Source organism: Helicoverpa zea, chromosome 23 (genome assembly GCF_022581195.2).
Source record: "Helicoverpa zea isolate HzStark_Cry1AcR chromosome 23, ilHelZeax1.1, whole genome shotgun sequence".
Classification (NCBI taxonomy): Eukaryota; Metazoa; Arthropoda; class Insecta; order Lepidoptera; family Noctuidae; genus Helicoverpa; species Helicoverpa zea.
The window spans coordinates 3,570,640-3,642,728 of NC_061474.1; the positions used below are offsets into that span (position 1 = coordinate 3,570,640).

General features: G+C 34.9%; 1 long non-coding RNA gene across 1 annotated transcript; it reads right to left on the minus strand.

The window, feature by feature from the left end:
* Positions 1 to 31,991: 31,991 nt before the first annotated feature.
* LOC124642072 lies at positions 31,992 to 42,031 on the minus strand. The gene is made up of 2 exons (XR_006985733.1): positions 41,406 to 42,031; positions 31,992 to 32,902 (listed from the first exon to the last, which is right to left on the minus strand). It is a non-coding gene; the product is annotated as an uncharacterized LOC124642072 (long non-coding RNA).
* Between the last annotated feature and the right edge of the window lie 30,058 nt (positions 42,032 to 72,089).

Here is a 72,089-nt window from a genome sequence, read left to right on the forward strand (position 1 = left end):
GTTCATAAAACAAATGTTGACCTTACCGGGAATCGAACCTTCGGCATGGTGACCATTGCGTCAACGAGGATGCAATATTTTTTACTACTTTTTTCACGTTTATGTCTAAGTATAGTATTAGACACGCTACATCTAATGTGAGAACAAAATTAAATGCTTTCATGTTTCTTATATTTTTTTGCACAAAAATATCTAGTACATTACTTGTGTAACAGGTTCTAAGTCGGTATTTCAGCTCAAGAAGATTTTTCTAACGACAAGCACAATTTATATAAATTATTATTTGAAATGCATATCATTCACCTGTCAGCTGCAGATCAGAATGTAAGGATATCTTAATGGTAGTTATTGGAAAACTTCCTTTAGGCTATGAAGATTATGATATATTAGATATACTCATATGTGAGTATGTGAATGGAGCAATATGTTAGAAAGATTTGTGTTTTTTTTTTTTTACTTTTAGGCCAAAATTCACGTAATTTTTTTCAAAACAGCTTTTTATTTTAAATTTTGACGTTGCTTTTCCAAAGAAAACTGTTCTATTGGAAAAAAAAACTGTTTATTTAATTGATAATTACATTCTTACATATCAATTGATGTATGTTTGTCGTAAATATATATATGATATTAATTTGGAAGCACATGTGTGACAGTATTCGTCCTTCAAAATTAAGTATTTTACAGTTATGTTATTTTTGTAGGTGTTTTACTGTTTAAACAAGTGGAAAACCGCTATGAAAATATTTTTCATCTTTCATATCCTGTAAGCGAGTCAAATATCATATCGTGATACATATCTACCGATAGATAGGCGTTCTGAATAAAAAATAATATTACATTCATAAATTAGAATGAACAAGAATAATTACACCTAAGCAAATCATTATCATCACTATCAAATCTCAAAAATTTTATGACAATAATTTTTCTAAACTAAAATCGAAAGTTGTCAAAATCGCGTTTGAACATCGTATCCATACTCAGCCTATCGTTCAATAAGGACCATACCTTTTTTCTTAATTTGATCAACAATTGTTCAGATCATATAATAATAACACACATTGCCAGGAGAGAAAATGTAAAAAATCGTGGCTCGTGCTTATAGAACCTTTTTGCTTTTTTTTCGAAGCACAGACTGATGCCATTCGCTTTTTTTATTTCTTTGTGTTTTCGTGAAATGTAGTGAAATTAATTCTGGGAGCATGTGTCTATGACAAGACGAATAGTTCGACAGATGCAAAAGTAAAATTTTGGTCTGTGTAGGGCAGAAAAAAGCGAAATTGAAAGTAGTTTTTTTAATAGATGATTAATGTTTTAATTGGACGATTAGATATTATACTAACTTGTTCAGTTTTGCAGCAATAAAATTAATACTAGCTAGCTACAACTGCATAATATTTAATGTTAATAATAACATTTAATACATTGCAAACAATTAACATTTTGTTTAGTAACGAGATGACAATTAAGCGTTAATTATGCTAATGAATAGTGAAAGAGCTGTAATTATTAAAATGACTTTTAATGGTTATTGCGATGGTAAATTACTTATAATAAAGACATCAATATTAGAAGGCATAAAGATGTTAGGTATAATAACAACTAGGTATTATTGATAGTTCAGATTTTGTCATAAAACTACGAAACAGTTTAAATTGGGCTAAACTTATACCATTTGTAATGTACGAGCACCTATACAAATAATTTTAGAATATCGATGGTCAAGAATATAATAAAACAAATATTAAAACAAAAAATACGCCCCAAAGTGTACATTATCGTTCAACAACAACTAAATAAAATGAAAAAAATAATCATTACACAGAACAGCGGAAGTATGGCACATGCCGCCATCAAAAAACATCAGTATTGCCAACATTAAAAAAAAAAACTATAGTCTTACTAAACTTTTTTGTAAACCGCGCGCTTTTTAGCAAGTATTTTTTATCTGTGGGCACAAAATGTTTTTATAGTGACCCAGATGTTGTATGCAGATGACAATTTTTTATTTCTTAGTGCGATTTTTAGTGGTTTGTCGGCAGATCGGACTTTTTTGAAGGCAGATGGTTTGCATATTTATATGTAGATTTTTTTGTTTAATAGGCTGTGTGCTGTTAAAAAAACACGCGCGTGCTCTATCAGCTGCTCGTTATAGAATTTGCATAGGTAATGTAAATGTAGGTGATGAATAGCGAATACTCTTTGGAGTGTATTATATATTGATGAGCGATCGAGATGTTTTATTTATTGTTTTAGTTAATGGTCAGCTTTGATCTTGGATAATATGTTGCATCTTATCTGATGGATATTTGTTACTGGCTGGTAGTAAAAGATTGGTTACATTCGAATTTCGAATGGCAGGGTTAACCTCTTTTGAACAGCCAAAGACAAAATGGAATCTTTAAGGCCAGTTAGACTGCACCAAGATTGCACTCACGATAAAAATATTAGAAATATCTAAATAGTATGCAGTCGCGTGCCACAAAGTTGTACCAGAACCGACCGCTTAGTTTATCATAATCACGCAATTATCTTATGAAAACGTAGCACGATGCTAAGCTTTTTGTTGCTAACTTGGCAACCGAGACGAATTTCGCGGAAATTAGACATTAAGGGATCATGCGAGATACTTTTATAATAAAATAAAATATAATTGCCATTGAAAAACAAATAAGTCGTGTGCCTGCCTGCGGCTTGGCCGACAATCAAAAGATTCTTGATTTGAATAAATCAATCCCTTATAGAAATGCATCGATATACAGGCGATGTCTGTTTCATGGTGTCCTTCACGGGAATTTGGAACACAGATATAATTTAGAGCATTAAAAATAGTGCTAAGCTGCACCTTAAATTATTCTATGTAACGACATCGAAGCGTTAGAAAAGTAGTATACTTCCAACTATAGTTCGGCCATTCAGAGAATGCGTTCCTGACACGTCGCGATTGAACTGACGACGTAACTTTGCAATGGCGTTGCAGTTACGATAAAAATATTTTTGCTGGTTGTTTACCGTTTTAACAATTGAGGAGCATTAAAACAACATTATTATATCAATAATTCAATGAATGTTATAATTTTGTGCCAAACTGAGTGTCAAATAACTTGGTAAACAATATTTTTCTAAATCTATACTGCGCTATTACAAGGTTATGTCAGCGGTTTATATTTTGTAGTGCTGTGCTAAAAATAACAGGCAAGTATCGTAATCTGTTCTTATACAGTTATAATATAAAATAATACGTTTTGATTTTCTTTTTAAGAATTGGAAAATAATGGACTATAAGACTTAATTATAACTTTTATGAAAAATAAAAATAAAACTATGACCAAACCGCATTTTTATACTTAGATTAAAAATGGTAACCCCAAATGGCGTTATGGGCCGCCATTTTGTGACGCTAAAACAGTCGTCCGTTGTCGTTTCGTGCGCATAGACCACGTTTTTCAAGTGTTTTCGATCTGTTTTTATTTGATTACCCGGCTTTTGTTAGACCGAGATATCAGGATTGATTCTGTTATTGATAATAATATAATTATACATGTAGGCGAAGATGATGATGAAGACACCACCTCCTCAAGCAAATCGGAGTCTGATTAATATTCTGTTCGCACATTCAATTCAATGTACTTGTAACAAAGAATAAATAAAACAATTTTATTATATGAATATTACCTTTTTTTGGTTTCCACTTAAATAACTAAAATATAAAACAAATGATTCCGCCAATTTAAAACGAAAATAATCTTAAAATAATGCGGCGGTTCATTTTGAAGGAACGGTAACGAACTCAGTGTTATGTTGTGCCCATCACTATATAGTCGTGACTAACTGATAGGTGTCAGGAACGCATTCTCTGAACGGCCGAAGTATAACATTCACAGGTTTTCAGTAGTGTTCTTTGGGAAATTTATGTTATCTAAGGGCAGAAATGACGTCCAACAAGAGTTGGACGTCATACACGTTGTTATGCACGTCTGCTTAATAAAGATACTCTGACGACCAATTTTAAAATATTTGAACATCGACCTTTATCATAATGTGTTAAAGTTTTAAGTGTATAAGAAGTAGTAATCCCGTCACACCCTGTATGCGAGCACTTTTTCCTAACGTTTAGAGGTCGCTTTTTGAAATGTTTTTTCTCCATTTCGACGCCAATTATGCACATTTTTGCCGTCGCGGGTCTTTGGCGGACGAACGTTTGCCCTTTTCGAATCTCATACTTGCTTCGACGGATTCCATCAAATAAAAATCTGGTAGGACTCTTTTTGTGACGGTTTTTGTCCGTATATTGATGAGCCTTCCACATTTTGAAGGAATTCTTGGCAGGGCGATGAGGGCAGACCCTATTGTGTTTGAACCTGATTTCTGTAAGCAAGTCCTGTAATGTATGAATCGGTTTGATAGTGTCGATGTGGAATTGTTGAGGGTTTAGAAAGGAGATTATCGTTGAGGTAAATGTAATATACAAAATAACTAGCCAAGAATCTGAGTTTTTAAATTATCCTCAATAATTTCCAAATCGTGCACTTAGTGACACAAATAGTGCCGTAGTCATTAGGTATTCTATGCATAGGGCCTAGGGCCATCATTTATTTCTTGACAAGTTACGTGCCGGGGACTATCTCAGTACACTGTTATTCCAAAAATATCTAACAGTTTTATTCAAAATTTTCCCTTGATTTGAATTACCTATCTTAAATTCTGTAACATGTATTAGATTCTAACATTGCCATTTATAATTCAACAGATATCTTGTTAAAACTAAGTATTTAGAATAACGTTGCGACAAACATCTGTGCTTAAATTTAAATCTCATTTCTAGAGGTGTTATTAATTCATATATGCATGGATTTGAAGAACTTTGGACTTTGAACACTGATAAATACTTATAACTGAATGATTTGCATATTTTCGCATCGTATATGGCCATAAAGTACCATATACACCCATACAAATTGTTTATTTCTATGACTAACTACGCTTAAGGCAGACAAAGTTTTTTTGATTCTGAACTACTGAAACTTGGATATCAGTATCTAGTATCCCTTACACATAGAAAACTCCAATAAACTAAACTACCCATTAACTGCTTTGCATAGAACGTGCTCAGTATTGCCAACATTAAAAAAAACCCCCACTTAAACTTACCGCGCAAAAAGTTTGCAGTTTCGTAGCAAAGGTATGCAAGCAGTAATCCTATGTGACAATGGCAGACCACCTGTCAAAACAAGACTAGCCAGTTACAGGTGAACTAACACCTGACATTTTAGCCTGGATGACCAGCTGACCAATACTATATTGAAATAATCCATTAATGGAGTCTGCGACGGATAATCTATCATTTACTTATACTTGTATATAACTCCCCTCCATTTGAGCTTATTTCTTTAAATAGGTGAGGATGACCTAGTGGGAGAATGGTTTGGTAAAGTGTTGTCTCAAATGAGGTTTTATTTATTCTTCTAGTTTTTTGTCGCTTTATGTAGTGTTATGGCTAAATATGGCGCTGAATTTAAATTTGTGGTAGCTGTGGTATATAAGCACGTATCGGAGAACTGTTTAACATATTGATGCTTGTATACATGTTTTTTACTCTGGTATGGATGAAACTATGATAGCTTATGGTGTTGCGAAATGAGAACATGCTTTTTGTTATATTTAAGGTTGCCTATTATTTCATAAATTAACATATCGTTTAAGAAATTGTTCTCTCCTCCTTTTTTTAAATAATATTTAGGTACCTTTTCGAAAGTTTCATTCGATGACTGAATGGTTCCTTCAGATTCCGAATTTTGTAGTCTCCGAAGAAAATTGAAGAAAAAAGTCTCTCTTCAAGTAGTTTTAAGCTCTACAAATAAACATTGACCGTATTACTTAAAAGTAAATAAAATACACATTTAACCACTTATGTAGTTAATCTCTATTTACCGGCCACTTCTAGTTTTGGTGATAACACTCAAGAACCACCTGTTTGGGACTATTTAAACTATTTTTAGACTTGGGAGTTGTTCGACAGACAGATGTGCCCGCTAAATGCATCTAGATATTTTAGATAATAATTTTAACTACGAATATGGTTATTATTGGCTTTGGACTTGTTTTGTATTCGAAGATGTTTTTCTTGCCACTTGGTTTTGGTGGAAATCGGAATAAACATTCCTTATCCACTTCCGATCTCAGACCGAGTGGAAAATGTTGCTTTAATTTTTGTTGTATTTATTCTCTTCTTTTTCCAATGGGTATGAGTTTTTTTTTGGTTGAGTAACTATTGCACTGAGAACGTCTAGAACGTATACGATAGTAAATATGCCTATTTACCTACCTATCTATTGTGAATGCGGGAGGTTGTTAACACTACTTATTTTTATATCGTCTGTACCTATTTGTTTGAGATTTGGCGTTATGACTGTGAAAATTATTCTTTAAAAAGTATTTTAAAACTATCACTGTATTTCTACTTTGCTATTAGTACTGCGCAAAAATAATCCTCGATATATTTAACTAATAATAAAGGGTTAACAAAACAAATAAAAATAAGTGCACGTGCCATAATCCTTTTTGCAAATGTATTTGATCGGATTGTGACGACCGTTGCAAGTTAAATAGAGTAACAAAACTATCATCACGCTTGTTTTACTACAAGGGTTGGACAGAATTGTATTTTTATAGCACTTCTAAGATTTACTAGCAAATGACCTTCTCTGGTATATTGGTGAAATTGTGATTTAAACTTTATTCAGACTGAAATATTCTAAGACTTCATACTCGGCGGTCAGTCAAGTAACGACGACTAGGTCGGACTAGGTACAATTTGTCGGTGAAAATACTCATTATATAATTTTTCGGCTAAACTCTACTATTACTGGACTAATAAAAAATAGTTTACATGCATTTTTACAAAATCACATTAATTCTACTGTTAACATTTTTGTATATTAGTTTGAATATATTAAAAGAAGTACATACAAGCACTCAATTTATGAATCATGTTGTCTGCATTGCAGTCTGACTAACATTATAGGCACTAGTAACTACACTAAACTAGTTAGCCAGTCTATAATAGACCAATTGAGCTGGAGAGCTTTAAGATTACTCTAACGCGCTATTTCCTGCTTAGAAGCACTTATAATTTAAACGTTTAAACACCATTTTACTTAATCTTTATTAAACTTTGGTTATTCCACTTTCGCAGTTCTAATCTTAACTATATTCTACAACATAAGTGGGCAGGGTAAGGTTTTTTTTGTCATGCTGTCAAAGTAAAATGGCTTAATTGATTTTGTTTCGCTTGAATAAAAAAGCTTCGCTTATAGTTTGCCTCAAATAACTTTGCGTTTCTGAAGTTAAACATTTGAATACGCAATTTTTGGGGGCAATAAGCGTTCGGTTAATATATTTTATACAATTGTGAAGTCAATAGTAGCTAACTTCGGACAAGCAAAGCTTCTCGATAAGATCTGTACAGTAACTATTATAGTAATCTGTGTCTGTACTAACAACAATAAGTTCAATAGCTAACTGCGGACAATGCATTGTTACATACATGACACATTCGGAAGTGTAGCTGGTAGCCTCCGCAGGTTTTAACAACTAGGTATAACTTTTATACAGGAATGTCAATTAGATCAGCATCTTCCTCGTTTTCGAGTAAACACCTGGCCTTTGAGACCAATTTTAAAAGAATAAAATTATGGAAACTGGCAAACTATACTTTATTTTTTATCATCTGATAACTTGTCTTCGTTTAATATATCTACGAAAGGTGTTCACTGAAAATATTAATTGGATTTTTTTAATGATTCAATTCGCGGATAGGGAATATTATACTTTATAAAAAAGTTGTAAAACCCTTTTATTACATCACAGCATGTGTTGAGAACAGAATAGAAACGTAAGTGCCATCGACAATAGACTCGTGCCGATTTTTTTTTCACGGAAGACGATAGGCGAAAGCAAACATTCGATGCCACAAAAGACTGGCACACTCCACTCAAGATCGAGTTTCTTGAAAAAAGGTTAGAAAAAAAGATAGCACATGCCGAAATCTGATTACACCACCATATTTGATCAAAGGGTTGCCGTTTTGCCAAACGTTGTTCATCACAAAAACTATCGGAACGTAGGTACCTTTTTGCACCCGTTTGTTTTTTTGTGGAAAAAAATGCAAAATCGATTTCGGCAGATGTCCACAAATAGAAAGGGTTTGATAGGGTTTTTTTAAAGAAAAAAAAATGGCGGCCGCATCGGCTGTAGACAATGCTTGAATTGAACCGTTATGGATAGGCTGTCAAAATTCGCCATTATTATTTAAAGAGTTATTTTGTTGCATCATTAAGCTGATGTGTTAAATAGCTGGGTCTGTTCTGGGTCGGGTAATTATTTTTTTATATTAAACGGAAAAGGATGCATGCTTATTTTCTGGATGTTCAATAATCGTTTAGTTTCCATCGATTGCCTACAATAATGTGATCTCTGCTATCTGGTGCTTTTTTTGCGATTTTTTCTTACTTAAGTATTTTTTATTAAATCCGTCAAAACAATTAAAATTTATACAGTACTTGAGTAATTGTTCGCGTTACTTGTCACTATATATTTCAACGAAACATTTAATATTTACGGAATGCAGTAATTATACAAGGTCGCCATTTTATTTTAAAACTTGCATTTTATAAGAAATAATTATTCACAATATATCACTAAGCCAAACTGGTTTTGTAAATACTGTGGTATTATTAGTTTTAATGAATTTATTTCTGTAGTCTTAAATACTTTTCAGTGATTGGGTTGGGTCGTTTTATGCAAAGTTTTAGTAATTAAACCAATTATTTATTTTGATTTTTTTATCGATAAATATACGTGTGTTTATTTGTTTCCCTTCAGAGTTTTAAAGGATTAAACTGCCGGATTTAATCAACTGTCGACAGGCGTGAATACTTACGCCTGACATTTCCTTTGTCCAGAATTCAGGTGTTTTTGATACAAAACATTATTGTCTCGAGCTGTTTAGCTCCTTTTTTTAAGTGGAATAAATCTATATTATCATTATGCACTTATCAATGGCATTTTTTCTGTTTAAACTTCTTGTGAAAAAAAAATTAGTACAATAGGTACAATAGGTTCTATTTCAAAGAGTCCTATCACAGGTTCCTAAAAAACGTCGAATGGGTGTATGTATGTAAACATAATTAATCTAAACTCATAAATGTACAAAAAGACAAGTTATTCAGAATATGGGCGTAGTTTTTATACCACGGTGTAATGCCTAAAATGGTCTGACGCCACCGCTCATTGGGATTCATACAAAGTAGTTTAGACTTAGTGTACACTGACACAAAAGACTTTTAGTCGGCCGATAGTTTGTTCGGACTCATAAACCAGTAGGTATGGAATTGTGAGCACTTAATTTATTTGTAGTTAAGATATCATGTAAAAATGTAAAATTCACACTAACAAATGAATTTGTATGAATGGTAGTATGCACTTTACACCGATCTGGTATTCGGCTGGTATCAGGCCGACTGAAAACTTTGATTGAATTCACGATTTTCTTTAAAAAATATTTTTTGGGATTATCGGACCAACTCTCGGTCTACTATTTAATCTGCAGTATGCTCTCACTGAGTATTCTTAGTGCACACTATTCAAAGCTTTCTTTGAACATTTATTAATATGTCATTTGCGTATTTCGCACCAGTTTCAACACGTCTGTGGTCTGTCTAAGTTGTTGATGGAGGACTATGGAGTTTTTCTAGGTTTTATGCAGTTTTTTCTTAGTTCTATTGTGAAAAATTAAGATGCAGCATAATTCAAAAGATCGTTAAATAACAGAAGTAAATAAAAGAAGTAAAATATAAAGTTTTAATTTCTTAAGCTTTCATTTTAAATAGAAGAATAAGAAGAAGACTTAAAATGTATAATATTCTTAGGCGCTTTTATGTATATATAACTTTTATTTCATCTGCTGAACATCATGCCTTGTTTTATCTAAGTAAAATTTTGTAATAACTTGATAATAGTTCATTTATTTCAACTCATGGCTATGTTTCTGAATTATTGTCATTATATTTATTTATTTTGCTCCAAATTCCAAATATCTAAGGATTCACACAAGCAGACACAAAAGTATAACAACTAAGTAGGTAATTGACTTTGGGTTAAACAGCCCTATTATCGAGTTTAAGAAGAAAATATCCTTCTCACCACAAAAACTGATCAAAACCTTCGTACGTTTGATCGGCGATCCCGACCAAAAATTGTAGACCCTTACATACAAAGCATTCATGGAATTCTAACCTTATTAGTGAGCAATAAGGTTCGTTATCGCTTAGCACAGCTTCCAAAGAGGTCAAGGAGATTGGTAATTCTTTACTATGGAACGCGACGTAAATTCTATCTGGAGAGTTACCTTGTATGGAGATGAAAGGGAAAGCCCTCGGCTTCGAAATAAACGTATCGGTATTTTTGCTTCTGAAGAAAAGACTTTCTGATAACTTTTTTGTTTTTAGGAATTTGTGTAAGAATTTTCGGATATCATCCGCCATTTTCCTATGGTATACAGATTGTCATAGAATTATGGTTTATTGTAGTTTTAAAATAAAGTTCCAGAACATTCCAAAGAGGTTACTCACAATGTAAAATCAACCTTCCAGAAAACACCATCCAAAAAAAAAAACAGAAAAAAAAATGGCGAATAAATTCGTTAATATACATTTCAAATTCCTATTGTATTTTAAGCGGTTCGTTCGAAAATAAACGTATTTCTCAGTGACGTCGCCATGTCGTGCATTGGCTGAATGCGAGGAATCTTTGCCTCGCCTTATATAGACGAGACTTAGACTAACAAGGCCGGGATCGAACGATGTGCAAAATCGATAAAGTATACGAATAATCGGTTAATTCGAATTGTTGTTCGCTTAGGATTATTGGAACTGTCAATTAATTAGTGATGATTTTTTTTGTTTGTTTGTTATAGAGATGATTTTTTTTGTTTGTTTGTATCCTAAAGGCTCCGAAGCTATTTGAAAAAATCACTGTTAAATCTTATTTATAGCATAGGCCATATTTTATCCCGATAGTGGCAGTAGTTCTCACGGGACGCGGGTGAAACCGCGGGAAAACAGCTAGTCTTTAATTAAAATTTCCAGTTTTAATCCTAATTATTTCGAAAAGGCTACAATCTCAATAGTTTTTAATTAATGCTACTTATACAATGAAACATGGTAATAAATAGTGCTGACAGTAACAATAAAATCTGTATCGATTTCGAAAATACTCGATAAATAAATATTTAAATTAGTACGCTTTGTATGAGGGTGTTAATTTTTGGTTTAACAACAATAAACAATGGTATAATTGCTTCATTCGTTAACAAAGTACGGTATCGAGAATATCATTGACTGGTCTTGATTTAAATTCGCGTTTCCTAGTACATTCGATAACAGATTGGTTTTCTGATAAAAAAAACCGTGGGTAACGCACTGATTTTCTTAATTTTAATTAATTTCATTAAAAATTAAATAAATTAGTGAATATTTTCCACATTTACGTAAACATATTTAATCGCAAAAATGTATTAGAATAAAATAGAAATTGCATAAAAAATTATTGTACATTAAACCACAAATAGCTCCCTGTGGGATGCCACATAACGTTTTAAGTCTGCATACAGATAAAACTCAAATATTATAATTTCAAAAAAATTTATAGTTAGTAAAGGAAACTATTATTTCAGTATGTAGTATTCAGTATACTAAATGGTTTCCAGAATGTACTAACAACGCATTGTGAGGAGTCATTGAACCGATTCAAAGTAGTTTATTTTTTCCATTTATTCACTATTTTCTACTATTGATTACAGGCTATTCAACTTACTACATAGCACATTAGATAAGAAATTAAACGTGTTAATTAGCATTGCTTTACATTTACAAAAAGGTTTTTTAATTGTTCCATGTCTAGGACATATTTTAAATCCAAGGGTTTTTCTACAAATAAGCGCTTAATTATAACAATTTGATGACATATTTCATTCGTGTCATTTCTTTAATGATATTTATGCTCGTCAATAAAAAGTAGGATGGCGATGAAACAATTCAACATCTATCAACGACCTTTAATAAAAACACTAATAAAAAATATAGAATACAGTAAAATATGTACCTACAGTAAAATTAAAACATTAAGCTAAATGTCAGAACAAACATTACGTCAGAACGTAAAATGTGAAGTTAAATAAGAAGACAGTAGAATTGTGGGCCAATCAGTGGGTAATATGTACAATATTCATTAACTTTACATATTTACAATTTCTCTTTTTAAATTAGTTCCTCATCAAAGTCTTGAGGAAACCTGGACTTCAAAGTCGGAAATCGCCAATCCATCTTGAGCAAGCGTGGTGATTAATGCACATTCCTTCTCTGTTTGAGAAGAGGCCTGTGTCATGCAGGGTGACAATGAAAAGGCTAATGATGAAGTATAGAATTAATAAGAAGCTCTGAAGAAGAATAATTTAAACAGTTTGCTCTATATCGCCATTTCTGAGAGTCTTATCATCTGTACAAAACAAACTTCCGCCAATTGTGTTCTTAGATATCAATGTTGAATTTCCTTCACAAACTAAGATTCTAGATAACTGACTTTATAAACATACCGTTAAAAGTTCTTTAATGTTTCGGCTATTAAAAACCGTGTAAACTTAGATAGTATTATGAAGCTTTTGTTGGTGTGTTCCTATTTGAAAAAAAAAAATGTTACAAAGTCGTGGAAAACTGCATTTGTTCGTAACTGGCTCTTTGTAATTGCTCCTTTTCACCGACAATTGTCAGTTTTCTTAAAGCAACTAACTTATTTACATTTATTAAAATCGAACGTTTAATTAAACCATTATTCGTCTTCTCCTTCCAAGCGTTGGTCCCTTCTCTCTTCGTCCACTTCGCTCTGTCCTAGACATCTTTCTCTGCGAGTTCGCAGGTTTTAATGCCATGCTTTACGATACTCATCCACCGTAGTTTTGGCCTCTGCGCCTTTGACCTGGTATGTCTTGTTTAAACACGGGTTGCTTTAAGAAAACTGATGTTCATGTAGCCAGTGAATTTAGGCCCCAGTCTTTCCTCTATACATGTCCTTATAATTACCATGTAACCCTAAGAAACTCTTATTAATAGGGCCCGTTAATAAAGTAATTCTTTTTTTTACAGTTTTAACTGCTGTCTCCGAGTTTACTACGAAATAAGGTTACATTTCGTTGGCAGTAGCTGCAAAAATGTCACGGTCGTCTTTATTACAGTATTATGAATATTACGATTACTGCATTTTTATTCATTACCATGGCCCAGACATTATTTAAAGGTGTCATAGTTTATTGTTGATATTGTATGTCCGTTCGGTATTGTAGACATGATACTTTTAAATTTTATTTTGTGTTATCAATTAAATTATGCACTTTTTTACTCGACTATCCTTATTGTGCCAAGATATACTTATTTTATATGAAATTAGAATCAATTGGATTCGTATGTAAATGTGTTTTTTGTCATTATGGGTCGTGTTTTAGAAGTACTGAGCTAGATAGGTATTTTTAAAATTATAATTTTCCAAAGAAAATTTTTACGATTCGTCTTTCGAGTTAGCAAACACTTTATTTTCAGTATATTATCCTCGTTGCTACAATCTATTAGATATGCAAATGCACTTGTTTCATTCTCAATAATACCAAGGCATCATAAGACACAATATTCCTGCATTAATTCGTACAGGTGATCCAGTAAAGTACTATTTTGGTCTTGACCACTTCATCACTACAGTAATCTAGCAAAAATGAACCTTATGCGCAAGATAATAAGGGTCACGTGAAGTGTAAATGTATTTGTGGAGTGCAGGCATATGGCTAGTTGATCTGCAATTATAGAAGAACACATGCTCGGAGCACGTGCCATTGGCGAAACGGGAATGGACATCAAAGGAAACATTTTTTTGTTAAAGTGCGCGTTTTCGTCTTAATCTTTTTGGATTTATATACGAGGAATTAAATGAATAACATCTATATCTATATATTTATGTATATAAAAGTGAATCCCTATATTCTCTGGTCACGCCATCACGTGTGAACGGTTGGTCCGATTAAGCTGAAAATTAGAGGGGAGGTAGCTTAGACCCAGGAGGAGGACATAAGATTTTGACATCATCCGGCTATGGGAAGCAGTTACGTTTTACGTAGGTTTTTATGTGGAAATCTGTAATTCATTGATAAGTCTAACTAATGAAGTAATGAAAACATGAATTCAAATTAAGTCGTAATCTGATAAAAATTATAACATATTTAATTGCAATTTATGCTAATTTCATTTTTATTATCTGTATTAAGTAGATAATAAAGGCTTAATAATATACCTAATTATTATAAAAACCTATTTTTTAACGCATAAAATAAATGCCCGCTCTATCCACACTAGTGTCTATGTGAGCACCATATTGTTGGTATGTAAACTTATTTTTTTTCGCATAAAAATAAATGTGCTCCCTCTATCTTTACTAATGTCTATAGTGAGCATATTAGTTTTTGTTTAAAATCAGTCTGCAATACGTAGCACATTGTCACCTGTGCCTTGAACACCTGTAATTCTAAGTTTTTTGCAATTTCTAAACACGTAAATATATTTAATAGCAAGTAATCGGCACCCATTACATATTGTTAGTGGTAAGTTTTTTTTAAAAGCACCTTGCTTACTGAAACTGTTTTATGGTGATTTTATTGTTTTATTACTAAAAATATATTGAAAGGGAAATATATGTGAAATTGAGTAGTATTTAGCTGGAAAGTAGTGGAAAGCCATCTTCTAAATAGTCATTTAAATAGAAGAATTATGAAGAGTTATAAATAGTTGAAATAGAGTCAGTCTTTCAATGAAAAAAATTGTGTTTCTCTCATTTGGCAGAAATTTTTAAAATGGACCTACCGACTCTTTTTATGGGACCAATTGATTCCCTCTCATTTTTGCGTCTTCTTAGTAACACCCTACATGACATAATATATCAACTGACATAACAATTAACAATATCATAGCCACTATATAATAGCAATAGCCATTACTGTGACATAAGAAAATGTTATCGGTTTTCCTAATATGCCACGTGGTTGCGTCACGAGCTCTATGCGTTTATGCTATCCTGGTACTTGAGCGACGCGTTAAGACGGTCTAATCCGGGTTTAGGATTTAGAAAAACGTGTGTTTTGTGGTATAAGTATATTGTACGTTGATATTTTTGTAGATGTATTTTCTTTTTTTTTACTTTTTCTATGAGTAGGATTTCTATGTTTAATCTCTTATGGCTGTTGATGAAGACACTGTTATTAGGTAGATACGCGAAAAGTATATATTTTTGGGAAATAACAAATTAGTAACAGAGATTTATTATAAACGATTCAGATCTTCGATTTTGCTGGCCCCGTAGTCGCTGGCATAAGGGACAGGATCCGCGTACGAAGTCGCGGGCAGAAGCTAGTTATAAATAAGCTTTTTTAGCTTTTACATTATAACATTTAAAAGCTCATTGATCGCTGTTTCACGCGGGTTCCGGGGAAATTCTTCCATTTCCCGGCCAAAATATAGCTTATATTACTCGGGGCTAGTTTAGCTTCCCAATAATCATTTTTCAAAACAGTTCAGTAGTTTCGGCAAACAAAGAATGCTCTTTATATATGTTTTTTACCTATTTATTGAAATACAAAATGTACCAGGGGCGTTACTTAAGTCAAATACCTAATTAGAATTACTTATTAATCATTATATTTCTGAATTCTCAGTCAATTACAACGTAACTTGAAAATTACGCAATTACTTAGTTTTCCTTCCTTACAGAAATACGTGAACTTTGCACTTTTTGGTAATACTTACTTATGAAGCTTATCAGTGTCAGTTCAAAGTCCAAATATGACAATATATTTACCTATTAAGAGTAATTATTACGTGGATATATGTTACCATAAGAGTAATTTGCTTTAATTCGGAGTAAGGATAAATAATTATATTCGTTTTTCGAACTTTGTTTATCAAAAATGCCAATTAAATTCTCTTATTGATGGACCAAGTCTTAGTCTATCAAGAATAAAACATTAGCATGGCGATCCCACGAGGTAATGCTGTCAGCCTCTTGGGCACACTCCCAGTCAATAGAGATGGGAACGAAATGTTTTGACCTTTTTAATTTAAGATTTTTCTATATATAATATTAGGATAGTTTAACATTTTGTTGGACATGTTTTAAGTTCTGAAAACGTCTATCTATGTAAATAATCCTTAAAAAAATATTACTCCTACGCAGTAAAGAAAAATGTTTTACCCTTAAAAATAAACCATATTAAAACTGTCAATTAAAAAAAAAACCTAATTACTGCCACTTAGCTTCTGTTTTGTGTCCTAATAAATTCAAAAAATAATTGACGTCTTATTAAAAACTTAAAACATAATGTATACACATTAGTTAGGCATTCGCAGCTTGTATTACTGTAGCTTGTCTATGGCTAGATGTAGATGCGATCTAGATTACTTAAGTAGCTATTATATTCAGATACACCTTGGCTTCAACTGGTTTTCAACTCAAAATTATCTTTTTTATTCTTTATCTACTAATATGTGCTGTCTTATTGACATGTTAATAATGTTTTAATCGAGGAAATATGTAAGCTGTACCTAAAGTTAAGTATGAAGTTTGAAGCTTTCTGTGCTACCTCATTCAGAGTCAAAATCATTTATTGAAAGGAGGCTAATTAGATATGCGCTTTATAATGTAAAAATTTAAAAATATAAATATAAAAAGATAGCGCATTTATAAATTCTAAAATGAAGACATGACTTTAGAAATAGAAGTAAGCATATTTCCGAAATCCATTGTTTTATAAAAAAGTAAGTGACTAAATAAAAAGCCCAGTTGCCTGTAAAATCAGACATAACAAAAACATATTTTAACACTTTTTAGCAGTTTTACCATCATAATCGAACACAATCTAAAGTTTTTTCGACGTGTGCATTCAATAAATCATTTTTAACGGATAACTTACGCACGATCTTTTTAATTTTTCGCGTTAGCCATAGACAAGATGTTTATCTGTGCGGGATGCGCTTCAAAAACTCTATGATTAACGATTCAAGCGAAGCAGATGATACTTTTTGGTAAAAAATCGTTTTACGAACGAAACGTGACGTGTAAAAATTAGAAAAAAGAGATCTCGAATTTGTTTTTTGTAATTATGTTCTTGTATCTGTTTATTTTAGAGGATTTTTTGAGTATTTTTCAACTTTTTAGGTAATGCAGGTGACGCCTGTATGTATTGATTGACTTGTAATTGAAAAAGACAATAGCCTCTTCTGCATAATTTATTCAATTTTTATTGTTTACTAGCTGTTGCCCGCAACTTCGTCTGCGTCTTCACCTTCGTCTTCGTCTGCGTATAGAATAGTCAAAATACTACATATCCCGTAGGTGCATTCTTTCACGTGACAGTATAATTAGGATTAGCACTTAGCAGTCGCATAGATTCATTGATCAAGGTTGTGTTGTGGATGTGACCATTTATCTAAACAAAAGAAGTAAAGTTTGTGACGTTGTGAATATCTCTGGATCTAGTCAGCTATTTTGGAAAATTATTACGTATGGTGCGTAAGTAATTTTCACAGGAAACAGTTATAATCTATGTCTATATGCTTTGAGTCTGACAAAGCTGTCATTTGTACATTTTCTGCAGCTGCTGCGACTAATCAGAAGCCAGAAAGTCTGTCAGTCTTACCATGGATATCGGCTTGTGTAGTTGACTGGATTGAAGATAGGTAGATAGGTAGTCGCTCCAAGTAAAATATTGGTACTCAAACAGATTCGGTGACTGGAAGCCAACACCAACATAGTTGGGGAATAGTTGGATGGATGATAAAATGAGTCATCATCATCAGCAGGCGCATAGGGTAGGATAGTTTCACTACTGGGGAGAAACACTTGTATGACGGGGATTTTCTGTGCACTTACTCACTATGGTAAGGCTGACCCCACATTAGGCGTGCGCGATCCTCGGGCGTGTGAGTAGCGCGGGCGTCGCGAGCGCGCTGCGTGAACGTCGCGTTTTGCTGCCCTGCGGCATGTGTGAAGAGTGCAAGCGACGCGCTCGCGGCGAGCACGCGGCGCTCGAGTTGCGTTCTTACCCCTTCGCCCGCTATCCCCGCCGCCCGCTAAACGCCTTAGCAGTTAAACGTCAAGGAGAGCGGCGGGTGCGCGCTGCAAATGCCGCAGGGCAGCAAAACGCGACGCTCACGTAACGCGCTCGCGACGCACGCGCGGCGCCCGCGCTACTCACACGCCCGAGGATCGCGCACGCCTAATGTGGTGGCCTAAGCCGGGACTCCACCGAAATGTTTGCATTAGTTCACGAATAGGCAAAATGTACGTATCTGTGAGAGACCACTTCATGTGTTCGTACTTGAAACCTGCAGTTGCACCTGGGGCCAATCAGAGCTCTATGAAGCGATCATATGCTTTGGCTCCTACTGTTATTGTGGTTTCTGAAAATTTATTCACCTCATTCAACGATGAATGTAATTCTGATGGTACTATTAAGAACACTTGCTTAGCGCAGAAGCTGACGTTGGCAGGTCGACTCTTTTGACTTCTCGAATAGGATACCATTGGTTTTTGTGCAATGCACACCTGCAATGCATGCTGGATTAGGATAGGATACAGGTGGATAGGATTTGCAACAGAAAACAATTCTGTCTTTGTGATTGAATGACATCAAACGCAGTTTTATATAAAAGGTGTTTTTTTAGGCTTGGCTCGGGTCTTACTGAGACTGTTCGTAATCGTGACCAGTGTATTTGTGATCAGAAGTTGAAAGTAAGCATGTCTCTGGTATGCGACGCGCAATTTGTACGTTTTCAGACGCATAAAGCATTGTACGTGCGTATGGTATTAAATCGAGAAAGCTCCCATTTCTTATCTGCACTTTGTATCTGGGCTTGTTCTTAAAGCTACAGAATCCTACATTACCTACCTACCTCACGCTTAGCAGCGCTTGCGAGAGACAGATCCTCCTTTCTTCTAGGATTAAGTTAACATATTTTGCATCAGAAAAAATAATGAAGGTCTACTTAATACTACTCACTCAAAGTAATTTGTTTTAAGGCCACCACATTATAGTTCGGCCATTCAGAGAATGCGTTCCTGACACGTCGCGATTGAACTGACGACGTAACTACATTCATTGATTATTGATATAATAATGTTGTTTTAATGCTCCTCAATTGTTAAAACGGTAAACAACCAGCAAAAATATTTTTATCGTAACTGCAACGCCATTGCAAAGTTACGTCGTCAGTTCAATCGCGACGTGTCAGGAACGCATTCTCTGAATGGCCGAACTATAGTGGAAGATAAGCTAAACTATGTTTATGAAAAAATCCTGATATAAACTCCATCTGTAACTTTAAATGATAATTAATTGTTATACTAAAGTCATCATTTTTGACATAATGTTCAAAAAATAATTTAGATGGCACCGTTTTAAATTTGGCTGAGAACTATTATTTTCCTTTCATCAAGGTAATAATTATAATTGGATTTTGATGTGGCACGGCAAACTGACAAACACTTTTGAAATGTCTATCGAAAAATTACACTACGTGTTAAAATATGGTGAATTACGGAAAATACACAACTCCATCTGTTGAAATAATAATCCTCTATAAAGAATTTATGGTTATTTATTGTCATTTACCACCTCGCTCCTTTGACAAATTTTATGTATTTTATTTAACACAGATTACCACAGATGGAGCTACTTTAACCTTGGCTAAACACAATTTTCATATTTTTTTTTTCTTCCGAAGTTACTTATGAAGGTGTGCTTTTCTGTGTAAAGGTTAATAATAGGCCGATCAACTAATATAAGTACAACATTCAAATGTACAGTTTTGACAAACAGATTGCGTGTCGTAATATTTTACATCTTGAATTCACAAAATTAATCATATCTTTTGATAGAGTGAATCGATTTCGATGAAACAAAAACTAAGTAATACCCCAAGTTACGTAGAATTTTTGTATATAAGCATTGTCTGCATTGAATTCGTAGATTTTACGTGAATCCCGAACAAACAAACAGATAAACAGACAAACAGACAAACAGACAAAAATGACAAAAATGATGGAAATGGGTTCTGTTAGTTATCCTTTAACATGCTGGCTATTTTTTTTGCCAATTTCTTCAATGTACAAAAATTACTTTTCTACAGATTTATTATATGTATAGATATAGATATTTTTTTACAAGTTTTGGCGCGTCGTGTCATATTTTCGCAAAAAAAGACTATAAAACGTTAATTAGGTACCGTAAATTAATACAGATGTTCACATTTCCAATATTTATCTTTTAAAACCTTGATACGTAAGATAAGCAGACTGAAAACTGTTTCTTTCAGTAAATAATAAGCTGAAAATGCACAGTTATGTAAATATTGACTTAACGGTAATTTTCTGATGTTACCTTGGTTGTTCCATATATTATGCAGTAGGTATTTGATTACTCAAAATTTCTTTATTAACTACAGATGGTACACTTGTATCAACTTGGATGTGTACCTAAATATTGAAAACGTCGAAATTCTTATCGTGAAATTTTGACTTCATGATTTCTTTCACATTTTTTTTTATAAGCTTTATAGGAACGTTTAAGAATTTGACGAAGTCATTAATAAACCTAAGTAATCCGCGGTGATCATCAATAGTAACATTTTTAGCCATAAATTTTCGATCGTTCCTACAGCCTAATCTTTCATAGGTTTATTTCTTTCGTAAGTTTTGTCATAAGCAGGGCCCAGCCGCCCCTGTATATGAAATGTGCGTGGTCCACAGACGGCAGCCTAACTACTATTATTTTGGTAAAACCTAAACGAAATACGAAATATAAAAGTTATAATGCATGACAGCGTCATTTGACAGATAAATGTCTATGGTTTATCATTTACACATACCAACCTACTCCACATTAAACAACATACACATGACATAACGTTAGAATCCTATGCTAGAGGAAGCAACAACCTAATTAGAATACAAGATGCATTTCTCACGCGTCCCATGCCACGTGAGACGGCTCGCAAAAACACCGCCATGTTACACGGAAACGTTTTATTATTACGAAACTGATTTAGGGTTGCGTACGTTTGCGAGAATATCTGTGGAAGATTTTGAATTTGGAATGGAATAGAAGAGGCTGGTTGTGATAGCTTTTTTTTATTTGAAATTGGAATATGAAATGTGCGGGATGATATTGGTTGTATAGTAAACTAGGTGATTTGAAATTAGAAGACTGACTTCTTTTGCGGCCATTCTATATTACATTGATATATATAAAGTTAAAGGGAAGTATCGTTAGGGTTCAAACGGAAATACGAGAAACAGAAAAGTAAAGAAGTAGAGATTGATGAAACCTCAAATTACAATTACCAGTCTTACCAAGGGTTATTGGGTTGCCCGGGTAACTGGCTATGGAGGTCAAATAGGCAGTCGCTCCTTGTAAATTACTGGTACTTAGATGCATCCGGTTAGACTGGAAGCCAACCTCATACACAAATTATAACTAGGTACTTATTTCTGTGTTAACTATTTCAATTGATCTTTCTTTTGTAAGCTCATTTGATTGTTGCAATCCTGTTTAGCACTAGGCGACCCTAGATTAGGAAGTGCTTATAAACATGGCCAATGTTTACCGCACTCAAAGTAACAAGTTGCGTAAGGCAATAAAGCCAAGTGATTTCCTTTATTCAACAATTGATTGCAGCTAATTTGGTAATTAATGATGATATTTGGTTAGGTCTCGTAAGTTATATATGAGCTATAATCCAACCCTAGAGGCTCCAAAACTACTGAAGCGATTTGATTTTTTTTTTCACTGTTGGGAAGCACCACTATCTCGGAGTAGCATTGGCTATATTAGTAGGTAGTAGTAACCACAGAACGCGAATGATACCACGGGAAAACTGCTAGTATCTCATAACAGATATAGACGGTTATCGGCATGGGATATAATGTAAAAAAATGTGTCTATCACTTATTTACCGAAAAATTAAAAAAAGAAGTATTATTCAATGTGATTCAATATCTGACTAAGTAAATGAAAAAAAAAACAGATTTTAATCTTGCATTACGGAATCCGTTCTAATACCTACGTTCGGGCTTATCCTAATTAATTTTTTTTCGCCGCCAAATGCGCTCAGAAACCAAATGGTCCGACCACATTTCACACCCGGAAACATATCTAAACTTTTTTGCGGCTACCTTTTTGACTTTTAATTTTAAAAATCGAATGTCGCAGTTATTTTAAAGATACTAAGTGGAATAAAAAATATTCAGTAACAGGTATCTTTTAGTTTAACCGCAATCGACTTTTAACCTTAACATTGAAACAATATTTTAGTATAACTTATGGTTTCATATGAATTGTAAAAGAATTAATAATCCTACAGGCGTTTCAGACTAAAATGAAGAAAAAGCCAGGAAAACACAATAAACCGTAGGTCACGGCTGTCATTTGAATTAATAATCCTACAGGCGTTTCAGACTAAAATGAAGAAAAAGCCAGGAAAACACAATAAACCGTAGGTCACGGCTGTCATTTGAACATCTTTGACAATCGTTACGGGTAATCAGATGCTAGAAAGTCTGATAAACAGTCTCATCAGTATTGGGTTGCCCGGGCAACTGGGTCGACGATGTCACACTACACTGGCCACTCTCCTCCACCTGGTTCGATTGGAAGGCGACCTCAACATAGTTGAGAAGAAGCTAGGCGAATGATGATGATGATGTTTTAATCACCGGGTTTGCAATTATGAACATTAATTAATTGCAACAAATATTAACAAAACACGACAATAGAAAATAAATTAAAAATAATAATGACATTGTCATTGCAGCTAACGTGTAACCTACCCATCAAAGAGATTTTATTAACTGGTGATTGTCAGTCCATTTATAAAGATGGCGCCTTTAGTCTATGGACGAGGTGCGCGTGCTACTTGTCATCATGGGCCGAACTTTAGATGGACTTATTGATCTCTAATAAATAAAAACAGAGATTTATTTTGAAGCCATAAACATTTCAGGATGCCCATTTCAGTGGTTTCAATGTAATATGTAAAATTAATGTCTTCTATAAATAAACTCTATGGACTGAAAATAATTTAATGGAAAATTAATTACGAAAGCCGTTAATTGGTCTTCAATGGACCAATTTTGAAGAGTTCTGCTTGGAATAACATTTAATATGGTTAGTTTTGTGACATTGACAAATGAATTGTCACCAAGATGTGAATGTGTAAAGCTGTCTCCCACGGTTGCAACTACGTCCAGGGCAAATCCAGAGGGACTCATTTGACGTATCCGGATACTAATTAGTTCATAATAATCCCAAAAGGCCAATTCATAGCCAAATTGCAAAAACATGCATGCCCGGCGCGGTGAGTATTGGGCTAATTCCTCCTGGCTTGGGAAAGGTAGCAGTCCAGCAGTTGAAGTTTTCAGGGTATAGCGCCGTAATGTATTTATTGATTACACTCTTCACACACGGATATACTTAACCTTCCGAAAAATAGTTTTTTTTTGTTCGCACAATGCATTGTTTTTTGGCTTTCCTTTTTTGTTAATTTCTCTAAATTCTACAATTATTTTCTACACTTACACTCTTGAATTAAACCGGTTAGTACTTAGGTACTCCTAATTACACATCTGGCTAAAAAAGTCATTACAGATAAAGGTTATCTCTCACTGGATTTTAACGAGCGTCGCTAGAGTTATTAGCTTCTCTCTGGTCGTTAAAGTCACTCCTGCTTTTGCTTTATTCTCTTCAAAACCTCAAGGAGTTTGGATAAATATGCTAAAGTATAATTAGGTGAACTAATTTTCTCCCAAGAAATGTCTGAAACCACCTGGAACATTTAAGTGTCAGGATCGTCAATCCTTAGGTGTTGCCTAGTGTAATGAATGAGAAAGTAACTCCCAAAACTTAAATACCAAATCGATTTGGCACACAGATAATTTAGCTAGAGCTTTAGAAAGGACTAGGCTACTTTTTACCCAGTTGCGGAAAGTTTTTTTTATCGGGATGTGGGTAAATCCCCAGAGAACAGCGAGTAATTAATAAATGTGTCTGTTCCTTTCTTGCAATATTATATCAAGGAGTCCGTCCGTTTCGAAGAGAATCCGGAGTTAATCAATTTGACAAAAAAAAAAATTTGCTTTTTTCACCAATACTGCACATGTTGGCTCACGTTAGGTGTCAATCTTTAGCCATCTTCATAGGTAGCTAAAGTTTCAACCACAGTCTACACCTCTTATTTTCGCATTTTATATCTACAAATAGTATAAAAATCCACCCACGTTATGGACGTTCATTATTGTCGAACGTCTATTCTACCATGACAATTATTCTATAGCTTTATTTGAATAATTTTACAATCGATGATAGCATATAGTTTTATAGTTTCTAATTAACTTTTACAACTTTTTTAAATTTCTGCTAATATCTATTTAATTACAGTAATATAGGAATACCAAAAGACAATTTATAAGCCGCAACTTTTTATATCTAAATATAGGTTCGAAATAAGATTGCTCAGTTTAAATTCTTCTTTTCTCGAAGTCACAAAAATATTATACAAAGTTCGGATACACACATTAAAAGTATGTCGTGACTCGTTATTCGTGTCCTTTAATTCAAAAGTTTATCCTTCTTAGAATTATAGTCCTCATTCCAGAGAGGAATGGCTCTAAAACTAGATGTTATCAACACGGCAGGATGGTCATTCGTCCGCGGCCGAGTAATGTCCGACGCAGTATCCTGTACGGAGAGTAGGTACATACAAGTTGGGCAATTTAAACATGGAAGTACTTACGAACTGCCCTGACTACTCCGCAGGTTTAGGGGAGCAATGACCTATATCCTAGCCGGACTGCACTCGCGCTATAACGCTTCAACTACACGACCTCTCAACAACTATACTAAACTCTATTTTTTGTGTGTTAGAATCGAGTTCTAATCATAGATTTCAGGAAGTGTAGCCGAACGAGAAAGGCATACGTCAGATTTGGCGGCAATTCTAGTTTGATTCGTATTGGAAAGTGGATAGTTAGGAAATTGAAAACCGAGCGCGTCATTTATAGCCATTTGGTCACTATACGGCTGAGTTTATGTTTTTTAAGAATTTATACGGAGTCGGCCGGTGGTGCGTTTGCCTCGGTTATTTTTAACCAATCCAAAAGTTTATTACATGTGCTTACGCAATTAATAGGAGTTTTTATTGGACCGGTAAAGGACTAAAAGCGTTTGATCGAGCTAGAGATGCGTCCGATGGTATTATTTGGGGAACATTTGAAGGCAGGCTCGTTAAAGGAATGTTCGTACAACGTTGTATGTACTTCTCATCAGCGTAATTGTTGATTTTGGTATAAGTGGTACATTCGAGAGGGTTCTAGATTCTTCGGGAGTTACGTCACAAAAGGATGTGCAGCATTGAAAGTTGGAACTGGAGTATTCATTAATTTGTTTTCTGTCTCATGAAGCCGTTGACCATTGACTACAATTAGACTATGGAAGCGTAGATAATCATTTCATTTTGATATCGAATTGATCGATCCACTTGCATAGGTAAGATTCCTAGGTCTTGAACAGTTTGATACTCGTACCTACATAATAATATTTAAAATAGCTCTTATGTAATTCATGCCACTAGTGCCTAGGTTAGCGCTTCAGCCCTCAGTCTAATTGTTTGTTACATATTTTTTTTAATTATAAAATGAAATAATATAAAAACAAAATGTACCTATTTCAGACATCTGGCTTCTGTTAATTACTATTCTCGTATTATTTCACTAATTATGTGTTCAGTAAGTAAAGTATTTATATTCGTCATTAACTTCAAAGATAATGGGATGCATGCACTAATAAAACCATAAATAAGTTTTTGTCGAGTTGGGTTTTTAGTTTTGTAGTGTTTAGAACCTTATATAAAATACCTTTATAACCTTATGTATAACGGTCGAGATGGTTATGGCTATCTCGACTCTTGTATGAATATATTCCGACAATACTTTGTCAGATGGATCTTTGTGATCCATCTGACTAAATGAAAAAACAAGAATCCTCATTATTAAGAAAGTTTTAAACCCTCATTAAGATCATTTTGAAAACAGAAAAAATACTCTTAATTAACATTTAAAATGCTCTACTAGATACTTCATTACGAGAAAACTAAGTGCAGCTGTATGCGAATTCTTACACCGCCATACCGTATGGACAAATAAGGTATCATTTGTAGGAGATAGCCTAGATAATCTAGCCTACTTTGTATACCTTCATCTATTAGCGAAAGGACCAGTATTTATTACACATTCAATTTGATCAATTAAAACAAAATCCATTATCATTTACTTTCCCGCGCGTTTAAGACAAAAAGCGATATGTCACAGCAAATAGTCTATGGCGCGCTTCCATTTTGTTTGTGCTAATTGACGTTCGCCATCTTTTATTTCTGTTGTAACTTATTTTAAGTTTATTTTAGAGACGTGAAGATGCAAGAAAATGAAATTTAAAAAATGTGCTTTGTGTTTGTTGTAAAAGTTTTCGAAATCTACTTATATTACTTGCTAAGAGAATAGAGCAAAAATATTCGCATAATAGGTAGTCATATACGCAATGACTCGTAGTTTTAAGAAAATAACCGCATTCTAAACTCATATTATCATCAATAAGTAACTAATAAAATCTTGTTTTCAATCAAAGTTTTCAGTCTATCTAACACAGGGCCGCTTCATACTGATTTTATGAGCCCGAACTATCGGCCGACTAAAAGTTTGCAGGTTACTTTTAGTCTAAAAAGGTTTGCAAACAGGAGATGCTATTTCTTGAATGGAAATTTAAAAGTCTTCAGAGGATATAATATAGGTAAGTAGGCAAAGAGATGAAAAACTCCGTATGAAAATGTGGAACAAACTAGTTTGACATACTTAAATAAATACTTATAAAAAAAAAAAACTCCAATGAGGTATCTTCATCTTACATAACTTCAGTTTTATATGCAGGTGCTAAATAATTTTAGTACATTATCTTCCAGTTTCTATTTTGCACATTGTATCCGAACTATACTTACTTATCTTGAATAAATTGTCGTTCAGTTCAGTAGAATATATAATTATTAAAATGTACGTTTACATTTTTGCATGTCATAGGGAAGGAGCACACAGATAATACTTTACCCCATTCTGAATAAGGAACTGTTATGAAAAAATAAAACCTACTTCTAAAACACTAAAAGCAACAAATTTGGTGTCTAGAGGAAGCAGCTAAGTTTATTTCGCCACCGATTACCAGATCGATGCACCTAAGAGTTTTTGAGAATCTCCTCCTTTTTGGGATGTCGGTTAAAAAAAACTTAAGCTTCAGACACACTAATGATTTTAGGTCGACCGTCGTTTCAGTTACAGTTTGTTTCAACGACAGTTTTAAGGAGACAATCAAAGTCAGTATTGACAGAAAATATTGTCGTGACAAAGTAATGGAAGTCGCACAGTCGTATATTTGTCGATTTTCTTAAGTAAAAGGTTTATTTAATATTTTGATAGTTTAATTAAGATTGTGTTTAAGCGATTGTCGTGCCTATTACTTTTCTTACTGATACAATGAGTGAGTTATGAATTCATTATTTCTACGGTTTACTAGATTTTAATATTACTCAATCACCACGAGTATTAACAATGTAAACTTAAGATAAGACTTGATAGAAATATTGATTAGATTCTTAATTATTTACCGGCTTTTGTATTTGCTGTTTTAAATACAGTTTTTTTTAAAGAGACAGCTAACTAGATAGACTTTTACGATGTCTTTATGGAATGCCGTTCTAATGTCCAAGAATATAAATAACTTAATACTCAAACAGTGGTGATTAACTTCGCTACAACCAAACAAACAGAAACTAATATAAATCATTAATGAAAACATAACATTCTTGCTTCAATGGATCAAAAAGGAAAAAAAAAATACTTATTCCGTCTCATAGGACCTTGGTACCCATAATGACACCATTCAATCTAAATAGGTCATTCCACCCTAAAGGTTCAGTACCCTTGGGTAACAGGACTATGGTTTTTTGGTCGATACCACGGACAGGGTCCATTTTTTATCGGCCGCCCTACGAGAGATTTTACTTATATAGGTACCGTTAAATGCGGGTGCACGAGAGAATGATCCCTTGGGATGCGTCCGAAGATAGATCTTACGGTGGCAGAGATAATAATTATTTTAAAATAACTGCAGATTGTCTGTGAGATGATAATGTGTGTGGTTTGTGATATTGTCAATTTCAACTTATAAATAAGTTAAATATACTCTTTTATATACCAAAGATACATTTCAAGACAGGTGCTTTACAGGAATACATAAGTTATAGTACGCAGTTACAATAACTCAATAAAATCGATGACCAACAAATCGAATCTTGTTACCAACGAGTACAATGTCTCGATTAAAAATTTTGAACAACAATTAAAGGTCAGATTACACCTGTCTGTTATTGACAGCGACATTCAACCGCGTTGGCATTAAATCACATACTATTGACCATATATAGTGTGTAAACAATTCAACCAAACTTAATTATTTGTAGTGTGAACTTGCCTTAAAGTTTTAAGAACTCAAGGGCTGGTTGTGTCGAACTTAACCTTTTGAACCCGTAAGTCGTAAAGTATTCGCTAATTAAAATTTATGATCTGTTAATTTTTCATTTTGTACATTGAGCGGGTAAGTCCTCAGAATGACTTGCATTGTATTGCTTCCCTTTAACAAGGAAATGCATTTCTTAGCATTTAACATTTTGATAAAAAAATGCCATGACAAAGATTTTATTCAAATAAACAACATGTATCGAAAGACCAAAAAAAACTTGCAAAAAAATATCCTAAACTACTAGGGCAAAACGTCAAAGATAACACAAATTTCGCAATCGAAGTACCAGGGCGCCATAACACAGAGGACATCTAATGATCGCAATCAATAGTACAGTTATCGTGAGTTGGACAAATCCTATGGTCGCGCGTGTGTAGCTCAGAAGACGCCCTTCCGCATTCCAACCGGCCGCCGACCCACTGCGCTAGTGGCCGCGTATCCCTGATCCTGCCGCGGGCTGCGCTAGCGAAGGCACTATCGATACTCGATACTTATAACTCGAGCTTGTTCTACTTGTATTAGGGAGAGAGGTGTTAAAAGTTCTAAGGACGGAAGATGTCGTGTGTCAAATATGGAGGAATTTTAGACGCCCTGTAGTTTAAGGAAGTGTATGTATTTTTACATTTGTCAAAATTAGAATATAAAAGCACTTACACGTGTAATGTACATGTTAATTGAATATTCGCAATAATCTGCAAGGTTGTATGTTAATCAGTTCACTTGTTTTTCTAATGTAGTATTAATGTTTCTGAGCCAATCTTTTTGGTAGACACTTGTCTTCGGTCGACAATTCGCACTCAATTATCGATATAATGAGTAAGAGGCATCACTAGTGGTCAGTTTAACGGGTCCCAACCCTACATAGTCAGCTAGCTTACATGGATACCGCTAAACGATACATCAAAAGGTTAGTACTTCGGTAATAGCTTATTATAGTCGCTCCTATCTCGTAAGTGGTCGCGATTATACCGTGGCTGGTTCGGAATTTAGGACTAACGGTTGGCTTTTATCGTTCTCCTATGATTTATGCGCTCCTAGTAGCGTCACTTATTTATATTTGTTTGGTTTCAATATCTAATACGTATTCTGTTCTTTGACTGTCATTTTTTTTGGTCCTTTGTGCATCATACATGTTTGTGGTATGTAAAGTTTGGTCTTGTGATTATACGAGTACAATGTTCATTCTCATAGCACTTAAGGATTGTGTAGACTGGGCTTTGTAAATGGCTCGGCCGTTCACAAAAAATACTGTTTGTTTTATCATTTTATCAATGTTTTTGATAGAATTCATTTGTTTTTCATTATATTTTCTACCCATTTTGATGTCAATTTCCTCATGAAACTTAAAATTACGAATGATAATGTATACTCATATGAGTTCGGCTGTAATTACAAGTAGTCTTGACATTTAGTGATCTTATTTGTCATCAGAGGGTCACCGTGAACTCTTGTTATGTCGTCAGTTTGTCACTCTTGATTACCACGTTTAATGGTCCTATAACTTACTTACCTTCAGTGAGGGCTTGAGGGGTAAGAAACAGCTATATGGGTAAAACGATGCTAAGGTAAAGCAACGCTTGGTTTAGTCGGTCCGTGGTTGGGTCCTCTGTGTTTCGGAAGGTAGGTTTAATTGGTCAGCTGTATATCTTTGGCATTCGTTACTGGTAGTCAGAAGCTAGAAATTCTGACAAGCGGTCTTGCTAAGGGGTATTGGGTTGCCTGTGTAACTGGGTTGAGGAGGTTAGATAGGCAGTCGCTCCATGTGAACACCGGTACTCTACTGGATTCGATTAGACTGGAATCCGACATGAATCAGTTAAAAAAGGCTAGGTAGATGATTATTGAGGAGACCCAAAGTTCAAAAGCAAGATGAGGAAAAATCTATCACTATTCAAAAGTCATGACTCAAAATACATATTTCAATGTTACGAAATACAGTTAAGTAATTATTGCTGGTGATTAACACCATTGAAGTCATAACCAAGGGACGGTTGTCGTAGGTCAGTTCGACTGAAGTATTGTCTTTTATGCCTTATTTGGTTATTGATGTGATTTCCTTAGTATGAGACTAGCTTCAAACAGCGGTTTCACCTGTTTTCTTAAAGATTTTTTTACAAACTCGGATAAAAAAATAACTCTGGTAAAAGTATCTGGTAAAATAAATTTTGTAGTTTTTGCGTAAAATAATAACATTATTAGGATTTAATAATGTTGTTATTGAATTATGTATTAATTCTAATAAGTGGGTTGAGTCCACTTTTCTCGGTTAACTAGGATCATATCCGCTTAGCTACAAGTTTCCTCAAGCGATCCGTGGGAACTACTTAGCTCATCCGGATAAAAATGAGGCTATAGCCTTCCCTGTTAAATGGGTTATCTTACAATGAAAGAATTTTTGCAATTGGATCAGTTGTTCTTGAGATTAGCGCGTTTTACCAAACCAAAAAACCTTAAGTTTGCGTTGTTAGTTTATGCATTGTCAAGAAAAAATCGTTCATGAAAAGTAAAATAAAACTTCCCTATGTTACTGTAGTTACGATTCAAACGTGTGTATTTCTCACAATAATATCAAAGTAACACTATTAAACTAATTTAAAATCAACTTGAGAAATCGCCAAATCATAAGACTCTCCCTAGACGGAAAAAAGTTGTTGAGCATGTTATGTTGCGCAATTATATTGACCGTCTAGGGACCGCCTAAGTTCCTATTTCTATATTTTTGCATCACTTCATGTCACATCCTATGTATCTGTATTTTAAACAATAAAACATACTTACGAACAAACAAATGAAGGTATACTATATTGTTTCATTTGCGGATGTGCAATTGTTTTTTTGTTTTGGACCATTGACAAGAATAATAGCATCGTTATCTATTTTGCGAAGTTTTTTAAACTTATCTTATGTTTTGTTGTTAGACTTCTCGTAGAGAGATCAGGTGTAAAAATAATAGTGTTTGTGTCTACTCGTAGATACAGAAGAAATGGTTTTTTTAAGCCTGTTCTTTAAGACTTTGATATTGGTTAGTAATATTGATAACATTTTGGAGTGCAAGAACACTTAAAATCAGTATTAATTCATTAGTCATTTCATTGTGTACTTGAAGCTAATTAATCAGAACTTCGATAGCACAAGTTGGTCTTTTGATCCTACTTTTTGATACATATTATAATGTGTTGACTTAAGAGGATTTTTATGTGAATTGTGGGTTTAAATAACAACAACTCAGTTTCAAAATAATATAAACATCTTTATTATACCCTACATTATACCTTTACTTTCGCTTACATTGATTTAAATTTCAAATATCCTAGGGTGGGATTCTTTCTAGGCCTTTTTACCAAGAGAAGGACGAAAGAAGTTAAATTAATTTTAATAATTCAGTCTTTATTGGCAACACTGAATTTTTAAAAGTAGCCGCTTACATTTAACGCAGTCTTATCTACATAATAATAGAATATACTAATATTTAAAGACAGAGTTTAATTGTAAAGTAAAAATCTAAAGGGCCAACAAGAAGCATTGGAAAAGCGTTGCAACTCTATTTACATTTTATCAAGCGGAAGGTATAACATGGTAACTCGAATTGTGTTGGAAGTTACGTATTCAAGGAGCCGAAATTACTAAACTACTACTTAAAGACTAATAATGATTTCTATATAGGTATAGTATGCGGTAAATTTTTGAAGGTTTCTCAAAATAATGTACAGTCAGAGTGAAGAAAACCGTTCAAAATCCCCTTGCCTCTTTTTGCTTGTCATTTCAATTTTCTTAATCTATATTTATCGATGTTACTTTATTGACACGAAAGAGATAAGAAATACAAATAGAAATGAAAAGTATACAATTCATATCAACAAAATAACATCAGCTTATATTAAAGTTATAATAATTTATATAAAATAAACAAATGCTTGAAGGATATGTGCAAATTTAAAATTATTCCTTGAGAAAATTATATCAGTCATATAACGTCTTATGTACTACTGAGTATTAAACTTAATGAAGTAGAATCAGTAGGATGATGAACGAACATTGAGCTGGGTGATGATGATGATGATGATCATGATGATGGTGATAGAGGAAATGATGATGATGAAAGTGATGTGAAGCTGAAGGCCGATGTAGTCGCATTTACATCTGGAAATAAAGAAAAAAAGAATATTAATATAAATGGTCATATTGAGCATGATATGGCACACATTAGGAATAATATTTTGATACAAAAATTGGTTAGGGTTGGTCAAAATGGTCAAGTTTTAGAGCGTTTACAGACTTATATCAAGACAGTTTGACTAGAATAATGACTGTAATTTCTATTTCTTTTTCTAAATCTTTTGTTTAAGTTAACCTAGCCAGTTTATCTTAGCCGTGTTAACTTAAATATCGTCGTTTTGAATTCCAATAATTTCAAGTTATTCGTATTATCCAACTATGTTTCTAAAAGTCTAACTTTCACCATTATTCCTATCCTAATCTGCTCTAAACTTTATATTATCATTTGACACACTGAACGACCACATCCCGTGACTTTGTCTTAAATATTAAGTACCTGTTGTAAATTAATACTGACTAAACTGGAATATTGTCCCATATTGGCTAATGTCACAGGACGTCAGATGGCATACAGGGGACAAGTTATAGTTTTTTTTTTTTTAATGTAGGCTAGTTGCTAGTGTTTTGGTAAAAAGGTTGTACATATATTCGTTTTTGAAAATGTGTAATGTAGTTTGGAAGTTTCCCGGAAACGTATTGGATTTTGGAAGTTTTAGTGGGTTAATATTTAGTCTTGTTAATAATAGTTTGCTTTTTGAAATAGGTCTTCAATTTGGGATTATTATTCATTTAAAATGTCCATATTTCGAAAACTTTTCGCTCGGTTGGAAGCTCAACTAAAAAGGTACAATGTACTCAATTTCAGTCGTGTTCAGTTCAAACTTACAAGCTAGCCGAGTGGAAGTAATGCTCTTAAGTTTCAAGACTTAAAAAAACTAAACGATGCTGTCTGTCACCAATCTAACAAAAACATTAAACACAATAGGCGGCGCGTTCTTTGATAACCATCACACAATTGAACAATAATCATAAAAAGATTTTTTGCAAATACATTTGGCCGACCACCTAGATCACCCCGGACCATTGCGTGTAGTTTTATTACAAGGTCGTTACTCATTTTTAGCTTTTTTTCGCAAAACCCAACATTTTTTAACAATCCGCATTGCAAAAAGTGGTCATTTGTTTTCTTCGGCGTTTTACATCCTATTTGCGCAAGATAATTGTTGGCGAATGGCTCTTGTTACAATGCTTTGTTCCTATTCACGTTCCAGTGTTCGGCTATTCTTTTAGACGCATCAAACAGCCGCGAAATAACACGCTTTTGCTCAGGGTTTCATAAAAACCTCGTTGGCGAACGTCTTTTATGAAGTTTAAATTTCAAGTGCATCTCACTCACTTTAACGATCAAAATAAACTATCATATAAAGTGTATAGAAATGGAAGCAATCGATTCTTTTCATTGCGCATCCTTTCGATTATGGACTTTTAGTACTTATAGCGATTGAATTCAATTTTTATTGCAAACACATAAATATCGTGCGTTCATAGATATATTTCATATTTTAATTGAGCAGCAGAACAAGCGTTTAAAATAAATGTTTGCTTTAATGGCCGGCAGTTGGCAGGCGCTACATTTTGAATTCACAATTGCTACACATTCTGGACACAAAGGATCTAGTTTTTAACGCGACGCATCCAAGTACAATCTACTGATAAAGACACTAATTATAATAGAAGAGTATGCGTGTCCCGCTCATGTCCTAGAGCAAAAAACTAGCCAATATTTGCCGGCAGTTGGCCCACTGTGCACCGGCCAGTAGTCATCCTTGGCTGGGGCAGGCTCCATGCACCTGTCATTGTTCAATTAAACCTGGCGACACATTGCCTTAAATAATTCCTTCAAATATATGCCAGCCTGCTTGTACATAGCTAAGCAGGTACAGGCTGCACTAACAGGAATTTTCAGTTCAAAAAATGTACCATTCATCTCTGTCATCTTTATCTAACAATTCTGATGTTCAACGCTAGTCGATACCAGATGGCGCTGCTCAACTCAATGTTATTTTAGTATTCAGGTGTCGTTATTATTATTTTAATGCCTTTTTTTACAATTAAAGTATTACTCATCTCATCTCATTAAAACTAAATATGGAATCGATTAAAGTTCTCGAATTACGATTGTAATCTCGGGACTGTTCGGATCGTCAACTAGAACACTCAGTACTAGGAGAGCAGAAGCTATAAAGAGTTCGTTTGTTACGGACTGACAACCGCCTTCTAAGCAGTTCTGAATACCGAGTGCAAGTGTAAGTCATATGAAAGGACTTGCAGGTTTGCTAGACTTGCCAAAATGGGAACTAGGATTTTTCCTAGAATTGAAAATGGGTTTAATTATAATTTTGATACCATGTTTTTTTCTTACACCATTTAGGTTATATTTAAGTCAACGAGACACAATCGCAAAGTTTTCTAAACTGAGTTGGGATTAATCATTCTTAATCCTTATCTAAAAAAAGAACACGGAAGCTAAAATGTCTTCTTCCTTTATTGTAAGATCAAGAAAAGCGAGTTATCTTCAGCTTATTACGGGGAGACGAGGTACCAGGCCCGCAGAGATTGCGGGAGGCCAACTTGTGACGTACGTTGTAGTTTCAATGTTGTAGTTATATACACAAACGTACGTACGTGGGCACGTCTGGAGGTGTGCGTGAGCGCGTGTAGGCGCGTCACAATCACAGCGCCTGACGACATTTTGACGTATTTTTCTGTTTATTCTAAGTAAAAATGTTGTATTTTTGAGTAATTTGCAATTAAATAATAAAATAAAATATTAAAAATGAATGACAAAAATCGTCTGAACCTGATATCTATTTTGAGTGAATTCTTATTCCTAAAAAGCGATGAATTTTAATACCGGGGCAATGCGTCAAGGCGAGGCGTAAAGCGACTTTTTTCTAATTCGTAAGGTTGACGCTCTCGTGTTCACACGGGGGCAAGCCTTCACACGTTCGTGTTCGTTGGCTCTACGAACTGCCTATGCGGAAACACAACTTTGCTATTAACACGCGTTCCTTTACTATGAGATACTGCCACTTATGCACGTACATACATACATAGTACGTGTTATACGAGGAAAGCGTTTTCACTACAACACACAGGCATCCGTCCAAATACAAGTAGAACGAGAGCATGAGCCGTGTACGCATGTACATTTACACTTGTGTACGATTTTCCACATGTGAAAGTTGCGTTCATGTTGTATTTTCAGATTCGCTCGTGAGCAGTTTCTACGTTTCGGGTACTAGGGAAGCAGAAGTTTCAAGGAGTGATTCACTCACACGTGCTGGTTTCTCGATCCATGTGTGCGTTATCTAAATACGACTCTTATCTAATAGACACGACAAACACATCAGTTGGTGTTTTGATTAGAATTTAAATTTAAAAATAGTTGGGAATTTTGTGGTAGCATTACGTTATTGTTTCGTGAATAGCATGTTGGGCGGCGTTGATAAGGTGGATGCACCTCGAGAGTTGATTGAACGCCTGCCATCTCATCATATCCTAGTATATTGGCGTTCATTGCAGTCGTGTCAATGACTTGATCGATGACGAATCCATCAGTAGCTACGTCAGAAAAAAAGATAAGGAAAGCTATCTTCAGCAATTTAAAATGATCTTCCACATTTAAATGTAATTATTTATCTTATAATGTATCTTCAGTGTAGATACTAAGGTGACATTTTGATGAATTAATAATTATCTAATCTTGTATTAATTTATTAATTTTTGACGCAAAAATGTTGTAGCTGTCTGTTCTAAAATATTTATTACAAGCAAAGTTACTCGAGTATATTTATGTTATGGTAATTATAAAACCCGTCGCACGTGGTCATCGCATACTTACGTCTTTTGAATAGATTTTTTTTTAAATACGGAATACGGCATTCAAATAGGTGTTCTATGTTTAAAAATAGAATCAACGTAACTTGACATATTCTTCATCGCAAGATTTAGACTCAAACGGCGAGATCATAAAAACCGTGAAATCGATGCCAACAGACATATATTTAAATCGATATTGTGTACCCAATAAGAGTAAAAAACAGTATCGACCAATTATAAAAGTGCAGCTCGAATCGATCAGTTGAAAAAGGAACATTCACGCGGATATTACGCCAATATGTTATGCAAACTGTGATGCAAGCCAACTTGTATTGTAACAAGTAAGGTTGCAGATAAAATATTGAATTTTAGGTGTCTGTGGCCGATAGTTGACCCACTGACTACATTTACTGGCCCCTAGATAGATGTTCATTTGGCACGAGTGCGCTAAATGTCAAACTATTAAAGTTGTCTAATGTCAAAGTCATTTTGACCACCGAATTTTGTCAGAAGAGACGGGGACTTCAAAATAATGTCATATTTAAAAGGCTGTTGAGTGTAATTACTTTCAAAACATAGGCATAAATTCTCGATATCTCATTTCAAATAATAGTTATAAATACCTAGTAGCCACGTCTAGGATTAAACGTATGAAATGACAGGTTACAAACGCATCGCGTGCACGTTTACAAAGAAAAGCTAGGTATAAGGAAGACAAGTGGTTCAACAATGCATTTTTTAAATCCACAACCAAAGAGTATAAACTCTATGAAATAAATCAGCTCAGCAAAAAAGGTTGCAACACTTTTGTATTTCGAAGAAACCAGTATCAAATATTTACGGGTTAAATTAGTGGCTTTAATGTCGAACGATCGAATTGCATATGAGCTATCAGAACCCGAGGTCGCCATTGTGAAATTATTTCATAACTACATAACATTTCATGCAGTTCCGTCAATCCCGAACGTTTTATGATTTTCAAGTGAAAGGATTGGTTTTAAGCCGCTAATATGTTACTGAAATACTTAAATAGACAAAACTGTGACAAAATTCACGCTAATGACACTCAAGGATAAATTCTTTTGTTTGACTTGCGAAAAACAAATATATTTTAGTATGCTACATGCTTAATTAGCATCAGGTGAAAAGGTCATGAATTCAATTTGCATCGGTGTTCAGGTAAACACAGTCTAAGCATATTATGAAGACATTTTAAACATCCCAAAACGATGAAAATTATTTCGGAGTTTTCGTTAATAAAAATAAAAAGTCCAATTAAACAGAGGAATAGCTTAATAAATTCATTGATAAGTAATTAAGCTCCGTGGATTTATATCGACAATATTGTATTATCTATGTCTAATGTTTGGTCAAAGCTGTGTTCAAACAAATAGGAACTGGTTCCTTACAAGTTTATTGACTCCACCAAAATTCTACCATACATTCCTTGTCTCATATTTTTTGATAGAAAATTAAAAACATGGCTGTATGTAGACTTGTTTTTTTGTTACCTTCCTCGTTATTACATCACGATGACTTTGTAGTAATTGGTTATTTCTAGATTTTTCTAGTTTAGGTAATACTCGTGTTTGTAAAACATTGGATTCGCGACCTTTCCTTATCACCGAAACTCTTATGTTTGTGTTAAGTAATCACGGAAGTGCTAATTAGCAATGCGTTCATAAAGATTTAGCAGCTAATCGATACACATTTACGCAATAACAGAATAATAAACATAGTCATAATCAAGACTTATAGATGAAAAAACCGAGACGGTCAGCAGGCAAACATCCCATAACTTAAAGCTGACATAAAAACTATTGTACACATATTCAAATGAGCATTTCGAGCCATTTATCTTAGGTGTGCTCGCACAATAATAGCATCGCGACGGTATTATTAATGCACGTAATTTGGCATGTACCTAAATAATGATTTTATAGTTGCATAAACAACACGACACCTGCCGCATCGCGCGCTCGCTCGGACCAGCCCACTTAATTATTTAAACATAAAACCTTTAATTAGACCTACCAGCTGCCATTCGACCTTGTATTGCACCTTTGTAATGCGACAAGCAGTATTTTGCATCGCAAAAACTATACATTTTTAACTTCAATTCATGCGCTGTTTTTACTTGTTGCAGAAAAAATGGCGATCTACTGACGTTCTTTGTTGATATTTTAAGAATCGATAACATTATTGGTCTAATTTGCATGTTAAACGGAATTATAAGTTTGTGAAGTGCAGCCATTAATGCATCTGCTTGGCGTGAGGTGCATTAGCTCGCGTGTTTGTTCTCTTGTCTATTCAGTTGAATGGGCACCTGTATGTCAAACCGCACGTTTCGTACGCTGTACTTTTAGGCATACGCTGTGCATTTTAACTAGAATAATTTATTTTTGTCAAGAACGGTTTTGCGGTGCAATTTCGCGGTGCAACGTGCACTCGAACTAAGATATGCACTAATTAATACTAAACGGATGGAATATTAACCGCGCGGCAACAATTCTCTGGAATTTTTTGTTAACATGAACTTAATTGTGGCAAAGTAAAACATTATCTGCGTTTATTTAAAAAAGCAGTTCGAACAAATAACTTACAATCAGTATTTTTAAACCACAAATTAACCTCGACGCCTGATTCTTTATTTAAAAGTTCAAAACGAGAACCGGTCATTTTACATGTTAACTTTGTTAACCCTACAATTTGCCCACTAAAATGTTGTTTGAGAATTTTTCAAATAATGCATTTATTTCGTCAGTACAACGTTGCAAATTCTTGCTCAGCTGTCGTAACATTGATTGTTGAGTATGTGTGTCGTACTTGATTTCATGTTTTTACATAACGTTGTGAAGTCTGTAGCAAATATCTGAGTCAAGTACTTAAAAATTAAGTCAATTTGGCTCAGGTGTGTAAAGTTTCAAGAACTGATTGGTTCATGTGTTACGACTTTGTGAAACAACTAATTCCCTGTTCAATAACCGTAATTTATGCACACGTAATGTCGGTAAAGGACGCGCAATAAATACTCTATGGACAGCCACATATCATCGCTCTAGTGTTGTTTGTTACCACAATGATGTAGGCTAGTTTTTATTTCTTCCACTGCGATTATCTATTCACAAATCAACTTTTTTAGGAAACTTGTATCCGAGTCTTTAACCTGACCATATAACGCTCCATTTTATTGCTCCTAGTTACCCTAAAAAGAGAAATAAAATATCTTTTTCCGAGTCAAGTTTTATCACAATCAAATTACGCCACATTAAGTTACATCGCGACCAGTCTTGACTATATTAAGTTACCGAAATAGATGGCATGAGTTTAAATGGACTAACAAAGGAAGAAACCAACGTGCGGAGAATATTATGAGCAAAAAATATGGCGGACTAGGGTGGTAGTGACCTATGATGACGCAATGCCAAAAACAGGCCACACTGCAGCCGCCAGAGGCTCGCTGCCGAAGAGGGGTCAAGGAGGTTCATCGCGGAATATTTCTAAATCTCGTACAGACATGTGCGAACCTAAATACCTCGTACTCGTGAATCATCGTGTCATCGCTGCAGAAACAATTAAAAATATCAATCAATCCAAATTCGAATCTCAAAATTCGAACGTGTTGCGTAACGTCCTTTTCCTGTTGCAATTGTCAAATATCGAGTTCGGTGTTGCAATTGTTTTTTTTTTCTATTAAATAATGTTCGAGTTTTAAATTGGTATTAATATGGCGTAAGTAACGACATTTTTTGATGTCGCCGAGGAGCGCGGTCGTGTCCGCGTCTATTTTGAACTCCCGATCGGACGCTCGCCCGGTTGTTGAACTGGAATAATTCGGCAAACACAGGCACATTACGCGCTTGTTAATCTCATGATGTTATGATACGTGTTGGGCCGCGTGCCGATTATAAAATACCTTTCCGCGTACTCGTCTACACGCGGTATCTATAAACTTTATTACACCTAATGTAATTAACTATGTCGAGGAAGCCGATACTGAAACAATATTAACAACAGATTCCTATCAGTTAATTGAATATCAGACCAATAAAGTTTAAAACCTCGTTTTAAAAGTTGTTTTTTAGGTTTGCCAGTAATATGACACAATAATGATAATTAATTATAGCAACGATTACATTCGCAATACAAATGAGCGGTGTTGTGTTTACGCGAAGTGGACGCAAACATGCAGAGATGGGTCGCGGCTGTGTGGGTGCGTCCCTGTGCTGGTGTGGGTGTGTAGTCTCTGTGTGTGTACGTGGAAGCGCGCGATGAAATAAAATATGTCCGGTCAATGAACTCGCGGTCGGTGCCATAAAAATCGCGATACGGGCCGAAATTTGGACAGAAAGCCGAATATTCAACCTTATAATTGATTTAAAAATATACACTTTATTGTAGCGTGCAGACATGGCGCGTGTTCTAAATTCAAAATGATCTTATTTGGTTGTCCAAAAAGTCCGAATATGGCGGCCGGGGAATAGGAAGGATTACAGCTGTGCAACGAACTTTAATATGCAGCGTGCAACTCTCGTGTCCGCCACGGCGACAGCTGTCCGTTTCGCCAACGTTTTAATTTTGACCAACCCTTAAAAACGGAGATGTCTGTCAAATACAATACGGCCATTCCATCTTTGAATTGAAAATTTGACAGCCATCTCCAAAAAAAGAAAGAAAGAAAGTATGAATGAAAAAAAATACTCACTTGAATTGAATTTTAGTGTTGTCCAGATAGAAACAGGCTGCTGCAATTGATAATGTTCCAAACGTTGTTGTTTCTATGGGTGTTCATTTCCGGATTGCACGCGGCGCGCGAGTCAGCTGATTTCCATCCAATGACCTTGCGAACACGTCCTCCCTTCATTTTATTCATAGTATTTACAGGCGATGAGTTGTTTATGGTTCAGTGGTGTTCGGAGCTGAACCTCCGCTTTCTACACGAGGATGTCTCCCGCGGGCTGGTGCCTGTGAATATCCTGCGTCTTCCGCAACACATCTTGTCTCATCGGATATGGGGGTTTAGTATATTTCCGTGGGGTCTAAACCGATCATTGTCACTTTAGTATTGCCCAGTAGGATCAAGTACTTTCGTGTCCATTTTTTATATAATAAGATTCTTATAGGATTTGGACAAATGTGGGGTTCTAGAAGTTAGTACTGACCAGTGGGGTCCAGAGTAGAATCCATCGTGGCGGTTGTTTTTCTAATAAAGTCCAGTTGGGTCCAGGGTGAGTATATCCATGTTAGCACAGTCAACACAACAGTTCGTTAGGTGCACGGTCGCGAGTTTGGTTCGGGGCACTGTAGTGATCGCGCGTGCGTCGTGCCGGCCAATGAGACGAGCGCAGCGCCCGCGCGCTTATATGATAGAAGCGCGCTATGTAGGCGACATCTGGCGGCGAGTGGACGAAACGTGGAAATATAGTTTTCCGAACGGCGTTACATTGCATATTGTAGCGATTCTTGGGGTCGAAAAATTTTCTTCTACATGAAAATCAAAATTTTACCTTATTTCCTACTGCAAATGTGGACAATTTAACGTATAAAGCGAAGAATTTGATGTAGTTTAAGCAGCCGGAGGTGAATGAACTTGGAAGACATCTTATTTCTAATAATTGGTTGTATCGGCCAACCCGATGTAACACAACATGACAGCTACTGTGAATGAAGAATGTTATTATTTGCGCTCAGACAGACTTTACTAGACTTTTGTAATTACAGGGTTTTTGCGAAAGGGTTTTTGATATTAATTACTAAGATTTGATAGATTCAAATTTTAGGCTTTTGGTTTAGGAGGGCGTGCAAAAAGATGTTTCCTTATCATTTCATCAAACTAAGCTTCTAAAGAATTTTGACTTAACCCATTACGAGAAAATTGACAAAGATGAACAATCAAGTAAGCTTACATTTTCCAGATATATCTCTTAATTTTTTACACTCGGGAGAATCCAGAAAGACACAAGACTATTTTCATATTAATTGAAAATAATCATTATGTATCATGCGATTAAATTGGTTTCTTTATGTTTTTCCTGAATGAAGAGATTTTCTTCAGGACAATAGTCACATCTGGAAGATACAGAATTGAATTTGTATTTGCATGAGTCATATATTTTGTAGTTTTAGTTTCATCATCATTGTCCTCCTGCCCTTATCCCTATTTTATTAGGGGTCGGCGCAGCATGTTTTCTCTGTCTATTCATAATATTATGAATATATATTCGGACCTTAACATACCGCAATTTCTTTTGGCATAAGTTTTACAGCCGGCCGCCCTGCCTGACGTTACCCTCGTTGGAAATACTATTGAGGTGGTTTCTCCGCCACCTTGCAGGTAGCCCAAAGTACTGGTGGCAGGCACTAGGTCTTAGCTCACTTAGTTGCCTCCTACGACACCCACAGGTGAGAGATGGGGAGGTCCTATTCTGATCCGGCCGGATGTCGTGTGCAGCCTTTTTTATCTCCCCAATGCAAGGCACAGGATATAACGGATTGGCGATTTCAGACTATTTCGTTCCAATAAATAAAAGACAAACCAATATAATATATTTTTTAATGATTACCGCAAATAAAAGAATGACGCAAATGAATTCAAAACCTTTTTAAGACATAGTTAAGATTAAAATACCCATTAAACTGTGTTACATAAACAGGTATATTTTAATCATATCACATGACTATTTCATTCTTAAATGAGTTTATATTTTTTATCAATTAATGCTTTAATTTATTGTGATGAAAGCGCCATTTTAGTTTTTAATACAGTTACCATTTTTGCAGTGCAATAAACTTCAGGTCAAAGCCAATGTCTATCAAATACTTTCATCTCTTTAAATATTGATATGATAAGAACAGCATCATTCGAGTTAAGTTTCTTTCTTTTTTATCTAAATATTAATTTAGTTTTATGTAAATAGTTTGTGTAAATAACAAAAACAACAGCTATTTAAATAATTAAGCAACAAGAAATTATATAGGGTTCAATCAATAAACGATGTGTTTTTTTATTCTATCTTTGCAGGCTCTTAAAAAAGTATTTTGTGTCTCTACCAGACTCGGGACTATAATGTCCCGGATTTGAAGGTGAACGTGGGGCCAAAGCCAACACGCTGAAGCCTTTTTAAGTCAATTTTTGATATAACTACATTTCTTTTTGGTTTTGAAATGAAATGAATAAGTTTCGTATGAGTGTTGAAAGGGTTCCTCAGGGTTCAATATTAGGACCCATAAAAAACCTTTTTAAAAATCTAGTTTTCTATATTTATGACATCATAATGCTAGTGAGGTCACCCCGAAAATGGATGTAAGAATTTTACATGGAATAATATTTTAAAGAAAAACAAAGAGCTTTAATTACCTAATTAGGAATGTCTGGCAAAAACATATCGCCTTCTAATGGAAAATGACAAATTCAGTTCTTAAACAACAAAGTATTATATGGTTAGAGAAATTATGACACTATGACGGCAATATATGATAATTACAACATGTTACCAATTAAGTAAATAACAAACAAAACCGAATATTGCTTACTATGAGCAATAGGTACCTAGATGACATGAAATTTTAAATAAAAGTTAGACAGTACCACAATTTGCGGTTTTTATACTTGCGTCAATAGATTATCGGGACCTATTCACTGTCGAATGTGAATTTGACTCATATAGATGTACCTACTCATTATTATTTATATACAATTTCAAAGCTCTGTTTGTTTATTCCTTCCAGAACCCTGGCATTGAACCTCCTCATTTTTGATCTTCTCTACCCAGTTCCCTGGGTAGCACGATAACTATTTCCTACCAACATTTTATCTGTCGATTCCCTTAGTGGACATAGAATTGTGACATCAGCCCCAAACATATAATGTATGGAAGCAAAATAACAGATTGATACATTATTGGAATAGGCCGTCAGTGGTCACACTTTCGGGCTTCTGATTGGATTTTACATCAGCTGTTTGGAGCAGTTTCACCCGCGTACCGGGGAACTTCTTATATATATATATAACTTATGTTTCCCGAGCATATTACATATAATAATGTGAAAAGATATTTCAGTCGGTTAGAATTTAGAATAGTTTCGGATCCTTTACAAAGCAAAATAAGTTTCCTATTTATTATATTCGTACATATGCCTAAGTTGTGTGGTTTTTTTCTAAATAATAGCAAGTGATGCCAAGGAAAAAAGTTGTACTCTATAAAGTTCTTACTCAGCAATATGTAAACTAGTTACGTCAATAAAAAGAGTATGTATGTGACATTTTGATTATTATTTTATTTGACTCAGCAATTAGGTGTTTTCGAGAAATTATTGCACGCATTTCAACCGCAACCTTCTTTGCGGTTATTTTGGTATTTTCAATTTATCGTTCAACTAACTGTATCCGGCGATTTCACCCGCGTCCTTTGGGAACTTCCTCCCGTCCTCGAACAAAATATAGCCTATGTTACTCAGAGAAATTCTAGTTTCCCAACGTTCAGTAGTTTCGGAGCATCATCCTCCTCCGAGTCTTTTCCCAATCATGTTGTGGTCGGCTGCCAGTCTAACCGGATTCAGCTGAGTACCAGTGCTTTACAAGAGGCGACTGCCTATCTGACCTCCTCAACCCAGTTACCCGGGCAACCCGATACCCCTTGGTTAGACTGGTGTCAGACTTACTGGCTTCTGACTACCCGTAACGACTGCCAAGGATGTTTAATGACAGCTGGGACTTACAGTTTAACGTGCCATCTGAAACACTCAATTCGATATATCATATCGAATAGTCAATAGTGTCTAAGATATACTTAGAAAGTACATACAAACTTAGAAAAGTTGCATTGGTACTTGCCTGACCTGGAATCGAACCCGCGCCCTCATACTTGAGAGGTTGGTCCTTTACCCACTAGGCCACCACTCCACTTTCGGAGCCTTTCGGGTACAAATGAAGAAAAATGTTTCCTTATGTAAGTGTAGATGTTATAAATACTGCCAAATGTTTAGCGAATGAATCAGTTTCGACCTTTTTATGAAGTGGCCTCGTGTGTCACAGAACTTTGACCCACAGTTTTTAAATATAAGTCACACGTAATAGTTTGAGCAAAAAACGCATGAATACTCATTTTATAGGAATTCATTTTGAGCCCACGACGTAAAAGACAGGTGTTCTTAGTGGGATTGCAATAATGGCGTCCACGGCCGATTTCGGCCACGGCGGCTGTTCTCATTTAAGGAGATCAGCCAGCTGCGCGGGACATATTATAGTGCACAAGCATTTGCGCAGACACAGGTACACTCACTATTCCTTCACTCTCATAACCCGATGGGACGGCAATCCGACACGACCGGAGAGATCAGGCGCAGGACCGACATTTACGTGCTCTCCGATGCACGGGTGAATCAAGCTTTCACAAAGCAGCCCGTAGTCTGGAAGTTGGTGATTGGATTGCAATAACGTGTGTCTGTATGTCTGTTGCATCGTAACTCTTAATCGGATAGACCGACTTAGATGCGGTTTTTAATTGAAAGCTAGATTTTAATATAATTAACAAGATTTTGTTTCTGAGATGAGGGCAGATCTAAAAGTATGGAAATAGAAAACCACATTGAAATTTCGATTAGGGCAAGAGACACAAAAATTCGTGAATATATATTTTGTTTGACACACACTGCTCTAGATAAAAAAATCATGACTGACTCAAATCAGGGGCCCGATTCTCCTAAGTTAATAATGTCAAAATCGAATAGAAATCGAATCGCAATATGATCGCAATAGCAGTTTTAACCATATCGGGCATTCTACTACTAATAAAAGACCAATCGTATTCCAACGACATTCGATTGGTTTGCGATTGGTCTGCTATTTTGGTGATTTTGGTCTATATGGTAGTTGGCTCTACAATCATATTGCAATCGTAAATCATTTGCAGACAAAATGATTCATTATTGAATGACAGAAAAGGATAAAAACGTTTATTTCAAAGAAAAAATAGCGGAATGCCACATACGCTTCAATCGTAATCGAGACGTGATTGGATCTCAGTCGAATGTGAATCGTATGTGGCTTAAGTAAAATTAGGAGAATCGTGCCCCAGGCCACTTCTTTGCCAGATGCAAAATATCACGTGGATTCACCCGCGTCTCGTGGGATAGCCCGTACCGGGATAGAATGTAGCCTATGTTACTCGGGAAGACTGTAGCTTTTCAAGAGATCAAATCGATTTCAGAAGTTTAGGTGTCTTAATGGTACCTATAAACAAACGAATAAAATATGTCTCCTCTTTGTTATATTAGTATTTATTCAAAAGAATATCAGTATTAAAGAATAAATCAAAGCTTACATGCAATTAACATTAAATAATTTGTATAATTTCAATACAATCACTGCGTGAATCATTCGTATGAGAAAAAATTCAACGCCTCTCACTGTTTCAGTGGACTTTAATACGAATGTATTAAGGTCGAATATTGATTGAGTTTTTATGTAAAGTAAGTATTTTTAGGCTTCCCGGTATTGAGGGGTTTTTGGAACGAAATAAAAGTGTACGTTTATACACTATATGGTTTTATGTGCCTTATAAAAACAAATCATCTTATTTACTTTATTTACCAGCTGTTACCTGTTGTTTTTCCTGTGTCAGCTACTTCCCACACCTGGATAAAAAATACCCTAATGAAATAAGATTTCATAGAAGTTCAACTTCTTGAACTTGTTAGGTAAAGCATTGGAACTCATAAGTCCATAATAAAATATTTTACTTTCAGTTCTTATTGCCTTAAACTGCCGTAAAATATCCGTCCTTTTAAGCTTTCTTAGACTTATTGTTCTAAATCCAATTTTAACCTTCTTGCATACAAATTAAAGGCAGAATTTTAAGAGGAAAAAGATGACACCTTATTCGAAGTTCCACGGGGGATATCCTGTTGACAGTTAGTGATAACTTTGATATTACAGAATACTGTTTATTTACAAAAACAACTATTTCAGGAGAGGAAACAAATGTATTCATTGATAAACAGAAAACTGAAATCCTGAATGAATTGACGTAATGAGCTCTGTATTTATACTATATAGTAGGAAAATGCTTTAGCCGGGTTTTTATTGTGTTCCCGTAAACATGTTTGGTTATGATTAATTAATTGTTTATTATTGTTAGTGTGTTTATATTGTTATTGAATAATGGTTAAATAATAATATTGGTGGTAATTCATGAATGAATATGTGGTCTTTGCTTGCTGTTTGTCGTTAATCATGAATGGAGTTAAAGCACAGATTACTATAATGTTGAAGTTTTTAGTTGGGCAATACCTGATCGTTGTAATGTGCGCATTGCCACTAGTGACCACTTTTTTCCTGACAAAGTTTAAAATAAAGTATTTGCGTTATACATATAACAAGACATGACGGATTTCTATAGATATCTGAATATAAAGGCACCATCATCAGTATTTTTATTGTTCTATAGTAGGTCCAATAGGTGTCTGTGGAGATCTAAAGGGGAGGCCTATGTTCAGCAGTGGACGTCCTATGGCTAAGATGATGATGATGATGATGATAGTAGGACAAAGGCCTCTTATACAGGGAAGCAATACCACTCTTTCTCAAAGCTGATAGCGATTTCAGATGTTTAAAGACGAGGTTTGCTTAATATGGATTCTTACGTCTATCTAAATACTCAGAATTTACATACCTGTAACTTAGAAAAGTTAGATTGATATATTGGACTGGATATACCCAAAAACTCGCACCTACTTGAGAGTCTTGGTATCTATAAGACAAAAGTAAAGTAACTTAAAATAACTTGGAAAAAAAATAGTTTCTCGATGTCTCACGTGAGTTATAGCTTAACAAATGCAGCTGTTAATGTGCTACGAAATATTTTAATATCAATGGATCATCGGATCCGCTTACATAATAGCCAACACAATAATACAACAGCTGTGTGGAAAATGGAGGGAAACTGTACAACTGGGGTGACCACGACTTGAGAATAAAATAAGGACAGCTACCTACTTTTTGACAGTTGTATGATCGTTTTTATGATGCACACATGATATATATTTAAAAAAAAATCTGTGATATATTGATAATCAACATATTTTGGACACCTCGTCACTTACCATTTCAAATATTAATTTTTCGTGTCAAAAGGTTTATACACAGTTTCTGGTGTTACTTAAAGATAAAGATTTTAAAGATTTTTACGAGTCATATCTGCATTCTTATGCAGATATGAGGCGTTACATATAGAATTACGTTATGTACCTAACGATATGAGTAACATCATCAATCTATTTTTTTTTGTAATCTTCTGTCTCTCCTCCATCAAAAAGAGCAGTCAGAACAAACGAGGAAATGAGTTTGAAAAGTTATTTGGGATTTTAATGACTAAACCGATGTAAAAATCCATATTTCACAAATTTCTTTCCCGTTGCCCAAAAAACCCCATCTTTTCACTCACAATCAGTTTTACATCGAATACTTTTTCTGCATAAAACAAAAAAAAAGCCACGAAAAAATAAGCAAAAATTATATTTATTGTTTCATATACACTTTTTATTTTATTTATTTATGCTATATTAAAAGAATTGTTATTTTAAGAAATCTGAGTCAGTGAACTTTTACTTAGTCATTTATAAGGGACCCAGGTAACTGGGTTGAGGAGGTCAGATAGGCAGTAGCTCCTTGTAAAGCACGGTACTCAGCTACATCCGGTTAGACTGAAAGCCGACCCCAACATAGTTGGGAAAAGGCTCGGGAGATGATGAGTTTTATTTTATTACTAGCCGTTTTCCCGCGGTTTCACCCGCATCCCGTGGGAGCTACTGCCCGCACCGGGATAAAATATGGCCTATGTTACTCGAAGATAATATAGCTCTCTAATGGTGGAAGAATATTTAAAATCGGTCCGGTAGTTTTTGAGTTTATCTATTACAACCAAACAAACAAACAAAGTTTTCCTCTTTATAATATTAGTATAGATTTATGTTATATTAAAAGAATTGAGTAAAAACTGAGTCAATGAACTTATTTTTATTTATTTATTAGTGGCCATCTTGAATTTAGGTAGGAATTTATCCTGCTATAACAGAACGCGTGGTCACTACAAGTGCCGGCAGCTATCAGGCGGTCGGTCGAGACGTTTCCTTTTCCCTGTGGGGAGAAAACTGCTTTCTTATCTGACGATATCCAATCCGCTGGTACAGACAGTCACGTAATCTAAAGATATTCTTAGGTCTGTTTGTTGGGACTTTTGGTTTTAGTCATTCTATAAGAAACCTCACATTCTATTAATACAAATTCTTTGCAGACTTATACTTATATAGAGGTATTTTTTTAAAGACGTCAAAAATCATCAAATGACCCCTCCCGCTGTGGGTTAGCAGCGGTGAGGGAGTGTCAGACTCTTACTGACTAAAAACCGTCGTGTTCCGTCATAGGCCTTTTATGTACCAGGGCCGCGGTATCTCTTTCGAACAACCCGCAGCATATAGAGGTATTACGATGATATTTATATAATGATGTTCCTTATTAAAGGGACCAATAGGATTTTTCAGCTGTAATGAATGAAACCCTTCTTAAGAATTCATACCTAGAGTATCATAAATATCATTTCATGAAATTGCAACTAGATAATTTTCTGCGCGTACTCAAATAATACCTATCTTTCTTCCTTATTTTAAATTGTCATACCAATAAAGAACGAGACATATGAACAGTCAAAACACCATATTATATTCGCCAAAATGTTAGAAAACATTACAGCATTACTTAAATATTAAATGTGTATGTATCCAATACGTAGCATATAAGAGGGTGAATAAACAAACTGGTCATTCGCTTTTGCTGACGTCAAGCCAACGAGTTCACGAATATATTTGAATGATGCGTCCCTGCCCATTTTCATACTTATTTCGTTTCATGGTGAAGTTTTCAGGGTCAATGGTATATGGCCTTGGATTTTAGAATTTTGATTTTGTTGGTGTTGTGTTGTTAGCAGTTTTTTTTTAAGTTACAAATGTTTTAGTAATATGTAATAAGTATTGTGTAGATATGTGAGTGATTCATAGATTCATAGTACGACAGACCAGCAACAGCATCCTCAAAATATTAGGGAAAGATATTACTTTTCCAATCTTGGTTAAGATGGTGCGGAGGGTGATATTTTAATTCATGTCTGTATTGTGTCAGTTTACTAACAATAGTTATAAGGCTAGATTGTAATTACTAACCAAACGGATCTTTGGTTATCTGAATAAATGATTTATTATTATTATAGATGAAATGAATACAGATAGAGCAATTCTTTCCCACGGTTCCATCTTCGTTCTTAGACGTATATTAGATATACCCAGATACAATGTAGCCCTTTTTTTCTTTCTCGAAAAACACATATTTCCTTAAAAAAGTGTAGCGGAAGTAAGTTTCAAGATCTTAATATAAAAAACGGATAAACCTCTCATGTTTCTTCATGAGGTCTTCATGTACCAGGGCCACGGAAACTTTTTCAAACCATCCCGTAGATGGACAAGATTAAGCCTTCGGGAACTCCTCGATTGACGCTTAAGTGTGGAAGACGGATTCGTCTTCGAAAGGAGACACCAGTTTTACTATAAAAACATGAATCCAAGAAAAAACATTCAGAATAGATATGTAGATGACGTATCAAGTGGCCCGCGGTTCAGGAGGTCAGATAGGCAGTAGTCCATGTAAAAGAAATAATAAAAAGATAAAAAGTCATTTACTCAAAATAGGCTGAAAACCAGCACTTTTTAAAGGTCAAATTTACAAAAGACAGCCCCCAAAACGCCCGCCCTTCACCACTTCCTATGTGTTTTTGCGGGAAAGAAGAAATGGTGGAACAAACTCCCCAGCAACGCAATTCCGTCTGTATGACACTTATACTCTGCTGCATTTTTTTTTTAACGACGTTGCATCAGTTTGACACGTAGTTGGGAAAACTATAGCCATTTCCACCCAGATAATGCTACGGATGACGTTAATGATGTAAGAAACATTAAAACTACATACAAGTCGAACTACAATCATATTGTTACACGTAATACCTATAAAGACTATAAACTAAAGGTGATCACACATGTTGTGTTTGTCGACGTGTTTCGCTCCAACGTTGTATAATGTGATGTGGCGTTGAGCAATTGACAGGGAATACCTTTTGATTAGTCATAATATAATAATTTCCATCTTAATTGCGAATAACAAGATATAAACAAGACTTTTGCTTTTATTACATCATGATTCAAGAATTCTTCGTAAATAAATTTATAGGTAACCCAGGTATCACTCGTACAATTTGTTATATCATCTTTTAAACGACTGACAAATAATATAGAAATCTATTTATATCTCAGACATCAATGACTGAGTAAAAGGTGAAGGACAGTATCTTGAGGAAACCTGGACTTTATGGTCTGAAATCGCCAATCCGTGGTGATTCACATAACACCTACCCCTTCTCTGTATGAGAAGAGGAATGTGTCATGCGGTGATGATGATGATAATGGAATTTCATTCAGTATTTATTCTCCACCAGTTGAACAATTCCGAAAGATTTGATATTTCTTATTGTTAGTAAAATAAAAAATCCAATTTTTGATTTTTTATTTAACTTTCCATACACCAAACACTCGCAAAATATTTCATAATTATACATATCAACTAAATCCAAAACAATCTAAGCCCAAGTACTCATTACTTTAATCCAACGAACACTTTCGCACGCGAGCGTACACTAGTTATTAGAAAACAAGTCTATACTATATGTTAGATTTCTAGTTCCTAGTTTTCTAATCTATAAAGTATGCCTTTTTATGGTATCCTCTCTTAAACTTAGGTTTATGGTAATACGGGGACGTGTTAATTGTGGAATTAGTGAAGATGACTCATTTTTATTGAGGTTTAAGTTATGTTAAAAATGTTGGTACAAAAGTATTGGTGTCGGACTTAAATGGAAAATGTACAAATGAAAATATGCTGCTAAATATGTAACTCCTAAAAAAATATAATAATAGGAATTACATATCGGTTTTATACTTACTGAAATGCGACTTCTTAGGTTAAGACTTAAAGTTAAGTAATGTTATAGGGAAAAATAACGGAAAATCTGACGTACCTAATTGTAGCAAAAAATGACGTTTTAAAAAGTAGTAGGACCACGTATGCAAATTAATATTCTTATTCTTACAAGAACTTTACATATCTTAGTCAGATATTGTGCAATGCGATAACAATTTTCCTGCTACAAAATAGTCGTAATATTATGAAACATTGCGTTTGTAAACAAGAGTTTCGTGTTTCGGGTGGCACGATAAACTGTTGGTCCTGGTGATCATTTGATCATCTTTGGCAGTCATTATGGGTAGTTAGAAGCTAGACCACTCCAATACCTCTAGGTAAGACTGGTCAGATAGACAGTCACTCCTTGTGAAACACAGCTGCATCCGGTTAGATTGTAAGCTGACCACAACATAGTTGGAAAAATGCTAGGGTTGATGATTTTGATTCCGATCAAATTTTCCAGTCAATCTGATACCCGATTAATACTTGTGCAGTGTGCACTCTTAGTTCTTCAATTAAAAAAATATTCCTTATTCCTGTTTACATACAAAAGTATATAAGTAAACATAAATAATACACAGAACAAGGCGTCAACTACACATACATATACATATAGTTGGACAACTATTAGCGTCGGCGAAGGCGGTGAGTTTTCACCGTCGTACGCGCATCGTATAGCAATGCACTCGCTTTGCTATGCACCGCGCGTCAACTTGCGTAATGTTCTGATATCCTCCAGTTTACTATTACTATAGAAACACTATGAGTTTTTTTGTCTGTCATTTTTTTGTGATGATAATCGTGTGCCGAAATTTCTGGTGTTAAGATCATATGTTTTGTTATAGAGTTTAATGATGTAGCTAGGCACTTACTTATTTGTACTTGTATATTAATCCTCTGCCTGGCGAACCATATTGGGTTTGGTTCCCAGTCTCACTTGATGCAGCTGAGGACCACTGCGCGACTGCCTGTTTGACCTCTTTTTTTTTTTTTTTTTAACGACGTCAAAAATCATCAAATGACCCCTCCCGCTGTGGGTTAGCAGCGGAGAGGGAGTGTCAGACTCTCACTGACTAAAAACCGTCGTGTTCCGTCATAGGCCTTTTATGTACCAGGGCCGCGGTATCTCTTTCGAACAACCCGCAGCCCCGGCAGGCCTTGGCCCTGCTGGGCCCCGCTGGTCTGACCTCTTCAACCCAGTTGCCTGGGCCTCACACCCTTAAGATTGGTTGTCAGACTCTCTAGCATTTGACAATCTGTAATGCCTGCCAAAGATATTCAAATGACAGCCGGGACACTTGCGTGTCTTCCGAAACTGGGAGGAACTCATCATGACAAAATGGTATCCCCCCATCTAAGGAGCGACCGCGCCAAGCGTTGCTTTACTTGTAAATAGGCCGATGTGAGTTGTTGACAATGTTCCTATTTTATTAACGGCCTATAATTCATAGTTAACATGACAGGTGATACGAATTTATGTGAATATGTAATATATTAGCATGCGTGCCACTGTGTTTAGCAGTTCATTTAGAAATATTGTCCGCCCTGGGGGTTGAATAATTTGATGTTATTAGTTATACCGAGACAGTGTTTGTGTAGCTATTCTTTATTTTCTAACTCTTTACATACATTATATTGTAAATGGAAACTAGGAGAGTTATATATATACTACATCTGTTAAATGCTAGCCTTGCACTAAATCTTGTTTTTTGTATTTTATATCTGTTGTTCGTTGGGGCAGGCCTACGCGCAGCAGTGGACGTTAATTGACTGACAACTACAGTACATGGATGTGCTCGACCAGTACACTCAGCTTCAACAAGAGATGTCCTCGTTCCATCAGTGCAGTGACACCCATGAATTGGCTTTACAGCGCATCACAGAATTAGAACAGGAGTTATGTAATGCCCATAAGGCTATATCTATATTAGAATGTAGTAAGATTAATGAACAGGTTACTAATACTTGCAACCTTTTTGATGAGTTAGTTGCCTGTAGTTCAGATAAGGTACCATGTAGGTTAGCTGAAACTATTGACTTGACTGGTGATGATACCATTCCAATATGTCCTGTAGTTATGATGAGTCATAATAAATTAAAGAAATATATTAAAATCAATAAATTCATTAAACGGTCAAAGAGATATTTAAAAAAACAACATCTCTTAAAATTAAACATTTCTCGTAGGAAGGACCGTATTAGCTTAACTAAGACACTGAATTCCTGTACTGCTGAATTAGAATATTATAAATCTATTTATGAGATGGAAACCCAGCAGCTCCAAAACGATTTAAAATACAAGGAGTCTTTGTTAAAGGATATTTTTAGTAAATATGAGTCTTCTCAAAACCAACTAAGCAAGCGGTTATTAGAGGCAGTGGAGCTGATGGACTTGGTGAAGTCCAACACAGAGAGGTATGAGTCTCTGACAAACAGCCTTTCATGTGATAGTGCAAGCCAACCATCACCTTCAATACCATTGCCTGATATATCTGTACCTACAACTGCTACAGAGAATATTCATATGCAAAAATGTAATACTTTGCTCTTCACAGATGCATTGGGTGCTGGCTTTGGAAAAATTTTACACAATTACCTTAGCCATCACTTTACTAATCACAGTTACCATGACATAACTTTTAACCAAATTGTTGAGAAAATTAGCTGTACAACATTAGATAGTAATTCTATAATAGTTCTATTGTTAGGCAGTAGTTATGGTACAACAAAAGAGGACATTGTGAAAGGTATTGACACCTTACTTAGTTTGAATATGGGAAAATTAATGCTATGTGCTTTTCCTTATTCTGATAGTTTTTCAGAATATCAAAATAAATGTATATTTAATTTAAACTGCACATTACACATGTTGACATGTTGTCATAGTGACAAACTTTTATATTTTGACACTAATAAGTTTATTAGTGATTTCACATTGATCAAGGGAGCAGTATCTGTTCCTGGTAGTTGCAGACACACTATTGCTATGTTGATAGCATATAATATTGACAATATTATATCTAATATAATAAACTATAGGGTAAGGGACGAGGGTATGCTGTATAGTTACACTAACAGCACACTGATAGATTGTTGTATGATGACGTCATGTACGAAGGGGGGTCCACAAATACTATCTACCACCACTACCACCACCAACAATATGTTAGAACATTCTAATCATATTGAACACACCGGTAACATAGATTCTTCTATGCAAGTTTTATCATTTGTGGAGAACACTCCTGATATAAATAATTTAAACTAATTATTAAGACAACAGAAGATATTCCAGTATTTAATAATTTTTAAGATAGTAGCAAGTTATCTTCTGGCGACTTAGTTAGTTGTAAAAAACATAAGAGTGAGCAACATATTTTAAAACTTTTCAACCAAAATATTCAGAGTTGCTCTTCTAAACTCCTTGAAATAGAATTAGTTTTAGAACAAACCAAGTTTGATGTAATTTGTATTACAGAACATTGGCTGAAAGATTATCAAGTAGAATCTATTAATTTTGAGAATTATTCTGTAGCTAGTTACTTTAGCCGGAAATCCATGATACATGGTGGCTCCTTAATATTAGTAAAAAATCCTATTAAATATAAAGTAAGAAAATATATAGTTGATATGTCAGTGGAACATAATATTGAATTGTCCTGTGTTGAGCTAGATAAGCATGTGTTAGTGTGTGTCTACAGACCACCGCAACACCAGAATCTTTGTGTATTTGATTCTGTCATGGAAGATGTCTTGAAAAAAGTCAGTAGCAGTAGTAAGTCAGTCATTATATGTGGCGATTTCAATATTAATATTTTAGAAAGTAATATTGTAAGTTCGAGTTTCTTAAATCTTTTAAAATCATTTAATATGCGTAACGTTTTCGAAGAACCTACTAGGATAACACCAACTACTGCTACTTGTATAGATAATGTTTTTTGCAGCTGTGAGTACCTACATAAGGAAATAGTGAATTACTTGCCCTCTGATCACAGCGGACAAGTTGTCACTTTTTAACCGACTTCCCAAAAAGGAGGAGGTTATCAATTCGGCCGGTATGTTTTTTTTTTTTTTTTTTTTTTTCTATGTATGTACATCGATTACTCCGAGGTTTATGGCCCGATTTACGTGATTCTTTTTTTGTTCGACTCGGAATAGCTGCCAGTTGGTCCCATAGTCATCAGGTCAGGATCTGATGATGGAAACCCTGAGAAATCGAGGGCAACCTTCGAAATTTGTAGGCATACATAGGGTAAAAACTTGATACTCAGGTGTACGCCTAAAAGCACTATTCAACAGTGAAGATTTGGAGCTGATCTGATGATGGAAACCAGAGAGGGTCGAGGGAACTCGACAACTGAATATGTAAACTACCTCGTGTTTGGGCTTAAATTATTTGTATTGACAAGACCTTTGCAACAGTGAAGGTTTGAAGCTGACCTGATGATGGAGACCAGAGAAAGTCGAGGGAACTTGACAACTGAATATGTAAAATACCTCGTATTTGGACTTATATTCTTTGTATTGATAAGAACTTCCCACTTGTATGGATAGTGACAACTATACGTATCACTGAAAAGCTTTAAATAAAAAACTTTTTTACAAAAAAATTAAACCGACTTCCCAAAACACTAAAAAGCAAAAAAAAAAACTATTTTTAGGTGCATCGGCCTAGAAGTCGGTGGCAAAATTAACTTAGTAACATCCATTAGACACCGAATTCTAGGCCGATGCACCTAAAAATAGTTTTTTTTTTTGCTTTTTAGTGTTTTGGGAAGTCGGTTTAATTTTTTTGTAAAAAAGTTTTTCGCACTAATTCTCCACCAGAGAAAACACAAATAAAATTTAGGGAATATACTTTTAAAAAAATCGATAAATTCAATCAAACTTTAGGTGATAAACTGTGTGCACATAGCTTAAATCTTAAAAATTCAAGTGATATTTACGCCGATTTTTTCTCTATATTAAACAAACAATTCAAATTAGCTTTTCCAGTTAAAACTAAAATTATTAAGTCCAAGTTCTTATTTAGTGACTGGGCAACTCCTGGTATTCGTAAAAGTAGACAAAAGCTGTTTGAACTTTATGGTTTAAAGCCTTATAGCACCGATCCAAGTTTCCGTGATCATGTCTCAAAATATTCGAAAATATTTAAAAACGTTTGTAAACAGGCTAAATCTATTCATATTAGAAATAAAATAAAAAATTCTAAGGATAAAATAAAAACAACTTGGACAGTAATTAATAACGAAACAGGTAGGCGAAAAGTTCGCAAAACTGATTTTAGCCTAGAAACTCATAAAGGCCTCATCAACGGTAACCTTGAAGCAGGCCCGCCGCTAGCTGTTTGTTCGCCCGCGTGCAAAACTGATTATGCTGCCCTACGACTTCATACGTTTTGACAAAAAATATATAAGGGGGGGGGGGCGGATCCTGGAGGTCCGGACCCCCGCGCCCATTCGTATCCATCTTACTAGTCCAACAGAAAAAAATATGTACATGCACCGCTCTGATTGCAGAAAACCCACCTACTTTTGGATAAATAACTATTGCAATACATAACATACATTACACATAATTTATTTACTTGAAATGTTCAGAGTAACCTAAGCAGTCCTGGGTTAGCCCATAAGCAAACTAAGCAATTGCTTAGGGCATCAATGCAGTGCAATCATTACCCAAGTGGCTCCTATGTATTGAAAGATTGTGATTAACTTAAACTAACGCACTTAAATATCTAAAACAATGTTTAAAGTCAGTAACATATGTTATTTGGTGGGTTTCCCGTTGAAAACTTATAAGGCACATTTCATATGTAAGGAAGCGCGAGCGGAGCGAGCGCGAAAATTTTTTAGTCTGGGGACACAAAACAAATAAAGACCACTGTAAATTAACAAAGCAAAGTCAAAAAGTAAGATATGCACAAAAGTGAAGTGCAAAAGCCGCGAGCGAAGCGAGCGCGATTTTTTCCTTAGAGTTTTCATGAAGTAAACATATTGTCATAAAAAGCCATAACGGACGTGCGGGTTTGCCGCCCCCTAAATAGCATTTGCCCCACGCTACGCCACTGGTTGATCTTAAATCGTTTTTAAGAATCTTTAATTTTGAAAATGTCCTTTCAACAGATGTACCTAACTGAAACCGGCAGTGTAAGTAATATTCTTAGCGCTATTGCTGTGTTCGGAAATATTGAAATCAAATCATTAGTAAAAAGATATTGTATTTTTTTTAATATTACGTGATAACTCGCTAGATTTGCCGCCCCCTAGGACGTGCCGCCCGCGTGCTGTGCACGCGCTGCACGCCCGCTTACGGCGGGCCTGCCTTGAAGTAGCTCAAGAGTTTGAAGCATTCTTCACCAAAATACCTTTCGAAACTACAAAATCATTAAATTCTTCAACCGCCGTAGCTATCGATTTACTCAAAACAAATGTAAAGCCATGCAGTTCAGTATTTAAATTTCAACATACCAGCCCCGAGGCTGTTGTTAAGGCCTTTAAAGATCTTAAAATAAAATCAACAGAAGATCTTTGGGGTATGTCTGTCAAGGTGTGTAGGTCAATTATTGAAACTATTGCACCCTATTTAGCTTACATCTTTAATGTTAGCGTAGACCAAGGCGTGTTTCCTGATCTAATGAAACACAGTAAAGTAGTACCTTTATTTAAATCGGGAAATAGCAAAGAATCAAACAACTATAGACCCGTTTCTGTTTTACCGGTTCTCAGCAAGGTATTCGAAAAGTTGATGCTTGCACAAATGTTGCGCCATTTCAATAAAAACTTCATTTTTCATAACGAACAATACGGTTTCACCAAAGGTCGCTGTACAACCGATGCTGGTGTAACTTTGATCAAGCACATCTTTAAGGCTTGGGAGGAAGCTGAAGACTCCATTGGAATTTTCTGCGATCTCTCAAAAGCGTTTGACTGTGTAAATCACGAAACGCTTTTGCAGAAGCTAGAGCATTACGGAATCAAAGATACATCCCTCCAGTTATTAAAATCGTATCTAAACGAACGGCAACTTAAAGTTCAAGTAAACGGCGTAAATTCACTGGGCTCAATGATGGCAATGGGCGTACCACAAGGTTCCATATTAGGTCCGTTCCTCTTTTTAGTTTATATTAATGATTTGCCCTATCTATTTGATAATCAACCTAGGATGGTGTTGTTTGCCGATGATACCTCTCTTATTTTTAACATTGATCGGCGTAGACGTAACCTAGACGACGTAAACAATTCCATTATCCAGGTTCAAAATTGGTTCAACGCAAATAACTTGGCCCTTAATGAAAAAAAAACAAAATGCATTCGATTTTCATTGCCAAATGTAAAAAGTAGTGAATGTGACATAAAACTCAATAGTCAAAAACTAGAATTTATAAATCAGACAGTTTTCCTGGGAATCACTCTTGACAAAAAACTACAATGGGGACCCCACATAACATCTCTTGCGGGTCGTCTTAGCTCGGCCGCCTATGCTATTAGAAAGATGAGGCAGCTAGCGGACGTAGAAACAGCTAGACTGGTATATTTTAGTTACTTCCACAGCATCATGTCGTACGGCATTCTGCTGTGGGGACGAGCTGCTGACATTGAATGCATATTTATCTTACAAAAGCGAGCTGTCAGAGCTATGTACAACTTACGTGGTCGTGAATCTCTTAGGGAACTGTTTAAAAACATTAATATTATGACCGTGCCTTGCCAATTTATATATGAAAATATCATGTATGTTAGGAAAAACCTACATTTGTTTGATAAAATATGTGATAGACATAATTATAACACTCGAAATAAAAATAAAATAGCCATCCCGCAGTTTAGACTATCTAAAGTACATACATCTTTCATGGGATATTGTGTCAAATGTTATAATAAAATACCAGACAACATTCTGGAACTAAATGACATGCGGTTTAAAACTCATATAAAAGCCACACTTTGTAAAAACGCTTATTATAAATTAGAAGATTATATTCAAGATAAAAATGCTTGGAAACATGCTGGTCCTGCTCCATAGGACGCACTGACAGTATCAAATTATTGCGAATTTAAAATTACACCCGCTAGTAAGATTGTGTTATTCTTTTGATTGTTTGTTTGTAACTTTGTACAAAAATATAAACTGATTTGTAAATGTGAACACCATGTAGCATTTTAACCTTTTTTTATTATTATTTATTCTCATATTCTTTGTCTATTGTGATTCTACATGATCTTCGCATGTTATTATAGTATGTATCAATACATACAAACTGTAATACCTATTATTTTAAAAAAGAGTAACCATGGAGTTTCTTGCCCGCTCTTCTCCATAGGAAGCTACTTTTGGAATGGGCAACTAGAATCAACTTTATTTATATTTTTTGACGTTCATAAGTGCTTGTGAAAGCCTAAGTGAAATAAATGATTTGACTTTGACTTTGACATGATGATGATATTTTTATACAAAAATGTTAGATAAGTCTATTTCCAAAATGGGCAGAAATATTAAGAACTTCTTGATTAATATACACTTAATAATTACATGTTTTTGTAACTTAGGATTGTAGCAACGACTGTTACTATTCTAACAACTGGGCATGAGACACCCTAACATGCTTTCTCAAGCATAGACTACAAACCAGTAGCAATAGATACTAGCATAGACGTCATTGTTGTTTGTTTATGCATTACTGGCAGCCATTCTGTTGCCTCAGCCAATAGAAAAAAGTCGTGAGCATTGGATACATATTGAACTTTCTAGGAAAGTATTGCGTAGGACCGATTGCGGGCAAAGTTCTAAAATTGCCGTTTTTGTAAGTTTCTTATACCTAAGAAAAACGGTCAAAATAGAAATGAAAACTTTCCACCGTGCCTTTTATTCGATGTTTTGCAAGTCACTTAAATTGGTGTCATTTGAACATCTTTGGCAGTCGTTACGAGTAGTCGGGAGCCAGAAAGTCTGACAACTTACTAAGGGATATCGGGTTGCCCGGGCAACTAGGTTAAGGATATCAGACCTTCATCTTCTTCCTACTGCCCCGTTTTCAATTTTATTTGGGGTCGGCGCAATATGTTATCCTCTTCCATTTTCCCTGTCACTCGTCATACTGACACTCACTCCCTTCCTATTCATGTCATCTTTCAAGCAATCCATCCATCTTTTCTTATGTCTTCCACTTCCTCTCCATCCATCTAATCTTACATTCATACTTAGCACACACTTTGTTGCATGCTTATCATCCCTCCTCATTACATGCCCAAGGATATCAGACCGATGACACGTTTTGTGTGTCATACGGAAACAAATAGGTAATTTCACATTTTCGTCGTATCACTATATTAGCCAGTCTTTTAATTTGAAGGAAAAGTAACGGAATAGTATTCGTGCAAATACGTCATTATGTGAGTGCAATTTCCCTGCCTAACTTAGCCTATAATCATTTTAGGTTGAATTTTTGTGACAAAAGTGGAAAACATCGATTTATTCAAACTTTTGAACTACTTCCTAACTAAAAGAAAAATGAATTGTTTAAAACTTCGAATGTTGGAGCCATTTAAGCATCACTTAATAAAACTGGGTATTCATTACGAATAAACATAGTGTTATAATTATCAACATCTTTGCTGTCTCACTATTGAGCATAATACATATTATCACACATAATATTGATATATGAGGTTCTATCAAATTTGACGAAAACCGAAGACAACCAAGGATGCCTCTTTTAAGTTTCTGAATACTTATTTCTAAATTTAAATTCCCTTCTCTAGTCCCATCTTAAAATTGCATAGACAAGCATCGCTTCATTTATTTCACCATAATTCTTTGATAAACGCTATTCAGTGAAAACAATATTAAAATTAAAATATGCCATTGCCAGCTTTCGCTGCGACAAAAAAGTCGTGTAGAATGCAAGTGTGTGGCTACTATCGGCTTCTGCGAACTTTAACTAATATAGATTTGACGTAAGCCTCAGTATACGAAGAGAGAGTAATCGCTTAAGATGCGACACCTAGCTTTGTTTAGATGCATTTTTGCATAGAGGAATCTGTAGAGTCGGGCGTTAGTATTTTTTTTTGTGAATTTGTATGCAGAGTAATGTTTTATATTGTTTCTGAACAATAAGAGCCAATTTATTACGCAAGTTTTGAGTTTTATATTTTTAATAGTAATAGACTTATATTTAGTAAGAACATGCAATGAAATACTTTCATATCTACAAAAATAATTGTAAAGTTGGAAGTACATACAAATTTCTTAGAAAAATAGAGCCTGGGATAGGGAAAAATGTATTCTATTCTTAAATCTAGAATATCAAAATAAATTGAAGTTTGGAAAGTCCAAAAAGGCACTGGGCATGGTATATTTATGAAGGAAAATCGTCATGAAAAGTCCATAGTGCAGTAATCGGTCCTAACACAAAATTGGGCTTCCCAGTAATGCGTTTGACATTACATAATTATTCATAATTTTCGTAAAGAAAACCCCGTGACGAAAAGTATAGGGTTCTTGGAATATATAGTAGGTGAAAATCGTATACTTAGTGCGTTTGTTTCCAGGAAGGAGCGAAAACCTAAAATACATTGTTTTTTTTATATAATTAAAGTTTTATCTTGTGAAGCAATTAATAATTTTAATACATTTCTTACTTTAGATGTATGTAGGTGGGCTGCGGGTTGTTCGAAAGAGATACCGCGGCCCTGGTACATAAAAGGCCTATGACGGAACACGACGGTTTTTAGTCAGTAAGAGTCTGACACTCCCTCACCGCTGCTAACCCACAGCGGGAGGGGTCATTTGATGATTTTTAATGTCGGAAAAAAAAAGATGTATGTAGGTAGGTATGTATATTATTTGTTTATTTAACTCCGAATAAAAAATTGGAATAAAAAATTACTTATACCTACATGATTATTTAGATGATTTATTTTTAAGATCTACATTGTGTTTTTACTTATGTTTTACAAATAATAAATACTTTGACTTTGGCATGATAAAATAATAAAAAATACAAAAGACAGTAAAAGTCACTCTGATACTCAAATCAGCTGTACCAATATTTCAAAGACATAGATAAACTATTTAATTTCCTACTAACTAACAATTAAATTAGTATGGAAATAAACAGTCACTAAATAATAACCAAAAACATATATATTTATCCAATAAGCTTGCAAGCTATTCGACTCGGTACGACCGTGCTCTAAAAGTGGGTTAGCACAAGAAAGCGTCGCGCCGCACCGCGCATGCGCGAGCCGCACCTGCGCGAACGCATGCACTTCTCTATTTTTACTATCTCGTTTCGACTCTGCACTTAGGTACAAGACAAGTGACAATATAAAAATACGAGGTTCGAGTACTTTATTAATCAACAGGAAGGTATGAAAATAATGAATGATATTTAATTTTTTTTTTAATAAATTATTTATTTTAAAAAATATGTGCCTATGCACTTTACCTATACCTATACAAACTTAAACTACTTATTTAAAAAATAATAATATACTATACACAAAATAAAAATAAAAACAAAGAATATTACATAGGCGTCGAAGTATTCCTCCTCACCACTGTCCTCCGGGAACGTGTGAAGCTGTAATTTGGAAATTAGTGGACTACACTTAGTTGAGATTGAGTTGATGATGATATTTCAAATGAGACACAAACTAAGGGCAGCTTGTATTTTCTGGCATACAATACATCAATTCAACCATAGCTAACTATAATATTCAGGCTTTTTACCTATCCAATATTGAAATAGGGCCAGTAGTTTTGGCTCACAGATGTAGACAAACAGACGAAGATACTTTTGCATTTATAATATAAGTAAGGATGGGCAAATGGAGAACAGTAATATGGGTTTTTGGCACGAAGCCTTGAGGCCGCAGTGCAAACTTACATGAGTCCCAACATAATATATCATTGTGTCAGAGGTACATGTTTATGAAAATATTTATTTTACTAGTGACCAAAAGGCACTGACAAAGTATAAGCATGGCGATCCAACGAGGTAATGTTGCCAGCCTCTTGGACACGCTCCCAGTCGACAGCGATGGCGATCCAACGAGGTAATGTTGCCAGCCTCTTGGGCACACTCCCAGTCGACAGCGACGGGGACGAATTCTTTTATGTTTTTACTAAGATAGTATTTTATATTTATTGTAAATATGTTAATATCTCAAATTAAATAAATGAACACTACTTTTACTGGTTAAAAATACTATTTTCTTTAGATCTTATTTGTGGTAAAAAAAAATATAATATAGATGCGGTGACAGAAAACACATATTGGGATGTACATAATTTATAGATATCTTTGGAACTAGGTTAGGCTTTCATTATTTATTTTCTTAAGATTAATTCTTTGCCAAGAATTTAGCTTCAATCTCCCATAGTACAACATGTAAGGCTTTTGTCCCCCTAGACATGTACGACTAATCTTTTATTGTTTTCTTAAAGATTTATTTATTGTTTGTAAATAGATGATTAACTTAGTCTGAAATAAAAAAATACAACTCGATATTGATTAACTAAATATTATGTCAATGAGAAGTTAATTGAGTCATTCATAAAATACTTTATTAATACCGATATTAATTGATATCTACAATTCAAGACGTAAATGATAAATGTTATCTTTATTAATTTAATTATCTTTTAAACTCCAACTTTCTAATTATAATTATATTAAACACAGCTCAGAATAAAACTAAAAAATAAAATAAAATAGAGACTAATTATGTATCTACGAGAAAGTGTTTTATTTTTAAATTCAGAGACAGGTGTCGCTTAATCTTTTATTTTTTTATTTTGTGAAGATATCTTTTATCTACAGCCACACCTCTCTATCGTTATCATTTAAATTGATTAAATATTATTTATATTATATAACAAAATCAACTAATAGAAAACGCTTAAATACACAATACCAGTGTGTGAGTCCACCCATATTCCGAAAGAATTTATTCCCGCACTCGGGTAAAAAGTATAGCCTATGTCCGTTCTTAGGCTCTATATTATCTGTGATAAAAAATATAATTCTTAAAATTCGATACCATAGTTTTGGTGAGAAAGTGTGATGGACTTAATTTCGCTCTTGTAATGTCATTTAATACGTGCGAAAGAAAATATTTTTCTGAAAAAATTGCTTCAAAACAATTCAGGCCTCTCACAAAAGCGTGGATGCAACGTCACGAAATAAAATACTGTTAAATCTCACGTTCATATACACATACGTGTATATTATTGAGGGATCACCCGACTTGTTAACAATAGTCATTCAGTCACGCATGGGATTCCTAAATATGAGGAAATAGGACGAAAAATTTACATGACGTATTAGCCTTATGTTGAGTTGTAACGTGAGGTTTCTGGTTATAGAGTACCTAATATTAAAAATACGCATCGCAAAAGCTCAGTTTTAAAAATAATACGTTGTGGTATTGCTGTTACAAAGCCTAGCAAAATCTAAATAGGACAATAGTGAAGTGCTACCAAGTCATGAAAGGTCATGAATATATAACACTAGCCGTTTTCCCCCGTTCTTATCCGCGTCCCGTGGGAACTACTGCCGGTACCGGGCCTATATATAAAACATAGCCTATGTTACTTTGGAAGAGTGTAGCTTTCCAACAGTGAAAACATTTTTTTAAATTTCCTTTTTATTATGTTTGTATACATCGTACAAACAAAATATAAGTACTAACAAACTCTTCGCTTTATGACATTGACGTTTCATAAACTTATGGGAAATTAGGATGGGTTAATAAGAAATAAAACATAACTTTACGTTAATTGCTTTAACGTCATATAACGCAACTCTACGTAAAGTTTGACCACAGATAAAAAATGTGGTTTGACGTACCTTTACCGTAGAAGGTAAAAATTACAAACATGTTCTAGGAAGTATTGTCATTATTAATATCTATGCTTAATTAGGTAAGTAAAAAACGGGTACCCACCTACCTACATATACCTAGTTCCCGCCAAACTTTTTGTCGCTCAAAAACACCTGCGAATTTAGCTGGACCATCGTTGACTTTTGCCTTTTGCTTTTGGGATAGACCAATGTTAAATGAATCTTTAGAATCTATGACAATATTACTGTTGTAAAACTCAAATTCATTTCGTGTCGTAGAACTTATATATCCATGATACAGAATTTTCCTTCAACACATCATCGTCATCATCTTTAGTACAATAAATTAATTTTGATTTGTTAATGAATGTGCATTTTAAGTATTTACTACATAATACCTAAGGGGGTTTCCTCGTTCGTCTAGCTGTAGTTAACGTAAACAATTGACTGTGAATGAGGTCTTGAAATTCCCGAGTCTCGCTTGCTCAAAGCGGATTGCAGATTTCAGACTTTAAAGTCCAGTCCAACATCCTTGGCAGTCGTTACGGGTGGTCAGAAGCCAGTAAGTCTGACACCAGTCTAACCAAGGGGTATTGGGTTGCCCGGGTAACTGGGTTGAGGAGGTCAAAAAGGGCAGTCGCTCCTTGTAAAACACTGGTACTCAGCTACATCCGGTCAGACTGGAAGCCGACCCTTACATAGTTGGGAAAAAAGGTTCGGGGGATGATGAGACTTTATAGTCCAGGTTTCTTCAAAATGTTTTACTCCGGCTTTATTCAGTCACTGGTATCCTAACTAATTAAGAATAGTTGTACTGGCATTTACCTGGCTAGTGATCAAACCACCACGATCTTTTTTCGGTTCATAGCATCCTGGACCGTGTGGATTAAACCAGTTTTGACCCCCGACACAAAAGAGGGGTATTATAAGTTAGGAGGTGTTTGTACCTATATTTATTTTTATTTTACTGACCTAAAGTTAAGTAAGTTTAGTTACTGATCCGAGTTAGCAACTAACACAATAATTAACAATTTAAACGAAGAACCCTGTAGGTATAATAAAACGTTTCCATATACATTAATTAAATTAAACAATATCAATTTTGCCTTAGCAATACTGCATCGCATCATTTTCCTCGCATATACCTAACCATTTTAAATAATTAAATTACAACTGCATATCTACATACATGTGCGTTACATATTATAGTCTTATCACCAAGGAAACCAATTAACGTATGCTCAATTAATTAGTCCTATAATTTTGTACGTCATTGGTTAAATATAATCATTTATCCCGTAACTAAATTTAGTTCAGCGATAAGGCTGTGGAAACCTCACTGTTAAGGGATTCCTGCATTTGGAATCGACTGTTATACTGTGGGTTCAAAAAGCTAAATAAATTCGACTATCGTGAAATATCCGGTTACGATTCTTTGATCTGAAAATCACAGTCCTGATTCCTATGGTTTACTTTGGATGTGTTTTATTTAAAACTTGTTGCAAAAAAAAAAAAAAAACAGAAACTTAGGTACACTCTCCGGCACGTAATTTACCCAGAATCTTTAGAGAAAAGATTACAAAAAAAAATATTTGGGAATAACCGTAGAATAATCATTTTTGACCATCAAGGAATCAATTTTTTATATCACCAAGTAGGTACGGAACACTAACTTATCATCAAAAAACTGCAAATCTTTACCACCAACTGTACTAAAATTAACATAATACAAATCCGTATTCCTGTCAATACAAATCTATATGTCCTCTGAACTTAGAACCGGGCTTAATGGGCGGGTGTTCCGAGAAACGCCCACGAGTCGGTAACAGGTCGCGGATATCCGTTATCAAGGTAAAGCCACTTGCAGTATTATGTAATGTGATTGTGTTATGTAAGGTCCGTCCTTTGGCGTCTGACTGTCTGGTAGACGTTTTGGTGAGGCGAAAATATATTAACTGTGCATGTTTGCTTAATACTTCTTCTTCTTCTCCGTTCGATTCGCTTTTGTCGGAGCGGTCGTGGTCAAATAGAGGCGTCCACATTTGGTTTAGCGAGATCCTTATTTTTACAGCACTACAAAAAAGTTTGTGATTGGAAAATTTCAAGCAATGATGATGATGATGATGATGATGATGTCCTCCTAGCCGATTATCGGCTACGGCGGCTGTTCTCATGTAAGGAGATTAGCCAACTGCGCAGGACATATTATAGTGCACAAGAAATTGCGCAGACACAGGTGCACTCCCTATTCCTTCACTCTCATAGCCCGATGGGACGGCAATCCGACACGACCGGAAAGAGATCAGGCGCAGGACCGACATTTACGTGCTCTCCGATGCACGGGTGAATCAATCACCAACTTCCAGGCTTCGGGCTGCTTTGTGAAAGTCTTCTAAAACCCACAAAGCGATTTCGGCCCGACTCGGGAATCGAACCCGAGACCTCGTGCTCAGCAGCCACACTTGCGACAACTAGACCAACGAGGCAGTTCAAGCAATATTAGATAGCCCATTCATAAAGGAAGGCTATATTTTATCCAGGTGTGTGGAGTAGTTTTCAGGGGACACGGAGGAAACTGACAGAAGTTATCTAATATTATACTTAGTTAGCATACAAAAAACAAATGATGAAATGTGAATGAACTACAGCTATACCTATTCTGTCATAATAATATATTTTATTTTATTTATATTACCTATGTTTTTGTGCACAGACTATAAAATGAACACTGAAAAACTTTGGTTTACGTCACCATGAGATAAATGCATTTTTGACGACCTTTGAATAATATGTCGACAGTCCTATCTTCCTGGGTCATTCGGGTGTTAATTGACTTAACTTATCAAATAATCCCTACTAAGTAATATTATAAATGCGTAAAGTAACTCTCTGTCTGTCTGTCTGTTACGCTTTCACGTCGAAACCACTGGACTGATTTTAATAAAATTTGGTACAGAGATAGAGTTGACCTTGAGAAAGAACATAGGATAGTTTTTATCCCGGACTTTTGAAGTGTTCTGTTGGAAACGCGATATAACCGAACTCTACGCGGGCGAAGCCGCGGCCGGAAGATAGTACTTAATAAATATGCATGTCAAATGTATGTATTAAAATAATAGTCTTTAAATAAAATAAGACCACAAATTATAAATATAAAACTAGCTTTGAAACTACCTGGTTTACGCATTGTCATCATTTTTTATACATTTTTGTAGTACTTAATTATGTTAATATCTTAATGTAATAAATATTCCTACGTCAGTTTTATTTTATCTAAGCCAAGCAAATTAGTTTTAAGTAGCAATGATAGCAAATCACGCGTGTGCCATTTGCCAATAACCCTTCTTAATAGTCGGGTAAAAAGGGGGGCATAAAATTAACATAAATATTTAGTTACAAATCAGTCAATACAAAACCAATTAATTGTAAGTAATTCCACTCTAGATCGTCATTCCGTTCTTAATCATTTAGCAACTAACGCCATCTACTGGACACAAAATAAAATCATCAATAATCAAAATTCAATAACAAACTTAAACTACAAAGGATATATAGCATTATAGTTCGGCCATTCAGAGAATGCGTTCCTGACACGTCGCGATTGAACTGACGACGTAACTTTGCAATGGCGTTGCAGTTACGATAAAAATATTTTTGCTGGTTGTTTACCGTTTTAACAATTGAGGAGCATTAAAACAACATTATTATATCAATAATCAATGAATGTTATTACGTCGTCAGTTCAATCGCGACGTGTCAGGAACGCATTCTCTGAATGGCCGAACTTTAATAATCCATTTAATATTAAAGATGGCTTAGGGCCGCCATTAATTTGACCTTGATCAATGTCATCATTTATCGAAAACAGGTTTCTGACCTTGACAGTCTTAAGCCTCTTGTAAAAAATACGTACATACCTAGTTACTCTTGATGAGCTTATATTTTTATATCAATGGTGTTTTTGTAGTATGGTGTAGTACGTTAAACTTTATACAATATTGAAGATTGCTTCATTTGTCTTTAAGTCGAAAGTATGACTAACTACTTCGATTTTTATTGACGTCAAAAAAAGGTTGAGGTTCTCAATGCGGCTGTCACTATGGCAGCAGAATATTATTGCCAACATAGCTACAACGAAGATTATTGAAGGAGGTTAATCATAGAACACATTACAGTGCAGAACCGTTCATTTAAATACAGCTGATCTCTGTATTCCCTCACTCCCGTAATCTGTTGGGACGGTTATCCTACACGATCGGAGAGAGATTAGGCATAGGATCGACCGTGCTCTCTGGGACACAAGAGTACCATCAATTTCCAGACCCTGGCTGCTTCCTAATAGATCAAAAAGCGATCAAAACATTTTCTATTTTCAATTTCTTGCTTTTCATTTTGTGCCCGAACCATTCGTGCCGTCTGCAACAAATTTTTGTCACCATTCAATTGAATTATACGCATTTGTCACAGTGATGAAAAAATAGTATCACTCTAATTGATAGATTAGTCTTATAAGCATGGGACGGTGATTCAGACGATTATTTTTAAACATGGCGAATACGTATAGAGGTCATCATACCTGCAGGGTTGAAGGTCATCATGTTGCAACATCAAGCAATAGTTTCGAAGAATTTACTTATAAAGTATATTAGCCACGCCTTACTAGACCAATGTTCATAATTATCCATATTTAGTGAACTAGACCCTCCTACAATATTGTTCACTAAATTCTATACTTTATGTACATTGTCTAGTTAAATAGTTTTATACAAAATAAAGATAAGCTTTGTAAGACTTGTATATTTACGTTTACTTTTAAGATAAGATGGAATCGAAGTTAGGTATGCTCTAAGTTTTACATTGTCCCCATAACTTATACAATTGATTTGGAAAATATCTAATTGTAATATTTATCTGTTATTTACCCAAATGTATCTAATGTTTTCTTGCTATTTTGTATTGTATGTAAGACACACCCCGCGCCAAATAATTTTGCTTCCTTGTAGCATCTGATCTCCCTTCGATCTGTGGGATTGCTGCCCCATCGGACTTTGAGAGTGAGGGAATAGAGTGTGCATCTGTTACTGCGTATACGTTTGTACACAGCATATGTACCATACAGCATACTCTATAATAGGTCCTTGATTATTATATTATTTATATCAAACCTCTTCACAACATACTCACCAGTTTCGTTCGTCCCGAGCCAAATCGTTTTCATTACCATGCATTAGAATCCCTCCGTCATTGCTGTTTGACATCTATAGGTACAGATGCAAATGCGCAGGATTCATGTGCTGACCTAGGAATTAAGTAAGACAAACCCAGTGTATCGATGTTATTTCTGCTACATTATTCAGAACACGTTGCCTCTAATGCGGGAATAAAAACGTGGGTCTTTGGTTGGATCTGCAAATGATAACGCAGATTAGAATATTGTTACCTAAGTTTAAGGTTACCTATTATGTCAAAATTAGTATGTA